The sequence below is a fragment of the Cetorhinus maximus genome, unplaced genomic scaffold (genome assembly GCF_964194155.1).
Source record: "Cetorhinus maximus unplaced genomic scaffold, sCetMax3.hap1.1 HAP1_SCAFFOLD_1516, whole genome shotgun sequence".
NCBI classification, from domain to species: domain Eukaryota; kingdom Metazoa; phylum Chordata; class Chondrichthyes; order Lamniformes; family Cetorhinidae; genus Cetorhinus; species Cetorhinus maximus.
Genome location: NW_027597457.1, coordinates 1 through 72,089, shown reverse-complemented (window position 1 = coordinate 72,089; position 72,089 = coordinate 1). Strand labels below are relative to the sequence as shown.

The 72,089-nt window shown below is 42.0% G+C and overlaps 1 protein-coding gene across 1 annotated transcript; it reads left to right on the top strand.

Moving 5' to 3' along the window:
• Positions 1 to 30,081: 30,081 nt before the first annotated feature.
• LOC144676331 (uncharacterized) lies at positions 30,082 to 72,085 on the top strand (the record flags this gene model as incomplete). The annotated part of the gene is made up of 11 exons (XM_078536774.1): positions 30,082 to 31,353; positions 36,746 to 36,885; positions 40,574 to 40,862; positions 43,176 to 43,296; positions 43,872 to 44,104; positions 50,924 to 51,008; positions 51,806 to 51,951; positions 52,062 to 52,202; positions 58,638 to 58,751; positions 68,158 to 68,313; positions 72,014 to 72,085. Coding segments are annotated over exons 1-11 (1,536 nt in total), but the record flags the coding sequence as incomplete, so codon positions are not given.
• Between the last annotated feature and the right edge of the window lie 4 nt (positions 72,086 to 72,089).

The window sequence follows — 72,089 nt, the reverse complement described above, 5'->3', positions numbered from 1 at the left end:
GGTATGGCTTTGGTGTTATCATTACCAGCCAAAAGTAGTATAAGAAGTAAGGTATTTTCAGAGTGGAAAGTGGATGATTTGGATCATGAAGAGGGATTGAACATTGTTACAATTTTTGGACAAGTTTTACAAAAGGGATGAGTTATTGGAAACGTATGAAGCTTGGCTGAGCTTTGATAGGTTTAGGAAATCAGATGATCAGTCCATGGAAGAAATTATCATGGATTTTGATAAGTGGTACAGGAGACTATGGAGATTTGAACTTGGAATTCTGGAATTGGTATTGGCATTTAAATTACTGGACTGTGCTCTCATTTCCTATGTTGATAGTTTTTTAGTACTAACAGGGATTCAGTTCTGGGGGAAAGAATCTCTCCTAGATCAAACAGCTGCTGCCCTAAAAAAAAATTTTCTGGGGAAACAGTCATTCCCTGTCACTTTCAAATGCGAACAACTATACTGTGAAACAAAAGGTAAAGGATTCAATGGTGGCAGAATTTCAAGTTTGACCAAATATTAGATGAAGATTCCAATACAAAGATGGAGTTAATGACTAAAGGTCTGAAAAGGTTGTAACTCTAGTCAATTTGAGAGTAGGGACAAAAAGTGTGCCTGGGATGGTGACCGTACGTGTTTAAACCCAAAAAATGTACGGGGAATGGTTAATCAATGTTTTCGTTGTGATTCCCAGTATCATTATACGATGAACTGCCTACAGTGAAGGAATTGCATTTTTGAAGTGACCCACGAGACTGATTCATCTGAAAATGATGGTGATTGCCATGATGGAATTGTATTGATCACTGAGTTTGAATCTGGTGATAAGTATCACAATGATGTAGATTCCTTCAACTGTGCAGTTCTGGACAGTTGTTGCACTTCTACAATGTGTGTGGCATGGACTGGCTTGACTGCTATCTGGAGTCTGTCGATGAGGAAGACTGGCGGAAGGTCAAGGAGTATGAAAGCTCTACCTGCTTCAGGTTCGGAGATGACAATACATTAACATCCTCTAAACGGATGGTCCTCCCTTATAAGATAGCAGGGATCAATCTGTTTATCAGCACTGATGCAGTTTCTAGCAAGATACTGCTGTTGAGTCGATTTGTGATGAAGGCTCAGATGACACTAGATATGAAGAATGATAGTGTTTGGAAAAAATGTGGATCTACATTTTATTTGGTCAGGCCATTCCTGCTTGCCACTAAGGAAGCCAAAGATTTCTTATCAAAAAGTTCATGAAGTTTTGTTAACTGCTGAGAATAAGAATTTGGTGGACAAAAAGAAGATCATTTGGAAATTACATACAGTTTGCACATCTGGCACTACAGAAACTGAAGACTCTACTTCGAGATGTGGGAGTGGTCGATAAAAGATACGATGACCTTATTGAACAAATCACTGCTCGGTGTGAAATTTGTTTTCAATATCACAATACACCACCACGACCTGTTGTGAGCTTGACACTAGCCAGGGAGTTTAACGATGTGGTGGCAATGGACTTGAAAGTTTGGGACAAGGATAGGGGTATTTTTTACTACACTTAGACATGACAACCAGATTTAACCTATCCACTGTAATACATAGTAAAGACAAAAGGACCATTGTCGACCAGGCCATGGAGAAATGGGTTAGGAATACCAACACAGAGAATAATAGGGAATTCACCAATGATGAATTTCGAGACGTGTGAAAATTTAAACATCATAGTTATGCACACTGCAGCTGGGAGCCCATTTAGTAATGGTCTATGAAGGAAACCATGCAATAATAGACAAAACGTTATATAAAATATTAGCTGGTCAACCAGACTGTAAATTACAAACAGCGCTAGCCCGGGCGGCACACGCAAAGAACTCTCTGCAAATGATTGGGGGGTACAGTCCATACCAGTTGGTGTACGGAAGAAATCCGAAGTTACCTTCAGTGTTGTCAGATGCTCCCCTTGCTCTAGAAGGGACAAGCATTATCTCCACCTTTTCTGCTCATCTGAACGCTTTGCATGTGGGTGGAAAAGCTTTCATTTTAGGTTTCGGAGAAAATTCAGTGAGCCCTACACTACCGCATAAGACCTTCGGGAATGCAGTTTAGACAAGGAGACATGGTATATTATGAAAGGGATGGCCAGAGGGTGGAAAGAACCTGGCAAGATAATAGAGTGATGGGAAAGTAGTAATTGTGCAACACAGCAATCAAACTGTTAGGGTACATTCTTTCTAGAACAAAAACAGAAATACCTGGAAAAACTCAGCAGGTCTGGCAGCATCGGCGGAGAAGAGCAAAGTTGACGTTTCGAGTCCTCATGACCTTCAACAGAACCGTTGAACATTCATAGAACAGAACATTCTTTCTATACCTTTACAGGTTCTGAACAGGACATAGGATGCGAGGAGGCACCATGCACTTCACACACAGTAGTTATGAGGAGCAGACGACGGCAGACACAGGGTTCACTGACTATGAACAAAGTAATACTGAGGTACAGGATAACGCTATTCGTCCAAAAGGGCAATTGCCCAAAGTAGGAACAAAGGTAACATACATGCCCGAAGGGACCAGTGTGTAGAGGGATGCCACCATCATAGGGAAAGGCCACTTGTAAATACAAACATTGGCTAAATGTGCAGGATGAAGGACAGGAGACAAGACCAATCAATTAGCAGACAGGTAAAGATGTGGAAACCCAGAAAGCTGAGTACCATGATGAAACCTGATACAGTTGAGCAAGTTCTGAGAGCAAATAAAACACTTAGAATTTTTTTTTTTGGGATAGATGTGTGCTCAAGTTTCCAGCCTTGGATGATCCAGAAGATATGAGGTTGATCATTTTTAGCGATGCTTCACATGCCAATCTTCCAGATGGGTACTCTAGCACAGCAGGGTTTAGCATATTCTTGGTGGGAAATGATAAATATTGCCTGCTGGCCTGGGAGGCCCAGAAAATAAAAAGGGCAGTGAAAAGCACCTTAGCTACTGAAACGCTGGGTTCGATAGAAGCATTAGATATGGGGGTTTACTTATCCAATATACTGACAGGAATACTATATAAGGGGCAATGTGAGAAAAATTTGCCCATGGAATGTTATGTTGATAACTGATCTCTTTGGGACAACATTCGTCCCACAAAAAGTGTCGCTGAAAAAAGGCTAAGAATAGACCTAACCAGCATAAAAGATGTAAGAGAGATATCTATAAGATACAATGGGTTGACACAAGTCACCAACTATCAGACTGTTTTACAAAAAGAAGTGCCTGCTCTAAGAAATTATTAAATGTATTGGAAGAGGGTGATGTAATAAAAAACTTTTTTCCTTTATATTTGGTAAAGGAAATATGGGAACTATAGATGTGGAAATGGGTGGCATTATTTCCTTCTGTTTGAAAAAAACTTACAGAACATTTTTTTAAACAAAGCTTTAATTTAAAAAAAGAGGGGAATCTGTCAATGTATAAATAATCTCACTGCATGGCAATCGTCTTGTTAAAGACAATTGCTAGTTAAGCAGATGATGGGCTTTGATTATCCTGTCTAAATAGAATAAAAAGATACAGCTGGAACACTGGAAGCTACTTGGAAGCCAGTAGCACCGAGGAGCTGTCTTGAAAATAAACCAGCTTGAACCAAAAGACAAGCCTGGATTAATTTTTCCATCACAACCTCTTATTGTGAGTAACACAGCCTTGTCTTTTGCACTGATGTGCTGAGTATGGGGATATTCCTGGAGCTCCCTCTTCTGGTTAGTTATTTAATTGTCCACCACCATGCATTATATTTATTATCAGGACTATCCCTTCTTCTCAATTTTACCAACTCTTCTGCAAGTAAATTAGTTCCCAACCTTGGTCACTTTACAACCAGGTCTCTGTAATGGCTATTATATCTAACCTATTTTGTTTCCGTGTTATTAAACTCATCTAATTTGTTCTGAATACTTTGTGCATTCAGATACTGCCAATAGCGTTGACTTTCTTCTAATTTTTCCTGATGTCACCTTAATTGCTAATGCCCTATTACCTATGTTTATTTTTTTCATGGGATGCAAGTTTCACTGGCAAGGCCAGAATTTGTTGCCCATTTCTAATTGCCCTGGTAAATGTGGTGTTGAGCCACCTTGAACCACTGTAGCCCATCTGGTGTAAGTACACCTGTTAAGAAAGGGAGTTCCAGGATTTTGATCCGGCAACAGAATAAATCGAAGACTTTCTTACAAAACTAAATTAAGCCTTTATGAAAAAATTATTTAAAGCACATACATAGATCTACAAATTACTGCTATGATAACTTCTAAATCCCCTAATTTAATCTAATCCCCCCACTTCTGAGGCAACAGTGAGACACATAGATTTTAAAAGACTCAGGCAAAGTAACACACAATGCCCTGAACAGTCAAATTCAAAGTGGGCAGAATTTTCCCCTGTTAGGGGGGAGATGTTGGGCGGGCATGTGGAGGGGCGCCCCAATCGGGGGCGCATTGCCATTTTACATGGGTGGGCCAATTAAGGCCCGCCAAGTGTGACGTCCACCAGGAAGTGCTATGTGCTCCCTGTGCGGGAGGAGGGGATTCCCTGAGCTGAGAGTGCACTCTTTCGCACATGTGCACGAAAGAGCGCACTCATCTCCCTGAGGCTAAGTGCTGCCTCAGTGAGATCAGCTCCACAATAAAAAACCTTAAAAATAGAAAAACAAAATTTCCCTGACATGTCCCCTTATGTGACTGTCACATGAGTTGGGACATGTCCATCAAAGACGCTTTTATTACATTTTTTAAAACCTACATGAAACCTCATCCCACCCGTGGATGAGGTTTCATGCTTTTTCTAATGCCCGCAGGGGCTCCCGGCCTGCCCACCAACCTTAAGGTTGGACGGGCAGGTCCAATAATTACTTTAATGACTTTGTCAATGGCCTCAAAGGGCTATTGACAGGTCGCCGGGCACATAGCTGATTCTGCTGAGCCCCCGCCTACCTGAAAATTGAAATGGGGCGGGGTGACATTGGAAGTTCCGACCGACATCATCCCGCGTCATTTTACGCATCGGCGAGCGGGCACCGTCCCCCCCGGGCCCCGTCCCCCCCACTCGCCGACTGGGAAATCCTGGCCAAAGTGAGTTTTTCTCAGCTTCAGGTCCCTGTAGACAGCAGCTTGAGGCTTAGATGATGGAGGCTTTTCACACTTGTGTTAGATCTTTGAATGCCTGCCCTAACACACAGCCTCGTCTCCTCCTTTATACAGATTCCCCTTTGAATACAAATTCCTATTGTTTCACTACCTTTGGACTTCACCTTCTAATAATAAAATCTATCATAGCACCAATTTTACCAGTAATCTTTGGAGAAAATAAACACGCTGGGCAGAATTTTTCCGTCGGCACGTTGGGGGCGGGGCCCGCTTGCCAACACGGGATGAGGTCAGGAGGAACCCCCAACATCATCCCTCCCATTTACATATTCAGGAAGGCGGGGGGACAGTGCGATCAGCTGTCCGCCTGCCGACCTGTCAATGGCCAATTGAGGCCATTCACACCTGTTATGTTAAAGTCAAGGACTGAGGCTTCTCAATCAATACACCATGGATCCCCATTCCTGCTTGACTTGCAGTCACACTCTCTTTCCTTGACCATTGACCAACTTAATAGTTCCATAGGATCATAGAAATTAGGAACAGGAGTAGGCCATTCGGTCCTTCAAGCCTGCTTCACCATTCAAGAAGATCATGGCTGCTCTGGTTTTTTAATTTCCCAGTTGTGGTCTCAGTTCCACTTTCCTGTCTGTCCCCATAACCCTTGACTCCCTTGTCTAACAAAAATCTATCTAACTTCATCTTGAATAAATTTGAAGACCCAGCCTCCACTTCCTTCTAGGAAACAGAATTCCAAACTTTAATGACCGTCTGACAGAAAAAAATTCTCCTCATTTTTCTTAAAAGGGAAGCCTCTTATTCTTCAACTATGTCCCCAAGTTTTAGTTTCCCTCAGAAGAGGAAACATCCTCCGAGTAAGCACCCTATCTAGTCCCAACAAGATCTTGTATGTTTCAATGAGATCACCTCTCATTCTTTCAAACTCCAAAAGAAGGCTTAACCTGTTCAACTATTCTTCATAAGAAAGACCTTTATTCCAGAGTTTGGTTTGATGTCCTGCATCCTGGACCTTAGCTTTCTGGGACACCATTTGTTCCAGATTTTGCGGAGCAGCAACAGGTGGAAACTACTCAAGGTCTCTTTGTGCCGCTGTCCGATCATTGTTGGTGTCTGCGCGTGCTCACTGTGCTACTGTGCATGTGCAATCCAGAACTGACACAGTGTGCATGCACAGACATTCAGCCATATGGGAGCAGCAGCACTAGTGGCTGGCACTACTCTTCTTCTGGCTTCGACAGATGGGTAGTTGGGTTTGGGGAGTCCAAGGTTGGGGTGGTGGCAGGGTGTGGTCTGGTGCTGGTTTCTGGGGATGGGGTGGTGAGGGTGGTGGGGTTAGGTCCAGGCTGGCAGTGGCCGCCTCAGGCCCACCTGAGGGCAGGTGGGGTTGCTTTGAAGTTGGGTCTGTCAGCCAGAATCTAGGGATTGGGTAAAGCACATGCCCAGGGAAGTGTCTGGGGAGGTCTGAGCGGGGTAAGGGGAATGTTGGGGGGGGAAGGGAGGTACAGGGGACCTGAGTGAGAGGGGTGTCTGAGGGGAGGACGGTCAGAGAAGGTAGTGTCCAGAGAGGGGAATGAGTGTCTGGGAAGTGGAAGGGGGTCCGGGAAGGCCCAATTGGGGAAGGTGGTCCAATGAGCGAACTGGGGAGGCCTCGGGGCAGGAGGGGTCTGTGGAGACCCATGGGGGATGTCCATGGAGGTCCTAAGTGTGGGTTGGGGGGAGGGGTTGAGTATTACAAGTTGGCTGCTCTCTGGCCCAGTCAGCAGCCCCACCACCAGGCCATCTGGTGTCACCAGCAGCACCTTGATGCAACCCCCCCACCCCATTGCACCCCCCTCCTTGCACCCCAGTCATCTGGTGTCACCAGCACCCCTGGCTTCTCTGGCAAAGTGTCCCTTCCTTCTTCCCCACCACCAGAGTTGGTCATTGTGACTAGATCTAAGGAGTGTGACTGCCTCATGGAACAAAGTATTCTAGCAACTCTATGCCCCTTAATGCCTGCAACTCAACTCCAGCTCAACAATTCTAAGCCAAAGTTGCTCAACCTGCAGACACTTACTGCAGATATGGTTATCCAGGATCACAATGTTCTCCACAAACTCCCACACCTTGTCATTTCTATCTACCCTTATTTATTTGATTAGTTTCCTTTAAAAGTGACTCGATCATTTTAGTTTTATTAATTAGTTTATTTTGTTTAAGCTAATAAAACAGTAAAGTTACCAAATTACAGTTTCTTAGCTTAGAGACAAAAGAAAAATACTCACCAGCTACCTGAAGGAAAAAAAATTAAAAAGCAGGACCTCTTTCCCCCTTGGCACCCAATTGCCATTTGCACCAAATTCCTAAAGTTAGCATCTTGTTAATGAGGCACTCTTTTATGACCTCTGTGGTAGCAAATACTATTTACTTTATGGCTCTGAAGAAGGGTCATACAGACTTGCAATGTTAACTCTGTTTCTTTCTCCACAGATGCTGCTAGACCTGCTGAGCTTTTCCAGCATTTTCTGCTTTTGTTTCAGATTTCCAGCATCTGCAGTATTTTGCTTTTATCTTTTAACTATTTACTTATATACAGCTTATGACTCACAGCCAAGTTACAACTGCTACAGTAATTAACATATATTTAGGCAACCAATTTCAGCTGACGGACGGTTAACTGCCACTGATGGGCAGTTTCTGTTAACCAGGCATCTTAACTAAATTGCAATTTCTTTTGACAGTTTTTAAAGTTCCAAGTCAAATTCTAAAAGGTAAACTAAATTTCAGCTTGAAATACTTACCAGAGAATTCCCACTTGGCCCAAATTCCCGACTTTAGCACTGTTAATGAAGCACTCTTTCATGACCACTCAGTGCTCCATACTCAAAATAACAAACTCACGGATCTTAATCATTGCCTTTACCTTTGTCTATTCTCAGTCATTCTGAAATGATAATTCATACTTCATTTTAGCTTTTATGATAAATTTGTATCTCAAAAAGCTTTTGAAACATTTTGTTTTGAAATCATTTGGAAATAAATGAAAGGATAAGTTACATTGCAGACTGAGAAAAATCATACATAAAATTTGACTGAATCATACTGATTTATTCTGGAATATTCTCCACATACAGTCAGGCTATGGTGATCTGGGAATCACATAGACAGATCTGATGTAGCCTTCCATATCCTCTTTCAACAATCAAGGATTTCCCCCTAAGATAAAAGCAAAATACTGCAGATGCTGGAAATCTGAAACAAAAACAGAAGATGCTGGAAAAGCTCAGCAGGTCTGGCAGCACCTGTGGGGAGACAAACGGTTACTATTTCGAGTCCATATGACCCTTCTTCAGTGGGATTTCCCCCACTGTGCTTGACAAGACCCTTGACCATGTCCATCCTATTCCCCACACTTCTGCTCTCACCCCTCCTCCATCTCTCCAAGGACCATGATAGGGTTCCTCTTGCCCTACCTTCTGCCTCACCAGCCTCAGTAGTCAATAGATCCACCTCCAGCATGATGCCTTCACCAAACACATCATCTCCTCTGCTTCCTGCTCAATATTCCAAAGGGATCATTCCCTTCACAGCACCCTGGCTGCTACTCAATCACCCCGAACACCAACTCCCCTTCCCATGGCACCATATCATGCAAGCACATTAAATGCAATGCCTGCTTTTTTAACCTCCTCTCTTCCTCCTCACTGTCCAAGGCCCCAAAAGCTCCTTTTGGGTGAAACAGCAATTTTTGTGTACTTTCAATATAGTATTCTGTATTTGCTGCCTGCTATGCAATGCACTTTACATTGGGAAGATCATTTCTGTGCTTTGTGGAATACCTCCTTCCGTCCGCAAACATGACCCTAAGCTTCCAGTCGCCTGTTGTTTTAATTCTCTACATTGTTCTCATGTTGACCTCTGTCTTTTGGCTCCTGGTGTTCCAATGAAAATCAATGAAAGCTGAATGAACAGAGCCTAATCTTTCAATTAGGTACATAGCTTTCTGGACTCAACAGTGAGTTCGACAATTTCAGACAGTAACTTCTGCCCCCATTTTGTTTCCTTTTTCTTTGCAGGTTTGGTTTTGCTGTTTTATTCTCCGTCTTTGCTTTTTGGGCGGCAGCTGTTCATCCTTCTGCTGTTCACATCTCCTCTATACACAACTTTGTATCTTTACTTGTCCCATTACCACTCCCATTGGCCTTGCAACACTAACCCTTTTATCATTTAACCTCTCCTGTTTCCCACCCTATCACAGATCTATCCTTGTGTTCTTCTTCCAACCCTCCTTTAACTTGTTTAAAACCTATAGTTTTCAAACTTTTCCCAATTTTGATGAAAGGTCGTTGACCTGAATCATTAACTTTATTTTTTTTTTCTGCCTTACCTGCTGACTATTTCCAACATTTTCTGTTTTATTAACTACAGACACCGGTTTGGTTGGTAACTTTTTTCCTCTGATAGTGATAGCTGTAGGAAGCAGGTCGACTCAAATTCCAGACTTTGGAAAAAGGCTAGAGTTCTGAACATAAATGTTAAATGATGAACAAAACAGAATTCTATAACTAAGTTTAATCATACTATTATAATGGATATATTTTTGTAGTTATTAATATGTTTGAAAGCTTTTCTTGAACCCTTGTAAGAAGGAACAATAAGAAAGGTTGATTGGTTCAGTTATTTTTATTCTGTTTCCATAGTTACTAAATTCTGATTCATTGTGGCTGAAAGCATTTTTTAAAAATAACATTTGCATCATTTGATTGGTTCAGTTTCTGGTTTTTGATTGACTATTTTTGTAATTTCTCAATTATTAACTTACGAACATTAAATTTGGCCAATTGGAGCAAGGAATGTGCGTAGATTATACAAGGCCAAGTGTGAAGCCTGAAATGTGAGAGGAAGTACATACAAATGTACTGTTTTATAGATTACATTAGAACTTATATGCTATTGATCAAAGTAAGTCAGAATATAGACTATTTCTATTGAGTTTGAAGCTAATATCAGGGAAGCTGGTGATTAAATAAAGTGAAATTGCATGTTTACTACATAGCACTCTGTTGCCACTGTTAGAATGTTGTGACTTTCCACTTTTTCATAAAATTTGCAAATCAGTGGCCTAGATTATTATGTTTGTTCAGCAATGTATTCAGTTTAAAATAAAAACTCAGAGGAGGCAATGGTGTAGTGGTATTGTTGCTGGACTAGTAATCCAGAGACCCAGGCTAATGGTCTAGGGACCCAGGTTCAAATCCTGCCATGGCAGATGGTGGAATTTGAATTCAATAAAAATCTGGAATTAAAAGTCTAATGATGACCATGAAACCATTGTTGATTTTTGTAAAAACCCATCTGGTTCACTAGTGTCCTCCCTTTAGGGAAGGAAATCTGCTGTCCTAACCTGGTCTGGCCTACATGTGACTCCAGATCCACAGCAATGTGGTTGACTCTTAAATGGCCTAGCAAGCCACTCAGTTGTATCAAACTGCTACATGAAGTTGGACGGACAACCTAGGCACCAGAAATGACAATGGCAATCTCAGCCCTGTCGACCCTGCAAAGTTCTTCTTAGTAACATATGGGAGAGCTGTCTCACAGACTAGTCAAACAAAAGCCTGACATAGTCATCATTACAGAATCATATCTTACAGACAATGTCCCAGACACCACCATCCCACCGGCAGGACAGAAACAGCAAAGGTGGCGGCACAGTGGCTATACATTTGGGAGGGAGTTGCCCTGGGAGTCCTCAACATTGACTCCGGACCCCATGAAGTCCCATGGCATCAGGTTAAACATGGGTAAGGAAACCTCCTGCAGATTACCACATACTGCCCTCCCTCAGCTGATGAATCAGTGCTCCTCCATTTGCTCAACCATTTGGAGGAAGCACTGAGGGTGGCAAGGGTGCAGAATGTACTCTGGGTGGGGGATTTCAACGTTCACCACGAGTGGCTCAGTTGCAACACTACAGACCGAGCTGGCCGAGTCCTAAATGACATAAGAGCGACAGGTGGTGAGGGAACCAACAAAAGGGAAAAACATTCTTGACCTCATCCTCACCAACCTGCCTGCCGCAGATGCATCTGTCCATGTCAGTATCAGTAGGAGAGACCACCGTACAGTCCTTCTTTAGACAAAGTCCCACCTTCACATTGAGGATACCCTCCATCGTGTTGTGTGGCACTGCCACCATGCTAAATGGGATGGATTTAGAACAGATCTAGCAACTCAAAACTAGGCATCCATGAGGTGCTGTGGGCCATCAGCAGCAGCAGAATTGCACTCAAACACAACCTGTAACATCATGGCCCGCATATCCCCCACTCTACCATTACCACCAAGCCAGGGGATCAACCCTGGTTCAATGAAGAGTGCAAGAGGGCATGCCAGGAGCAGCACCAGGCATACTAAACATGAGGTGTCAACCTGGTGAAGCTATAATACCGGACAACTATCATGTCAAACAGCAAGTGATAGACACAGCTAAGGGATCCCACAACCAACGGATCAGACCTAAGCTCTGCAGTCCTATCACATGCTGTCGTGAGCGGTGGTGGGCTATTAAACAACTCACAGGAGGAGGAAATTCCACAAATATCCTCATCTTCAATGATGGGAGAGCCCAGCACATCAGTACAAAAGATAAGACTGAAGCATTTGCTACAATCTTCAGCCGGAAGCACCAAGTGGATGATCCATCTCAGCCTCCTCCAGAGGTCCCCAGCATCACAGATGACAGATGACAGTCTTCAGCCAATTCGATTAACTCCACATGATATCAAGAAAAGGCTGAAGGCACTGGATATGCAAAGGCTATGGGCCCTAACAATATTCTGGCAATAGTACTGAAGACTTGTGCTCCAGAACTTGCTGCACTCCTAGCCAAGCTGTTCCAGTACAGCTACAACACTGACATCTACGTGGAAAATTGCCCAGGTATGTCCTGTACATAAAAAGCAGGACAAATCCAACCCAGCCAATTACCATCCCATCAGTCTACTCTCCATCAGTAAAGTAATGGAAGGGGTCATCAACAGTGCTATCAAGCGGCACTTGCTTAGCAATAACCTGCTCACTGACGCCCAGTTTGGGTTCCGCCAGGGCCACTCAGCTCCTGTCCTCATTATAGCCTTGGTTCAAACATGAATAAAAGAGCTGAACTCCTGAGGTGAGATGAGTGACTGCCCTTGACATCAAAGCTGCATTTGACCGAGTATAGCATCAAGGAGCCCTAGCAAAACTTAAGTTGATAGAAATCGGGGAAAACTCTCCGCTGGCTGGCATCATACCTAGCACAAAGGAAGATGGTTGTGGTTGTTGGAAATCAGGGGGGACACTCTCCACTGGTTGGCGTCCTACCTAGCACAAAGGAAGATAGTTGCGTTTGTTGGAGGTCAATTATCTCAGCTCCAGGACATCATTACAGGAGTTCCTCAGGGTAGTGTCCCCGGCCTAACCATCTTCAGTTGCTTTATCAATGACCTTCCTTCCATCAAAAGGTCAAAAGTGGGGATGTTCGCTAAATGATTGCACAATGTTCAGCACTATTCACGACTCCTCAGATACTGAAGCAGTCCATGTCCAAATGCAGCAAGACCTGGACAATATCCAAGCTTGGGCTGACAAGTGGCAAGTAACATTCACGCCACACAAGTGTGAGGCAATGACCATCTTCAACAAGAGAGAATCCAACCATCGCCCCCTGATGTTCAATGACATTACCATCACTGAATTCCCCACTATCAACGTCCTGGGGGTTACCATTGACCAGAAACTGAGCTGGACTAGCCATATAGCTAGTATGGCTACAAGAGCAGGTCAGAGGCTAGGAATTGTGTGACGAGTAACCCACCTCCTGACTCCCTAAAGCCTGTCCACCATCTACAAGGCACAAGTCAGGAGTGTGATGGAATACTCCCCACTTGCCTGGATGAGTGCAGCTCCCACAACACTCAAGAAGCTTGACATGGTCCAGGACAAAGCAGCCCGGCTGACTGGCACCACATCCACAAACTTTCGCTCCCTCTGCCACTGGCGCACAGTAGCAGCAGTGTGTACCATCTACAAGGTGCACTGCAGGAATTCACCAAGGCTTCTTCAATAGCACCTTCCAAACCCACTACCATCTAGAAGAACAAGGGCAGCTGATAGATGGGAATACCACCAAAGGAAGCTCCCCTCCAACTAGCTCACCATCCTGACTTGGAAATATATTGCTGTTCCTTCACTGTCACTGGGTCAAAATCCTGGAACTCCCTTCCGAACAGCACTGTGGGTGACCTTCACCACGTGGACTGCAGCGGTTCAAGAAGGCAGGTCACCACCACCTTCTCAAGGGCAACTAGGGATAGGCAATAAATGCTGGCCTAGCCAGCGAAGCCCACATCCCATGAATGAATTAAAAAATCTATCTTCACCTCCCATCTTAGAGGTGAGTGTGTGACATTTAACATATTGAAGATGGGGGGAACCAGGAAGGGGTGGTCATGAGATTTAGCACTTATTCAGGATCTTGGGTTTTGGCACCAATGGTGGTTTGGCAGATCTGTACTATGGGTCCTTGAGCTTGCCACCACTCTCATGGAATCCTGGAATTTGGAATTATTGTTATTGGTGTCTTGGGGTTTGGCAGCAGTTTTGAGAAATTCCTGAGATTTTGCAGTACTTGAGAGATGACCCTGGGGTGATCCGGTCATTTTTGCAACACTGGAGGAGGAACCTCATGTTTGGTGTAATATAAGGGTATCTGGCAAAGTAAGGGTTAATATGGGACTGGGAAACAGTGCCACCCACAGTTTGATGTAAAGAGACACATGACCTGACACGAGGGTCAGTTGTGGACTGGACAGAGGCCTGTAAAGAAGCAAGCATTGAGTTAGCTCATAGCTTGGGCTATTAACCTGTATATATGTACTTAATGTTCAACCATACAAGACTCGGAACCTCTTCATGTGACCTACTGAATCCACAACAGACAACATTTGGCAGAACTGGGAATTGGAACTTGATTTTGCCTCACTGGGGATTTCTGATATTTGGCAGCACCATGATGCAGGAAGGGTGTGAGGAATGCTAACACTGCAGGTATGGAGGACAGAAGGAATTAAAAACTGTCAAGAAGAATTCAGAGCAATTTGGTTCATTTGTTTTTCTCTTACTGGTAGATTCACCAGTTGGTATTCTTTTTATTTGTTCATGGAGTTTGAGTGTCGCTGGCTATGCCAACATTTATTGCCGAGCCCTAATTGCCCTTGAGAAGGTGGTGCTGAGCTGCTTTCTTGAACAGTTGCAGTCCATGTGGTGAAGCTACACCCACAGTGCTGTTAGGAAGGGAGTTCCAGGATTTTGACTCAGCAACAGTGAAGGAACGGCGATATATTTCCAAGTCAGGATGGTGTGTGACTTGGAGGGGAGCTTCCAGGTGGTGGTGTTCCTAAGCATATGCTGCCCTTGTACATCTAGGTGGTAAAGTTTGGAAGGTGCTGCCAAAGGAGCCTTTGTGTATTGCTGCAGTGCATCTTGTAGATGGTACACACTGCTGCCATCATGCGTCGGTGGTGGAGTTGAAGGTGGTGGATGGGGTGCCACTCAGGCGGGTTGTTTTGTCCTGAATGGTGTCAAGCTTCTTGAGTGTTGCTGGAGCTGCATTCATCAAGCAACTGGAGAGTATTCCAGCACACTCCTGAATTGTGCCTTGTAGATGGTGGACAGGCTTTGGGGAGTCAGGAAATGAGTTACTCTCCACAGAACTCCCAGCCTCTGACTTACTCTTTATGCAACAGTATTTATATGGATGCTCCAATTCAGTTTCTGGTCAATGGTAACTCCTAGAATGTGTATAGTGGGGGATTCAGCAATGATAATGCCATTTAATGTCAAGGCAAGATGGTTAGATTCTCTCTTGTTGGAGATGGTCATTGCCTGGCACGATTGTTACTTGTCACTTGTCAGTCCAAGCCTGAATATTGTCCAGGTCTTGCTGCATATGGTCATGGACTGCTTCAGTATCTGAGTCGTCGTGAATGGTGTGAATGTTGTGCAACATCAGTGAACATCCCCACTACTGACCTTATGATGGAAGGTCATTGAAGCAGCTGAAGATGGTTGGGCCTAGGACATTACCCTGAGGAACTCCCTGAGGTGATGTGCTGGAACTGAGTTGATTGACCTCCAACAACCACAACCATTTTCCTTTGTGCTTGAGAGTTTCCCCTGATTCCTATTGACTTCAGTTTTTCTAGGGCTCCATGATACCACACTGTCAAATACTGCCTTGATGTCAAAGGCAGTCACTCTCACCTCAGTATTGCAGATTTAGTTGTTCTCATAAGTTCATAATAGCTTCACACTGGCAGTTTCCTAACTGCTATTCTCACTGATTCATGTCTCCTACCTTCTCAGTTCTATATAGGAGCAGAAGTAAGTCATTCAGAACCTTGCCTATTCAGCCATGATTCAATAGTTATTCAATTAAATTATGGGTGATGTGTACCTCAATCCTATTGACATGTCTTTGACCCATATCCCTTGATGACCTTACCTGAAAAATAACATTGGATCTCAGCTTTGAAAACTTCAATTGTCCAAGTGTACACAGCCTTTGGGGGAAGAGAATTCCAGCTACCCACAACTTTTTAACCTGAATCGTCCACTCCCATTGGCAACAGGCATCATGGTGGGCGTGAGCGAACAATATGGCAAGAAGGCCAAAAATCTGTTTTATGCCATCATGAAACTAGTTTGCGATCCACCACTACAATCGATTGTTCAATCCGCCCATTAAGTGGGCTGCATTTCCCACCGTTCAATGGTGGGAACTTAATTTTAATGCATTTGCATCTCATCATTATGGCCACATGCTGGAATCATCCTCCCATGTCAAACTTACCTACCACGTTGGCGTGATGTCAGAACGGCATGATTTATAACTGCCTTTAAAAGACATGCATCAGACGAGCTAAACTTCGAGGGGAACTCGGTGAATGCACATAACCTTGTGCAGTGCTCACAAGGATTGTCTTTAGGCCATCGAGGAAGAGGCACATTCGGGGGAAGGCACATCCAAGTCTCTAGTTTCCCGTTGGCCGTATCCACTGGCTGCTGTGCAAGGGTCACTATGCCAAGTGTGTCGGGGCTGGAGCCTCCATCTACCTGGCTGCTGTCCTCGAGGACTTAACGACCGAGACCCTCAAGCTGGCCAGCAATGTGGCCCGGTTCAACAAGAAGACCTGTATCATCCTCCACCACCTGCAGCTTGCCATCCGCAACGATGAGGAGCTCAGCAAGTTTCTGGGAGGGGGTCACCATAGCCCAGGGTGGGGTCCTGCCCAATATCCAAGCTGTGCTGCTGCCCAAGAAAACCAGCCACCCCAGCAAGGTTTATGCCTGAAGGGGCGAGATAAGAAAGATTAATTAGGTCACCACTTAGCCTCCTCTGTTCTGAGGAAAACAACCCTAGCCTATCCAATCTCTCCTCCATAGCTGCAATTTTCAAGACCTGACAACATTCTTGTAAATCTCCTTTGCACTCTCTCCAGAGCAATTATGTAATGTGGTGACCATAACTGGACACAAAATTCAGTTGTGGCCTAACCAGAGTTTTATACAATTCCAACATTACATCCCTGCTTTTGTATTCAATATCTCACCCAATAAAGGAAAGTATTCCATATGTTTTCTTTACCACCTTGTCCATCTGTCCTGCCACCTTCAATGACCTGTTGACATGCACTCCAAGGTCTCTCACTTCCTCAACCCCTCTCAATAACTTCCCGTTTATTGAGTATTCCCTTGCTTTGTTTGCCCTCCTGTTGTTGGGTGGCTGAGTTGCACTATTAATGATAGAGTTGATCAGCAGACACATCTTGGGTGGAAACATTACGTTTATTTACAATATACTCAGCAGCAACTACACGTGTGCTTTCAACTCCAACTCTATCTCTACACTGCTGAGGTAGCCCACGCTACTCCCCTATTGGTTACTACAAATCATGTGATCTTCCTTTAAAGGTACATTACACACTAAATAAAATCATAATTACTACATCTCCCCAAGTGCATCACTTCATATTTTTCTGGATTAAATTCCATTTGCCACTTCTCCGCCCACTCAACCAAACCATTGATATCATTCTGGAGTCAACATCCATCCTCTTCACTATCAACTACATGGCCAATTTTGTGTCATCTGCAAATTTCCCAATGATACCTCCCACGTTTAAGTCTAAGTTATCAATATTTATAACAAACAGTGAGAGCCCCAACACTGAGCTCTGTGGAGCACTACTGGAAACTATTTTCCATTCGTAAAAACATCCATCGACCACTACCCTTGGTTTCCTGTCATTGAACTAATTTTGGATCCAACCTGCCACCTTCTCCTGTATCCCATGAGATCTTGCTTTCCTGACTAGTCTGCCATGTGGGACCTTGTTAAATGCCTTACTGAAATCCATGTAGACAATATCCAATGTACTACCCTCATCAATCCTCCTTGTTACTTGCTCAAAAAAATTCTATTAAGTTAGTAAGACACAATCTTCCCCTAACAAAACCACACTGACTATCCCTGATCAATCTGTGCCTTTCTAAGTGATTAGTTTATCCATCCTCTCAATTCGCCCACCACTGAAGTCAGACTGACCAGCCTATAATTTTCTGGCCTATCCCTATCCCTTGCACCCTTTTTTGAATAATGGTACAACGTTCGCAGACCTCCAATCATCGGGACCTCGCCTGTATCTAGTGAGGATTGGAAAATGATCCTTGGAGCATCTGTTATTTCCTCCCTGGCTTCCTTCAAAAGCCTGGGATATGATCCATCTGGCCCTGGTGATTTATCCACATTCAAGGATGCCAGTACTTCCTCTCTCACTATGTTTATTGTATATAATGTTTCACACTCCTCTTTAACTGAAATGTCTGCATCATCCCACTCCTTAGTGCAGGCAGGGACAAAGTACTTATTGAGAACCCTGCCCACATCTTCTGCATCAATCCACAAGTTACCATGTACATCTCTGATAGGCCCTACCTTTCCCTTAGTTATTTTCTTGCTCTTAAGGTACTGGTAAAACAGCTTAGGATTTTCTTTGATATTACCTGCCAATAATTTTTTGTATCCTCTCTTTGCTTTCTAATTTCCATTTTACTTCACTCCTGTGCTTTCTATATTCCTCCAGGCTTTCTACAGTATTAGGTATTTTGTGAATGTCATAAACTTTCTTTTTCTACTTTAACTTGGCCTATATGCTTCTGGATAACCAGAGGGCTCTAGATTTCGTAGTACCAGCCTTTTTCTTTGTGGGGCATGTCTACACTGTGCCTGTAGAATCTCACCTCAGAATGCCTCCCATTGATTTGACACAGTTTTTCCTTCTAATAGCTGTATCCAGTCCAGTTTTTTTTTATTCAATCAAGGGATCTGGGCTTCACTGGCTAGGCCAGCATTTATTGCCCATCCATAATTGCCCTTGAACAGGTGATGGTGAGCTGCCTCCTTGAACTGCTGCAGATCATGTGGTGTAAGTACACCCACAGAGCTGTTAGGGAGGGAGTTCCAGAATTTTGACCTAGCGATAGTGAAGGAACAGTGATCTATTTCCAAGTCAGGATGGTGAGTGGCTTGGAGGAGATCTTCCAGGTGATGGTGTTCCAATGTAACTGCTGCCCTTGTCCTTCTAGATGGTAGTCATGGTGGGTATGGAAGGTGCTGTCGAAGGAGCCTTGGTGAGTTCCTGCATTGCACCTTATAGAAGGTACACACTGCTGCTACTGTGTGTGTCAGCGGTGGAGGGAGTGAATGTTTGTGGATGGGGTGGGGCTGCTTTGACCTGGATGGTGTCTAGCTTCTTGAAAGTTGTTGGAGCTACACTCATCTAGGCAAGTGGGGAGTATTCCATCACACTCCTGACTTGTGCCTTGTAGATGGTGGACAGGCTTTGGGGAGTCAGGAGGTGAGTTAGAACCATAGAAAAGTTACAGCACAGAAGGAGGCCATTCGGCTCATCTTGTCCATGCCAGCCCGAGGACACCCAGGTGCCCTTTCTAATCCACCTTCCTGCACCCGGCCCATAGCCCTGCAGCTGACAGCACTTTAGGTGCAGATCCAGGTACTTTTTAAAAGAGTTTAGAGTTTCTGCCTCTACCACCAACTTGGGCAGCGAATTCCAGACACCCACTACCCTCTGCGTAAAAAAAGTTCTTCCTCATGTCCCCCCTACACCTCCTGCCACACCTTCTGCCACTTATCTTGAATCTATGTCCCCTGGTTCTAGAATTCTCCACCAAGGGAAACAATTTTATCCTGTCCACTCTATCTATTCCCTTCATAATTTTGTACACCTCAATCAAGTCACCTCTCAGCTTTCTTTGTTCTAAGGAAAATAACCTCAACCTATCCAATCTCTCCTCGTAGCTACACTTTTCTAACCCTGACAATATTCTTGTAAACCTCCTCTGCACTCTCTCCAGAGCTATTACGTCGTTCCTGTAATGTGGTGACCAGAACTGCACACAATACTCCAAGTTGTGGCCTCACCAGTGTTTTATACAATTCCAACATTATATCCTTACTTTTATATTCTATACCTCTGCCAATGAAAGAGAGCATTCCATATGCCTTCTTTACAACCTTGTCTACTTGAACTGCTGCCTTCAGGGACCTGTGTACTTGTACACCAAGATCTCTCACTTCATCTATCCCTCTTAGTATATTCCCATTTATTGTGTAATCCCTGTAACTGTTTGACCTCCCTAAATGTATGACCTCACACTTCTCTATGTTAAGATCCATCTGCCACTTTACTGCCCACTCCACCAACCCATCTATATCGTTTTGGAGATTATGGCTATCCTCTACACTATCCACTACTCGGCCAATCTTTGTGTCATCTGCAAATTTCCCAATCATACCCCCCACGTTCACGTCCAAATCGTTAAAAAATAACACAAACAGCCAGGGTCCCAACACCGAGCCCTGTGGAACACAATTTGAGACAACTTTCCATTCGCAAGGGCATCCATTGATGATTACCCTTTGTTTCCTGTTAAAAAGCCAACCTTTAATCAAGTTTGCCATGTTACCCTGAATCCCATGGTCTTTTACTTTCCTGACCAATCTGTCATGTGGGACCTTGTCAAATGCCTTGCTAAAATCCATGTATACAACATCCACTGCACTACCTTCATTAACCCTTCTTGTCACTTCCTCAAAGAATTCAATCAAATTTGTGAGGCAAGACCTTCCTTTAACAAATCCATGCTGACCATCCCTGACTAGTCCATGCCTTTCCACATGACAGTTAATCCTATCTCTCAGGATTGATTCTACTAATTTGCTCACCACCGATGTAAGACCAACTAGCCTATAATTGTTTGGCATTTCCTTTGATTCCTTTTTAAACAATGGAACTACGTTTGTATTTCTCCAGTCCTCTGGTACCTCCCCTGTATCTAGTGAAGATTGGAAAATCGTCCTCCGAGCATCTGCTATCTCCTCCCTGACTTCCTTCAGCAGCCTCGGAAACAATCCATCTGGCCCTGGTGACTTATCAACTTTCAAGGATTTCAACCCTTTGAGTACTTCCTCTCTCTTTATGACTATCCCATCCAATATCTTGCAGTGTTCCTCCTGGACTACTATATCTACATCCTCCCTTTCCTTTGTAAACACGGAGACAAAATATTCATTCAAAACCCTTCCCACAGCCTCTGCATCTACACACAAATTTCCATCTTCATCTCTGATAGGTCCCACTTTTTCCTTAACTAACCTTTTAGCATTAATGTATTGGTAAAACATCTTTGGGTTATCTTTAACTTTACTTGCTAATCTTTTAACATGCCCTCTTTGATTTCCTTATTTCCTTTCTTACTTCGTCCCTGCATTTCCTATATTTGTCTAGGCTATCTGCAGTGCTTAGTTCTTTGTGCCTATTGTACGCTTTCTTTTTCTGTTTGATCTTCCCCTGTATTCCTCTAGACAACCGGGGGGGTCTAGATTTGGCAGTACCGCTCTTATTTTTGTAGGGGACATGTCTACTTTGTACAATTAGGATCTCGCTTTTTAGTGCTTCCCAAAGTTTTTCCACTGTTTTATCCTCCAGCAGTGCTGTCCAGTCTACCTCAGCCAAGTCCCTTCTCATTTCTGCAAAATTTGCCTTCCCCCAGTCCAAGACTTTTACTCCTGCCTTATCTCTGTCCTTTTCCATGGTAAAGCTAAATCTAACTGAATTGTGATCACTGTCCCCGATATGGTCGCCAACTGTCACTTCACCCACTTGCCCTCCTTCGTTTCCCAAGACTAGGTCTAGAATTGCACCTCCCCTCGTTGGGTTTGTCACTAATTGGTTGAAAAAATTTTCCTGGACACGCTGCATGAATTTTTCTCCCTCAGTGCCCCTTATATTGTTTGAATCCCAGTTGATAACAGGATAATTGAAGTCTCCTACTATTATTGCCCTCTTGTTCTTACAAACAGAAATTTGCCCACATATTTGTTCTTCTATCTCCCTTTCACTATTTGAGGGTCTGTAGTATACTCCCAGTAATGTGACTGCCCATTTTTGTTTTATTTCTAAGCTCAATCCATACAGCCTCGTTTGTTGACCCATTTAGTATATCATCTCTTCTCACAACTGGAATTGATTCTTTCACCATCAGTGCTAACCCCCTCCTTTTTTTATCTCCTACTCTATCGTGTCTGAAGACTCTCTAACCAGGGATATTTAGCTGCCAGTTTTGTCCCTCCTTTAGCCAGGTGTTCGTGATAGCAATGATATCCTGCTGCCATGTGTCTACCTGTGCCCTTACTCGCTGCAGTATTCCTAGCCTCTGGCTGCTTCTGTAGCCACAGTATTTATATGGCTAGTCCAGTTCAGTTTCTGGTCAATGGTAACCCCAGGATGTTGCTAGTGAGAGATTCAGAGATGGTAATGCCATTGAATGTAAAGAGATGATGGTTAGATTCTCTCTTGTTGGAGATGGTTATTACCTGGCACTTGTGTGGCGCGAAGCTGCCATTCTCGCCAACTCACCTCTCAGCTCTATAAAATTTGTCTTCCCCAACTTAGAACTTTTACCCCTGTTCTATCTTTGTCCTTTTCCAAATTGATGCTAAATCTACTATATTAAGGTCACTATCTCCAAAATGGTCCCCCAGCTGCTATTTCATCCACTTGCCCAGCTTCATTTAATAAGACTAAATCTAGAATTGCGTCCCTTCTTGCTGGGCTTGTTATGTGCTGACTAAAAAGTTCTCTTGAATGCATTTCAAGAATTTTGCACCCTCTGTGCCCCTCACACTGTTTACATCACAATTGATATTAGGGTAGTTGAAGTCCCCAGCAATTGCTGCCCTATTGTTTTTGCACTCAGAAATCTGTGTACATATTCGCTCTTCCAACTCCCTTGCACTATTTGGGGGTCTATAGTACACTCCTAGCAGTATGGCTGCCCTTTTTTTATCTGAGCCTAACCCATATGGCCTCATCTGATGCTTCATTTAGTATATCATCCCTCCTCACAGCTGTAATTGATCCTTTAACCAATAATTCTGCACTCCCATGTTTTTATCCCCCTCCCTATCCTGCCTGAAAACTCTATATCCAGGGACATTGAGCTGCCATTTTTGCCCCTCCTTAAGCCAAGTTTCTGTTATAGCGATGATATCATGCTGCCATGTGTTTATCTGTGCCCTCAGTTCATTGGCTTTATTTACTGTGCTCTTTGAATTTACATCTATAACTTTTAATACTGCCATATTCCCTGTGCTGTACACTTTTTAACCAGTGCTGCTTCTGTCTTTCAAAGTCAGCCACTAATTCTCCATTTCCCATTTCCTGCTCTGAATTTGCCAATCTAGTTTTAAACAAGCACCCCACCCCCTGCAAACAGCACTAGCAAATCTCCCCACAAGGATATTCATCCCAGTCCTGTCCAGGTGTAGACCATCCAGCTTGTGCAGGTCCCGCCTTCCTCAGAAATCTGATGCCCTCCCTCCTTCAGCAGCTTTCCAGTCATGTGTTTAATCGCTCAATTCTCCTATTTCTATACTCACTTGCACGTGGGACTGGGAGTAATCCTGAGATTAGGGCTTTAGAGGTCCTGCTTTTCAATCTCCTTCCTAGCTCCCTAAAGTTTACTTTCAGGCCCTCATCCTCTTTCCTACCCATGTCATTGGTACCAACGTGGACCATGATCTTTGGCTGATCATCCTTCCCTTCCCCCCACCACCCCCCAGAAGAATGTCTTGCTGCTCCATGACACCCTTGACCCTGGCACCAGAGAAGCAACATACCATCCTGGAGTCATGTCTATGGCCACAGAAATGCCTGTCTATTCCCTTAACTAATGATTCCCCTATTACTACAACACTTCCCCTCTTCTTTCTCCCCTCCTGTACAGCAGAGCTGCCTGTGGTGCCACATGTTTGGCTCTGGCTGCACCCCTCCGAGGAACCAATACCCTCACCAGTATCCAAAATGAAAAACCGATTGGTGAGAGGGACCCCAGGGGACTCCTGCACTACCTGCCTAATTCTCTTGGGCTGCCTGGCGATCAAAAGGGAATATTCTTCCACAGCTGAGACTGTTCAGCAGAAGCTCCATTGACATACTTGGAGTTGGCCCTCTGAAGTATTTCTGCCCACTCAAGCAATGCAACAGCATGAAGGTACCACCAAATACTCCAGAACTTTCACCACTCGGGCATTTGGCGGGGCTGCATAACAACTGGGCAAGTTAGAGAATCCCCTTGCAAAAGGTAGCCATGGTGCAGTCACGGGTAGACACACTCACAGCCCCTTGCAATATCTTTATTAAGGTTTGGACCAGTATCCCTCACGGCTCAAGCTAACGTGCAGCTTTGCAGTGTGAGTTAGGAGAATACCTGCACCTGAGCTGAGAGCACAGCATGCAGTCCAGTGGCAAAAGCTGCCGCCAATCGGTCAAGTTGAGGTGGAGGAGGTGGGGTTTCGGACAGCCATGAAGCCATCCAAGTGATGGCCAGCACTCCCTGGCATGCATTAAGGGGCCTTGAGACTTGACCAAAAAAGGTCCTTAGGACTCATATGCTAACCCACGCGTCTCTCTCTTTGATCCTGCAGGAGGAGAACATCAGGATCATGGAGCCTGGTGATCTAATGGTATGCCTCATGGCTTACAGGGAGCAGAAGAAGGAGAAGAGCGTGATGAAAGCACCTGACTTGCGAATGGGAGGAACACCACCCTCAGGATGAAGGTGCAGCAGGGCCTCTTGTGCATGCAGCTGAAGATCCACAGAAAGCTGTTGCTCGTCGGCGCCTCGCTAGACCCAGGGTCTATAGACGGCACTTGTCATTCCTGCAGATGACTAAGGACCAGTGTTGTTGAAGATTGCGCATGACTTGGAAACTGGTCTGTCACATATGCTGCCTGTTGCAGGATTTGGCACCACGGGGACATGGAGGGCATCCATTGCCAGTGGCCATGAAAGTGACTGCGGTGCTCAGTTTTTACACCAGTTGCTCCTTCCAGGATTCTACAGATGACCTGTGCAGGATCTCGCAAGCTTCCATGCACAAGCGAACCCAGGAGGTCATGGACGCCATCTTCGCGAAGGCACAGATATTTGTGCATTTCGACTAGGATCAGGCAAGCCAGGAAGCAAGAGCACTGGGATTTGCACAGGTTTCTGGTTTTCCACAGGTGCAATCAACCACACTCATGTGGTGCTTTGATCTCCTTGGCAACAAGCAGTCAACAACGTCAACTGCAAAGGACTTCCACTCGCTGAATGTTCAGCTGGTGTGCGACTGCCACAAACACATCCTACAGGTCTGCGCACAATTCCCAGGGATTGTCCACGGCTCCTACATCCTTAGCAGGTCTCAGGTCCCTGACATCTTCAAGGGCCCACAGAGGCTGCAGGGTTGGCTGCTTGGGGACAAGAGTTCCCCACAGAGGTTGTGGCTGATTAATTCCATGCGGCAGCCTCAGAATGCAGCAGAGACGGTACAATGAGGCTTAAGCCACAACCCTGGACTTTGGTGGAACAAATAATAGGCATTTTGAAAATGAGGTTGCAGTGCCTCAACAGGTTTGGTGGTGCACTGCAATACAGTCCCCAATGTGTGTCGCGCATCATCGTCGCTTGCTGTGTACTACACACCCTGGAGTTGGAATGTGGGGAGGACCTGGCTGAGGAGAAGATAGAGCTGCACATCACCTCTGAGGAGGACGTTGAAGGGGATGAGGGTGATGAGGTCCATGAAGGCGAGGATGCCAGCGATGAGGCCATTGCACTGGCCAGACAAGGTAGGTGCACTGTGAGACCCTAATAGCTGCAGGATTTGTGGAGGGTGCTGATGAGATGCAGTGAGGACAGTCCTGACATCCTCACCTTGCATCTGTGAATGTTGGACTCCTCCTGTGTGGCTGATGGCAGCGCACATACCCTCAGTGCTCAGGCTCATGTCATCAAGACACAGCAGAGGCCCTAATTATTACAAGATTCCAGGAGAATGATGATGACGACATGCAGTGAGGACACTCCATAGATCTTCACCTTGCCTCTGTGAACCTCTGATTCTGTCTGGCTGTGGGCAGCTTGCTTGCGTTCTGTGATCAGGACCATATCATGGCAACACAGCTGTGAAACTTTAAATGCACCTGATCAGAACCACACTGTCAACAGACAAAGATGCTGAAGAGATGGGGGGCAAGCCCCATCTCAAAGGTGCTGAGAGCACAGGGAATGACGGAACTCTGGTGTTTGCCCATGACATTCTGGCAGTAATGATGAACACCATCAAGGTGCAGGCATCACTGTATCCAGTGAGTGTGAAGCCTGACCTTTGCTCTGAAGGTTACACAATGCTCAGGGAAGAGGCCCTGGACTGAGACACTTGCTTTTATCTTGTGTAGGATTTAAGGTTTCAATTCTGAATTACACGAACACTGCTCCTCATAACAAGGAGCCATAGACAAGGAGCGATTCTTGGGAGTTTATTTACGATAGTGAACATTATGGACAGGTGATTAACACCTGAGCTCATGCAATGCAACTACATTTTAATCTTCCTAATCCTGCCAATACATCTTGGTACTCCACTTACATCCACAGTGGAGGTTGAGGCAGCCTGCTGACTGCTATGCCCTGTTGTCTGTGATGGCTTTGGCCGGCTTTCTTTGGAGGGCTGAGACCTAGAAGGCTTCAGCTGCTTTGGGTATCCTGCTGTGAGCCAAGTACACCCTCAGCCTGTGGAACTGGAGGATGGGGTCAGAGGAAGAGGGGATTTTGATTGGCCAGACATTCCCCGAGTCACCTGGGTGGATGGCCCTGGGGTGTTAAGCTGCTTGGTCCTCCTCCCTATGAATGCCCTACGGCCTCTGGCTAACTCCTTGAGGAGAAGGGGAAACCGGAGTGAGACCAAGGTGCCTGGCACCCCTCTTGCGTTGACACTATTGGAGGCCAGCTATGGCGTCAGCAATGGAGCTCAGCCCACGCATGTCCTGGACCAAGATCTCTATAGTGGCCACCATCCTGCCAGTGTTGACCTCAGTGCATTGGCATGCCAGCGCTATCACCTCAGACAGAAGGTGAATGGACTCCTCCATCAACCTTTACAATCTAAGGAATGCACCAGACAACCCTTCCTGCTGTTCCCATGATTGTCTTTGCAGCTCCAACAACTGATTGAGGACTGAGTCCAGAGTCTCGTCATCTGACTCAGACTCAGCAGACTCCTTGCATCCAGGAGTCCTCCGAGTGCTGGTAACCTCGGATGTGCCTGCCTCTGTCTGCTGTGGAACAGACTGTATGCTGTGCTCCCAAGATTGTGATCCCAAGGTTGCTCTACATCTAGTCCCCACTGAGGCGTGTGTTGCCACGCTAGTGGAGGATATGGGTGAGCGCTGTAACAGGCCGTCAATGGTGCTGCCCTCAGGATCCTCATCTGAGGTGCTCTTGGTACTGGAATCGGGGTCAGGGTTGCATGAGGGCAACGTGACAGATGTACCTAGGAGAGAAAATGGAGATTATTAGTGCTTGGCAGCTGCATTACACACCGAACAGTGGACTCAGAGTAGCGTTGTCAGAGGGATGATGTGGTACAAGATCCTCATGTGGATGCTTGCCACCAGCCTCACCATCACTGTAGGAATGGTCCACGTCCTCTCCAGCCAGCTCCAATGCTTGACTCTCAAGTGGAATAAGGACATTAATGTCTGGCACTCCATCCCCGCTCTGGGATTTCTCCTATTGAATTTGCTTGATCTTGTCCTGCATAAAGACTGATGGAGACAGTGTGATCAGGGCAGATGCCAGGCATCTGTGTGTGCTGAGTGCAGCCATGGGCAGGATGAGGAGACAATCTCCAGGGGAGCTGAGGCCAAATGGAGGTGAGGGCATGAGTGATTATCTTCCTTGAGCTGGTAGTGAGCGAGATGCCAGTGATGGGCTTGAGTGTGTGAATTGCGAGTAATGAGATGTTTGACTTACCCGGGCGGCAAAGATGAGATCATTCATCCTTTTTCTGCACTGGATGGCTGACCTCTTGTGTGCAGCATTGGTACTGACTACCTCTGCCACTGCCTCCCATGCCGGAGTGGTGAGACTGATGGGCCTCCTGCGGCCAGAGTGGGGTTAGAGGACATCATGGTGGGCCTCCATGGCATCCAAAAAACAACCAAGGGATGCGTCACTGAATTTGAGAGCTGCACTCTTCTTGGCTTTTGGGGCCATGTTTTCACTGGAGCAGTCTTGGACTGCAAGCATTGAGAACTGTGTGCACGGATGACGTTTAAATATGGCACCCGGAGTTAGGTAATGACATGGCGGGCAAATCAGAGGTTGGCCACCAGCGATCCACCGTGTTTCCCATGACTGCATAACTTATGAGGCGGGAAGGGGATGATACAGCACGAAAATCCACCATTGCAGGCTGGATTCACTCTCGCTACTGCACTTTGTGCAAATCTGGGATGATTTTGTCCTGTGTATTGTGAGAAATGGATGATTTTATAAATATTTTTGGGGGAATATTGTGTTATTCTTTGAAAAGGCTGTGTGTGTGTGTGTGTGTGTGTATGATTTAACTAAGTTGGGCAGAGATTAATAGGAGTTAGGTTGTCTGGGTAGGTTGAAACATGAAAAGGATAGGTGTTAGGTTTGAGATACAAGTAAATAGGTTAGATTTAACATTTGCATTTTTAGGTATGTTGAAAGTTTGTTTGAATATCAAAGGGGAGTCAGATGTAACAAGAAACAGGTTTGCATCTTGCAGGAAATGGGTATATTATATCTTATTGTCCCGAAAGCAAAGACAAGATGGAAACATGAAAGATCTTATATTTGGATGAGTTTGAGTTTCAAAGAGGTGTGAGAACAATGGAACCTGAGATGAAAGGGGTAAAAAAGATATTTTAGAGCTACTGTGGAGAGCTTAGAGGAGCTATAGCTGGAACTGCTGTTTTGAGCTGTGAGATGAGCAGCTGGACCTGTTTAAGTTGGGAGCTGTTAGATCTGGGCTGGGAGGAGATGCAGTTTGAATCAACCATCCAGTCAAGCCAGAAAAATCTTGGGCTACAAAAAGCAGTTTTATTCTGAAGTTTAGTTTTCCACAGCAGAATGGAAGTGAGTTACAGGTCATGTGGTATGCCTCTATTAAAGCTACAGCAGTTTGCCTTGGATGATTATTATTTATAGACTTGATTTCCAGACAGGTTTCTCATAAGAAACAGTGAACTTTATTTATAGGGCTTCAGCAGGTGTTACATGCTTCTATCAAGATCCACAAATAGACACAAACTTCCCCTGCCCCCTCCCCAGCCTAAGGTTCCCCGTGCTTAGGGCTGATTCGTTCTTATGGTTACGTGATACTACACAGTACAACAAGTCTTAAAGCTACAATCACTACATTCCTCAAAGCTACAGTTACTACAGTGGATTTCTTATAGTTAAACATCTATAAGGGAGTGTAGCCTGGAGGGTGTTTACTTGTGGGTCTGACCAAGTGGAGAGTCTTTTTGGGGGGAATGTTTGCAAGATTAACCTTAATTGTGCAACTGTAATCTTGTGCTGAAGTTTTCTTTTATTCTTGTTAATAAAACTTTTGCTGTTAAATTTTTAAAATCCCAATAGATATTATTGTACACCTTACTACTGAGATCAGTATGTCTCCTTCTCGTTTTCAGAATACGAAGATGTATGGCCTGTAAACCAAGATTCCCTCTGGGATTTGTTTTGTGCAGCAATTAAGATTAGCTGTGGTCGTAACAGTGTGAAAAAGTGCTTCATGACTTCACTCTAATTTTAATATTATGCCCCCTCATTCTGGATTTCCCCACAAGAGGAAATATATTTGAAATCATTCATTCTTAGAATGTGGATATTATTGGCAAGGCCAGCATATTCCCCATTCTTAGTTGCTGTGAGGTGGTGGTGGTGGCAGAGTGACCAACTGTCCTGTATTTTAAAGGATTGTCCCTTATTTTGACTTTGTCCCTTAAGGGACACCTTTAGTCCTGTATTTCTGGGACAGCCTGTGGGAGACAGAACCTGGGAGTCTCAGTTGAGTGATTTGAGTGGGATTGCAAGTCTGAGTCAATCAGCAGAGCAATGACAACATTTCAACTCCACAAAATAAGTTGTAAGTTTTTTTTGGTTGCTTTAATCGCACCCCTCTTATTATCACTAGAACCCTATCTTATGTTCACCAGCAGGCAGACCCCTATCCCCTCCCAGACCTACAGTCCAAGTGTCTCTTGTTTTCTTTCATAAGAGTTGGTCATCCTGAGTGGTGGTGGGCCCTTTTAGCAGTTTGATGCAACTGAGTGGTTTACTAGGCCATTTCAGAGTGCAGTTAGAAGGCAACCACGTTAGTGTAGAACTGGAGTCATGTATAGATCAAATCAGGTGAGGATTACTGGATTCCTTCCTTAAAGATCATTAATCAACAATTTGGATTTTTGCAATAATCCAACAGCTTTATTTGGAGATTTTCAAAATTGAATTCAAATTCAAAAACTACAACAGTGGGAGTTTAATTCACATTTTCTAATTTATTAGAAGTTCTGATGATGAGTTATACGGACTCGAAACATTAACTCTGTCTTCCTCTCCACAGATGCTGCCGGACCTGCTGAGTTTTTCCAGCAATTTTTGTTTTTGTTTCTAATTTATTAGTCCTGGCTTCTGGATTCCAAGTCCAGTAACTCGTCGTTGCTTTATTTGGGCCAATCGACACCCAAGTCTGTTGCAAGATCTGCTGCTATTATACTACAGATAAGTACTGTATAGGTAATTCAATTACCATCAGCAGAAAGAAGTAATTTTTTCCTAATGTTCTCTATTGGACAGAATATGTAAGTAGTTAGAACAATGCAAAAATGAAACATACTGCAGGTAAATGTAAAATTGGTGACATGCATATTATTCCATGAACTGTTAAAATAATTAAAGATGAAGTTGAAAGAGACTGAAGCTCAATGACGAAATATGTCCAATAAATGCACTGTAGCAGTTAATAAAGCAAATAGGATGTTGAACTACATATTTTTAAAATGTCGAATAGTCAGAGAAGGTGGTGATCAAAGTTTGTAATGCTATGATCGGACAGTATTTTAAGCAATGCGAACAACTTTGGGCAAGCAGTGCCATATGGATCAAATTACAGTATAAGGAATTAATGGAGAATCTGGATTTTCGGCATAGAAAGGAGGAATTGTAACCTACCCGGTTACAGAAAAAGGAAACCTTGAATGTTAAACGAGGAGTACAACATGGGTACACAGCTTCAAACAAGTACCAGGTCATAGAAATTATTTTTCACACAATGATCGATAACAGATATCCGGATCGAGTAATGATTAAAACCCGGCAATGATTTATGAAACAACTGAATGCTAGGAAGGACAATTAGGGCGGGCCCAATGGCTTTCCGCACCTGAAATTACATAATTAATTGTAAACACTTGTCGGAGTGCGCACAAATAAAATAATTTACAACATTTGCGGTTTATTTTTTTTTTAAAAAAAACTCTGCATGATAACTTGTCTTGTCACTGGGGAGCAGAGGAAGCCCCAATATAAATGTTTGATGCCGATTGCTCGTCTCTCCGGCCTTTGAGCCTTCCGGGCTGCCGTAGTGAGGCGGGTGTTGATGTTGTGACAGCGGCGCTTTGGAACGGCCGTTTGAAAGATCGAGCCCATGGCCGAGCGGGGCAGCGGCGGTGCGGCCGGAGCAAAGGTAACTCGGGGACTGCTCGAGCTGCTGCCAGTTCCCGGTGTTGGGCGAGAGAAGCCGGCTCGGTGGCTTGGCACCCCCCCCCCCCCCCCTTCCCCTCGGCCGAGGGAGTTCCGTGGCCTTTGGGGCCGTGAGGAGGGGAGAGTCGATGTTTGGCACCGGGCGAGATGCCGGCAGCAGAAACTCAGGCCTGTGTGACGGGCGGCGCGAAGTGTCACCAGTGAAAGGAAGTGACTGGCTCAGCACTTGAAGAGCTGGGGGACCATAATGGCTCTGATTGCTGTTCCAGCTTCCTCTCGGTCTGTTAATCTGCAGCCTTTTAAAATCCCGTCAGACTAAAGAAATAAAACATTACAGATTGCAACCTTGGCAATCCTATTTTTAGTGAGAATGAAATGAAAGAATTGGTATTTGCATCATACATTTTACCACCTCAGGACGTCCCAAAGCGCTTTAAAGGCAGCGATGTACTGCTGAAGTGTAGTTATTCTTAAAGATTGTACATTTTCCCTCAGATTTCATGCCACCTTTAGCCAAATATTGACCGAATTACCGGAGTTATAGTTACGATTATGAGTTTGTTTGATCGTTATTGTATCACGCGATAGTAGCTGGCGAGTTAGTTAAGGATATTCGTCCAGCTTTTTTCGTCCGCCAATTCCTATGTTCCCATCGCTGCAACAGAACGAGTTTCGAGTCTTGACATGTGTTTCAGGTCATTACTGATCGTCGCTCGTTTTGTTTAATACATTGCTCATTTTGCTAAAATGAAAGCGCTGTTTTATCTTAATTAAGTCGGTGTTAATTATCAGCTAGTATTAATTGTGAGCGGTCAGCATTTTATTAACTTGTGTATAAAAAGATCCCTGAAAAATATAAACTCAAGAAAGCAGGAAGTGTGTTGAGGAAGAAGGAATAGATTAAAATAAATGCAGTCTCAAACTAGACAAGCGTATCATTCCTGGAAAAAGAACCCTTTTCGGGGACGTTTTATATAAGATCTCGAAGAGAATCGGACAGAGTGCAGAAATCGTCTACAAAAATGAAAAAAAAAGCACATGCTGCAAATCTAAAAACAGAAAAAAGATGGAAATACACAGCAGGTTAGGCAGCTTAGTATCTGTCGCAAAATAGAAGGCAATAATTTAGGTCTTAGACTTGCAGGAGTGTCAAATCTGCAACCTCCAGAAAAGTTTTATATGTCTTGCAAACTCCATGAATATTCAAGTGCCCAGGGAAAAGTTCCTGGAATGCTGAGGCAGATTTTTTTTATTTTGAGCATATTCACTGATTTGAAGGAAAAATTGGACATTTTACCAGTCACAGAGACTGGAAGATGCAAAAGGTGTATTCATATTTAAACAGTAATATGGATTAACAGCAGGAGACTGAACCAATAGATAGAAAAAAAAGCCCAAAAAAAGTGACAGTGTTGATAGAAACACAACAATCTATATTTTATAGTAGTTTAGCGTTTTATAATGCCTTTAATGTAGTAAAACATTCCGAGGTGCTTCACAAGAGCAAAATTTGACACCGAGCTATGTGAAATATTAGGGCAAATGATCAAAAGCGTGGACAAAGGTGCAGGTTTAAAGAGGAAAAAGAGGCAGTGAGGCTAATGGAGGAAAACCCTAAGGGAGGAAAAGCCTAGTTAGCTGAAGTCCAACAAAGAGAGGCTTAGCAGTTGGGGAGACAACTGTTTACAATATCAGCTAACATGGGGGTCAGGAAGGGAAGTTGGGTAGTCAGCTTTTTAGTGAGAATGGGGTCAAGGGAGCAGGAGGTAGATCTCATGGACAAGATGAGCTCAGAGAGGTCATGAAGAAATATAGAAGAGGAACTAGGGAAAGATGATGGTTCAGGGTTAGTGCAGAGGGAAGCTATACTATCTCTAGCTATACTGACCCTAGTACTACATTCTGTTTTACAGCCACAACTTGAATAACCCCCTGTAGCAAGGTGCTCTGGTCAGTTTGCTCCCCCTCCCTGCAGTACTTGCTCTCATCCACACAGGCTGCATGGACCTTATGCCTATTGGACAAGTGCAAGGGCTGAGGCTGTTTATGTGCTATTTTCTGGATTCCCATACCTACCTCACTTGTAGTCTCACCCTCCTGTCTGTCACCATGGACCAAATCTGAAGTACTTAACATCAGGGGTGTGACTTCTTGCTGGAACAAAAGTGGCTAGGTAACTTTTTCCCTTCCTGATGTATCCAGTGTCTGAAGCTTGGATTTCAGCTCATCAACTCTGAGCTTAGCCATGCAGAATTTTTTCCTGAGGTTATTAGATCGATGGGATGAAGCCTGTAATACAGCATGTGGATATGGTCCATGTATAGTGTTTAAAACTGGGCTTCATGAGCAAGAGGATACTTGGTGTTTTGGGTTTTTATCTGTTTGAAACTGGGCATGGTATGCAGTGAGCACTTGGATCCCCACAGTAGATGTGGATTACAGCATGGAATATTTTGGAAGTGGAAAAAGTGGTCTTGATGAAGAAGTGATATGGAAAAGAAAGCCAGCTTAGTGTCATCCAGGCTGGCAAGGTTTTGCACCAGCAGGTTTAGCTCCGGCTCACGGGTGGGGATGTTAATGCAATTGTGGACAGTGGCTTGGAGGTGTTGGTGGGAGCGTAGCTTTGGTTTCAACCAACATGAAGCTGGGACTTATTTAATTTTCATTTATATTGTCAATTGTAAACCAAAGCACTTTTCCATTTTTGGCATGCTTAATTGACTCTCTGCAGTTCTTCCAGACATGTAATCTCCATATTATCAAATGGATATTGAGTGCTGGGGAAGGTACAGAGAAGATTTACAAGGATGGTTCCAGACCTGAAGTTATACTTATCAGAAAAGGCTGAACAGGCTGGAGCTCTTCTTTCAAAATGGAGAAAGCCAAGGGCTTGACCTATTAAGAGGTTTTTATAATTTTGAAGAGATTTAACAGGATAGATGTAGCGAAGCAGTTTCCACTTGCCATGGTCACCAATAAATCCAATAGGGAATTCAGGAGGAACTAATTTATCCAGAGATTGATTAGAATGTGGAACTCCGTACCACAAGGAGTAGTTGATGTGAATAACATGCATTTAAAACAGTGCTTCCTAAACATTTTTGTCCACAGTCCACTTGGGTGGGGCAAAAGACCCTGTGAACCACCTATAGGTCCTACTCCATCCACTTTCACTTGCTACTGCAAAAAAACTAATTTGAATTAATGGGAACATATGAAAACTATAAATATTTTGATTTCTGACTCTTAAATGGAATCAATGTATGCACATTATTTTTTTATTAATTATCATATGTAAATTAATTCATGCCAGCTACAAAAAGAGACATTTTAATATTATAAACATTAATAGTGCGAGAGAACACGTTTATTTGAAACATTCTATATGTTTTATAAAATCATCACAATCTTCTTTTGTGAAATGAATACTTGTATTACATGGATATTCATCAAATTCAACAGTAACATAAATCTTGCTTGTAAACGCTATTGTCATTGCTTGCGCTTATAATAACTCTTGCCATGCACACGGGGGCTGGTAGGGGAAGATAGAGCCAAGTCTGGTTGTGTGATGTCACATGAATGGCGGGGGTGCAGATTCTTACTTGTACTCTTGTATGACTTTGGCAGGGCCACGTTGTGTCAGTGACTTGCAGTTTGGATCAGCCTGTGGACCATCTGGAGGACCCTTACAGATCACCAGTGGTCCATGGACCACACTTTAAATGGAATCTGGATTAACACGAAAGAGAAAGTAGCAGGAAGGATATGCTGATAGGTTAGATAAAGTGGGACGGTGTGCTAGCATAGACCTGTTTGGCTGAATGGCTTCTTTCTGTCCTGTTAATTTAATTGGTGCTTGTGGAATATGCTTTGGGTTGATCTGGAATACAATAAAAGTGACATAAGTTGTTTAGGTGTAAGGCAGGCTGTAAGAGTTTTAACTTGTCAGTTTATTAGGTTGTTTTTCTGTTGGAATTGGCATCATCTTGTTTTCTCAGCTGCCTTTATGCCAGACTCAAACCAGGCCTTCAACCCAACTAGCTTGCAAATGTTAGCTTAAAGCCTTAGGAAAGAGGTTGATAAACACCTTTTACAATGTTTACCAAATGGGGATGAGATGATGCAAGTTTTGTCCTTGTGATAAAAAATGATGCACGTCTGTTGTTTTGTTCCCCCTTTCCATACTGGCACCAGAATATTTGGTATTTCCCAGGGACAGTCAAAGACCAAACATGATTTACAGGATCAGGAAACATCCTTTAAAAGTTTCAGTCACATAATTTATTGTGAGGAATGCTGCACTTTGTCAGAGTTCAGGGGTGCATTACGAGTGCTCTAAAGTGGTTTTATGTCATTTCAAAATTTACTTTAAGGTGTCTTTTCTGTTTAATCTGCAAGGTGAAGGTTCCTTTTATATATTTCCTCTATTTTAAAATAAGTGAATATATCCTGGCCGATGTAAAAGCCATATAGTTACTTTCAGAATCAGCCACTGACAAAGCCCTGGCAGCAGGTACCTTTGGACACTGCTGGTCAAGGAATTTGTGTACAACAGAGAAAAAAAGTTAATATTAGTAAAAAAACACCTTTTTATTCTTACATGGGATGTGGGCGTCGCTGGCTAGGCCAGCATTTATTGCCCATCACTAATTGCCCTTGAGAAGGTGGTGGTCAGCTGCCTTCTTGAACCACTGCAGTCCATGTGGTATAGGAACACCTACAGCACTCTTGAGAAGGGAGTTCCAGGATTTTGATCCAGCAACAGTGATGAAACGGTAATATAGTTCCAAATCTGGATGGTGTGTGGCTGGTGGGGAACTTGTAGGTGACGGTGTTCCCATGCATCTGCTACCCTGTCCTTCTTGGATATACAGGTATTCCCTGTTTAAAGCATGTTCTAAGCACATTTTAAATTGTAAATAAAGGAACTTGCCCAAATAGTGCTGCCTCCATTTTTGTTTTAGCGTCGTTACGACACATGTTCCGAGAACCACATTGTAACTACGCTTGCTCAGCCTGTGTTTGTTTTTTTTTTAAGTACCCCGCAACTTCGCTCGCTGTCTCTCCTGACTCCACCCCCCACCTCTTCGCTCCCTCCCTTACTGTAGCCACGCTGCACTGGTGTTTATAGTGGATGGTGTACCAATCAAGTGAACTGCTTTGTATTGGATGGTTTCAAGCTTTTTAAGTGTTTTTTGGAGCTGCACCCATCTAGGCAAGTGGAGACATGTAGATGGTGGAAGTCAGGAGCTAAACTATGAAGAAGTCTACCACAGAGCTTGATGCAGTTCATTTTATTTCGCATACTGTATGTTTCTTTTTCATTTTTTGTTAATGAAATACAGTACAAAATATAATCCAATCTTTCACAGGCCTCCAGATTATCAGCTGACGTTGAACCATTTGTGCCAAAACAACAAGCAGTAGGAGCCAAATGGCCTGAATCTTCTGCTACATTGCCGAGATATTTAACGACCTGCTATCCTTTCGTTCAAGATCCTTATGTGGACAGGTAAATATTAATTTATAATTCTGTAGCTTGTTTGTATGACATAAGTTAAGAAAAGATGGAGCAACCTGGATTGACATTTCCAGTTACAGAATGGTTACAGCACAGAAGAAGGTTATTTGGCCTCTCTTGTCCATGTAGGCTTTTTTCAAGAGAAACTCAGCAAGTCCCTTTCCCCATAGCCCTTCAGGACAGCGCTTATCCAATTTCCTGTTGAAGGCCATGATTGAATCTGCCTTCACCACCGCAGGCCCCCCCAACCCCCCACCACTGCAGCCAGATTCCTAACCATTCACTGTGGAAAAACTGTTTTTTGTCACATTGCCGTTGGTTCGTTTGCCAGTTTGCTTAAATTGGTGTTCCTTGGATTTTGGCTATTATGCCAATGGGAACGGTTTCTCTCCATCTTGTCTGTTTAGACCCCTCATGATTTTGGACAACTCAATCAAACCTTTTCAACCTTCTCTAAGGAGAACAACCCCAGTTTTTCCAATCTACCAATGTAACTGAAATCCCTCAAGCCTGGAACCATTGTTGTAAATCTCTTGTACGCCCCTCTAAAGCCTTCACATCCTTCCTGAAGTGTAATGCCCAGAATTGAATACAGTACACCAGTTGAAATCAAACCCGAGTTTTGCAAAGGTTCAACATAACTTCCTTGTGTTTACACTCTATGCCTTTATTTATAAAGGCCAGGATCCTGTGTGCCTTTTAACCACTTTTGCAACCTGCCCTGCCACCTTCAACAAATTGTGCATATGTATCTCCAGTTCCCTGTGCTCCTGCGCCCTTTTAGAATGTACTTTTTATTTTATACATTGCTTTTCATCATCCTCCAATCAAAATGTATCACCTCACACTTCTCTACATTAAATTCCATCTACTGTGTGTCTGTCCATGGTGAGAAGCTATTAAATGTTAGGTGTTCGGAGGGATTTGGATGTCCTTGTATACAAATAACGCAAAGTTAGCATGCTGGTGCAATTAGGAAGGCAAGATATTGTATTAGCCTTTATTGCAAGGGCATTGGAATACAAGAGTAAGGAAGTCTTGTTGCAATTGTACAAGGATGTGGTGAGACCATAACTGGAATACTGTGTTCTGATGAAAGGTTACGACCTGAACCATTAACTCTTTTTCAGTCGAGGCATTCAAGAGGGAATTAGGTGATTATTTGAATAGAAACGATATGCAGAGGCACAGGGAAAAGGCAGGGAAATGGCACTAGGTCATATTGCTCATTTGGAGAGCCGGTGCAGACACGATGGGCTGAATGGCCTCCTTCTGTGCCATTAAAATTCTGTGGTTCTGCTTCTCTCTCTGCAGATGTTGGCAAACCTGCTAAGTATTTCCAGCATTTTGTGTTTATTACTGAAATATTATGGACAGTTTTGCTCTTCATACCTAAGGAAAGATATATTCGCCTTGGAGGGGGTACACCAAAGCCGGCCCAAGGGGCTTTATGGGCAGCTACTTTTATTTCTTTTAGATTTTTATGTTCTAATGACCGGCGAGGACAGAGGGACAGAAGGGCAAAGGCCTAGAAAGAGGGAGAGGGGACCAAAAGTGAACAAACAGAAAACATGAATTTCAGGAGAGAGAAGTTTCACTTGATGTTTTTATCAGTGGATTCTCTGTCGCAGGAGAGATCGCTGCAGGACCTACAGAATCTAACAATTAATTAATTCAAACAATTTGAGTAAAATAGATGCAAGACTGATGAAAGCTTTCTCTATGTCACAAAGACCAAATTGGTTAGACAATGTCCTTAAGGGAGAGGGCTGGCCTACATTTAACTCGGTCACACACTGACTCTTAATTTCCTCACAGCAACTTAGGGAAGAGCATTTATAAAGCACTTTAGGGTGTCTCAAGTACTTTTTGGCCGATGGAGCACTTTTAAAGTCACTACTATTTTGGAAACGGAATAGCTAATTTCAGAGAGATCAATAACGAGAGACACAGATACTAGTAAAGAGACAGGTAAAGGATGATATTGTGGTGTACATGTCTTGGAACTGACACCGAGACACCCATGAGTTATACAGTAGCAGATGGAAGCGAATCTTTCCCTTTTTCCTGCAGCATAATGTACGTGTACAGGGGCTGACACTGAGACTCGGGCAACAATTTGTATTTATATAGCAACTTTAATGTAGTAAAAAATTCCCAAGATGCATCACAGGAGCATTATATAGCAAAATTTGACAGTGAGTCACATAAGGAGATACTAGACTAGATGTCCAAAAGCTTGGTCAGAGATTGATTTTTAGGGAACAGTTGTGTTCAGTCTTGTCTATATGGGAGACAGCCTGCAAATATCGATAGATTTCAGGGTTCTGTTAGCCTACCTTCTAAAAGATAATGTCAGTGGGGAACAAAACATGCTGCAAGTCATCAAATACAGAGCTCTGCTCACATTGGTACAGACATTTGATACTTCGTGGATTCTTCTCCCCCTCCCCACTCCCCTCGGTGTCTTTCTACCCACCCCCCCACCTTCTGGCCGTTAGGCCACTCCCTGTTTCCCCACTCCCACCTGACACCCTCTTTGACTCCCAGGGAATGGGGAAGAGGAGTGAGGGGGAAGGAGAGAAGCAGGATAAACTTTTTAATGCGGAGTCACAAAGCCATGGAGTGCATATTGGAGTTGCTAATTGAAGTTGAAATGATCTCTTAGCCTAATTAGTTACTAGAAGGAATGGGGATAAATATATACAGGTATGGGGGTGGGCATATAGGATTAGGAACTACTGTTCATGTGGAGGATAAACATCACAACTGATCAGCCCAGTGACCTGTTTCTGTGTTGTAACTTCTGTGTAATTATCTGTAGGGGACAATATGTAAAACCTAATTTGAAAATAAACTAGGGCAAGAAGAAATGCTGCTTTTCTTCCTGCTTGCCTTGTTTCTTTATTGCACATTTATTAAAGAAGCTGCAATTGTGTTTCCAAAATGTCACCGTGTGATTTCCTATGTGACCTTCACTGAGCACAGTTTTTGGTGCACACTGTGCTATTTATTGTACTTTTTTTAATCAATTTTAGATTTATCCAAAAGTAAAATGCACAACAAGCAATACATTTATCCTTGTGGTATTGTGTCATACGATCTGAAAGTTGTCGAGTTCATTTCCCAGTCAGCTGGGCTCAGCTGATGCTGCAATTGCTTAACTGGAGAGGGGAAAAGTTAGCAAAGTTCCTGCTGCTTTATTGGTCTCCATTGATCTCGGTGAAAGTGCATCTGTTGTGTGATGACATTATTGGTCTTAGCAGAGATACCTGCCCCCTTCCCCTTCATGCAGCCGATAGAGTACTGTATTCTCACTCATGGCATGCACATGAAGACCATATGACTAAGGTACCAGAGGGCACCCATCCAGTATATTTAAAATGCCTTAGCAAAAGAGTGGATAAAATTTGAAATTTAAAAAAAAATTATCAGTTCTCCTGCACATGACCAAGATGTAGAAGCAAAAGGCCTCCAAGTAAGGTTTTTATTTTTGAAAACTATGCTGGCTCACACTTTACAGGATAAAATTATGCAGAGATGTTTTGAATACGCTGGTTCACTGATAGATGAAATGTATCCCTTTGATAGATATTTATACAAGAGGAGAGTGACTTTTCTTGCAGTTGGTTCACAGCCATATCAGTCAATAATCTGTGGTTTTTCTAATCCTTTTTAGGCAGCATTTGCACACACCAGAGAATGGCTGCAATAAACTGTCTCAGAATTTTTCAGAGTTGCACACATCCTATCCAGTTGTGTCATCTCACCTGCCTGTGGATTACTCCTTGTGCTATTCATACAAACAATCATCTGATTCCTCACTGAACGTATACGCACAAACACCTTTACGCTGTGATGACATTTGCTTGTCAAAGCACAAGTATGGTAGTAGAGGGAACAAGAAAAAACAGTCAGGCCAACAGGACACCGAGAAGGAGAAATCATTTTTGAACCAATCATCCAAGGTATGTCATGTGCTGCTCTGATGTATTAGGACAGCAAGACCATTTTCCTGTATCTGTCAATTTTTTGATCTTGATCATTATTCAATGACCTCTGCTGGAATTGTGCACGTGTGGATATTGATGGGGGACAATACTGTAATGACCCCTGCCTACTCCCCCCCGCCACCACCACCACCACCAAACCCTTCAGCTGCAAAGCCCATCAACATTCTTCAAAGTTTACAAATCAGTAATGAACATTTGGGTGAGCTATTGGAGACGAACTGATTGTACCATCTAATTGTGACTTTAGTCATAGCACAACAGCTTGTATTTATTTTTATTCGTTCATGGGATGTGGGCATCACTACCTAGGCCAGCATTTATTGCCCATCCCTAATTGCCCTGCCCTTGTTTAGAGGGCATTTAGGAGTCAACCACATTGCTGTGGGTCTGGAGTCACATGTAGGTCAGACCAGGTAAGGGTGGCAGATTTCCTTCCCTAAAGGACATTAATGAACCAGCTGGGTTTTTGTGACAATTGGCAATGGTTTCATGGTCATCATCAGACTTTTTAAAAAAAGTTTTATTTCACCATCATGGTGGGATTTGAACCCAGTTCCCAAAGTATTACCCTGGGTCTCTAGAATACCAGTCTAGTGACAAATCCACTATGCCACCACCTCCCCTGCATAGTGCCTTTAAAGTAATAAAATGACCCAGCATGCTTGACAGGAGTCTTTTAAAAACAAAATTTGACATTGAACTATGTTTAAAAAAAATGTCTAAAAACTTGGTCAAAGAGGTAGATTTTAAGGAGCATCTTAAAGAAGGAAAGAGAGGAGAGGGGGTTTGGGGAGAGAATTCCAGAGCCTAGGGCCTTGGCAACTGATCCGTTTGGTTGAATGGTCATTGATTTGAAACATTTAATCTGTTTTTCTCTCGACAGATACTACAAATACTAAGCAGGTCAGGCAGTGTTTTCTGTTTTTATTTGTTTTCCAGCGTCCGCAGTATTTTGTTTTTGCATTAGGCTTGGTGCAAGTTGGGACTTGAACAGCAGAATTTTAAATGACCTAAAGTTTCGGAAGGTGGGGTTTGGGAGGGGGGGGTGCGGAGAGATGGCCTGCCAGATGTGTTTTGGAATGGTCAAATCTGGAGATGATAACAAAGGCAGGTATGGATGTGGGTTTCAGCAGCAGATGAGCTGAGGCAGGGGTGAAGTTTGGGAATGTTATGGAGATGGAAATAGGTGGTCTTAGTGATGATAGATATGCGATTGGAAGCTCGGGATCAAATATGTCACCAAAGTTGCAAACATTTGGGTTCAGCCTTGGATATTCGCAAGGAAGCAAGTAGAATTGGTGGCTATGGAATGGAATTTGTAGGGGCGAACCAAAGATAAACCTATTGTCATCATTCATCCCCTCAAAAAAAAACCTTGACTCCTCTGTCTTTGCAAACTATCTCCAACTTCTCTTTCTTCTCCGAATGTGTTGTCGCCTCCCAAACTCTTGCCCATCTTTCCCAGAAACCCATGTTTGGATCTCCAATCAGATTTCCGCACCTGCCACAATGCTGAAACTGCTCCTTTCAAAGTGTCAAATGACATCCTATGTGAGTGTAACAAAGATAAACTATCCTTCCTCATCCTTCTTAACCTGTCTACAGCCGTTGACACTGACGACCACACCATCCTCCTCTAATTTCGATTTGAAGGAGAGAGTATCAGTCCCTGAGAAGAGAGAATTGTTAACTCTATCAGCTTACAAGGGGGCCAGGAAGTGAAGTTTGGTGGTCAGAAGTATAGGATAGAGGGAGTAGAAGGTGGTTTCATGGACAAAATGAGCTTAGGGCATCAGGGGAGCTGCATCTTTCTCTCTTTTGCAAGTTCAGGGTTAGGGGAGGGAGGACCTCCAAAGGAAGGTTTGCTCCTGTGGGGTAAGAGAAATGAGAAAACTTGTAGAGGCAGCTGGTCGGATGGTCTTCATCTTCGCAATAAAGTCCATGAGCTTCTTGCATATGTTGAACGTGAGACTGGAGGAGACATGAAAATATGGAGTCTTAAATCAAGCCCTGTTAGTTAATTTGCAGTGGTTATCATTGGATCCATACTTCAGCAATGAGTTTAACTCCTTCAGGAAGGAGATGAAGAAAACTGATTAGAGAAAAAGATTTGAAAATGTACAAAATAGCTAATTTAAAAACTGTGCTCAGCCAGTAGTGAACACATGCTGTTTAGCGTGTGATGTTGCTTATAAAAGTCCAAAGGTGTATGTTCTGTAGCTTGATCATAACTAACTCACTGATGTTTGCAGTGTCTGTAATTTCTAGGAAGCTAGGTCCAGAAAAGAATTAAGAAACCAGAGACAAAACGTAAATGAAGTACCTGAAGCTGCAACAGGTGAACACTTGCAACAGCCTGATGTATTTAGGGATAATGCAACCAAAGGTCGTAAGTATTAGTATATTTAATTTTTTGTTAAAAATTATTCTACGTTTTGAGACGTGCAGTTCTCTGCGTGTGATTTTTTTCCAAAATATTTCATATTAGAAAGTTTACATTTCATATTGGAAATTATATAGAAGCTTGGGTATGGTTTTGGTTTAACATGAACAGGACCTAAGCTAATGAGCATTCTTTTAGCAAACTATTTGAATAATTAATCCTTGTGATATATGCATTTGTTTAGAAGACTGTTATACATAAAATTTAAAAGCTATGTTACCACATATAGATGTAGTTCCTATTTGATTTGTTTCCGATTTGATGACCAAGCACCTGTGCGATACTGCCTCTGAAACTCAGCAATTCCGGTCAGCATTCTCCACTGACCTGAGAACAGAGTAGCAACATGAATGTGCGAATTCCTGACCCCCAGAGACACTTCAAACAATTATGAGAACCTGCCAATTATTTACCATTTGTTGCATTCTGTTGCTGTGATCCTGTCCTTGAGCTCTATCATATTGACTAGCTTCTGCATTCCCAGCATTGAGATTAACAAGTACATCTTTAATCTTGTACAGAGGACAAGCAGTCTAACAGATGCCAGCACAGCAAATCAAAGCCACTTCAGAAAATTCAAAATGAATCTGAGCCTCAGACTACTATCACAACTGAAGTTGCATTAAGTGATTTCCCCGTATTACAGAGCCCAGTAACAAACCAATCTAGCTGTGACCTCAGAAATGCTCGGGTGTCCAGTAAAAGCTCCGAGCAGTCCACCAAAATACGGCCATCAGATGATGCAACAGATACGGTATGGGGAGCTATACTATAAAATCAGTTTGTGCTTTAAATTAACTGTTTTAATCAAAACTTTATTTATCATGTGCATTCTTGGTTCAACTTTGAGGCAACTCTGGTTGCATCCAAAAGGCTGTTTGTATCATTAAAAAACAATTTCAGAATTTGACTGTTTTAAACTTAGTTTGGACTAACTTGGGCACTAGTCCAAGCTATTTTAAAAATGCCCCGAATTGAAATCAATCTGAAATACAGGAACCTACATCCGCTTCCACTCAATGTCTTGATTTTGAAATTCTCCTACTTGTGTTCAAATCCCTTCATTGCCTGTGCGACAAAACCTTTACTGTATTCACCAAATGAAAATGTTTATTTTGTCACATTGAACCAATACGTTAACTACTAAATGATTTAGTTAAGTTCCTGTTCACTATGCATTGCACTGCTATTGAGAGTTTTCTGTAATCTTGATGTAAAATTTGAATCTCCTGTAATCTTAGTGAAGCTTACCTGTTTTATATTACCTAGAATCTAAAAAATTTCCTCTTTTTTGAAAGCAATTAAAACGATATGCATAATCAGATTTGGCATACATTGCAAATGTAACTTTTTTAATCCAAAGGGTATGGCGCAAGGAGAAAACAACTGCGTAGGGAAAAACTGACAGTAGTAATAGGAGGAGTGTAGTAGGATCATGATCATGAATCTTGTTGCCAACTCTTATAAGAATACTGTATGTATCCCAGTTGCCACCAAAGTAAAACCTAGCCCCTGTGTGAGACTTGTTACTGCAATTTAGAAATTAGGAGATTTGCAATGAGGAAGCAAGAAGTCTGATTTTGAACTTCCATTTTTCACAAAAATGATACAAGATTAATGAGATTTTTGCTAAAATTTAAATAGCTCTGAATTTATATTTAAGGCATTGTCATCATTTCCCACTTTGACTGAGAAATCTGTGTCAGGGAGCCTCCATGACTGAATTGCAATGCAATGAATCACTTTTGTTAAAGGATTCTTTGATCGTTCTTTTTGGTCCATTCTAGATTGCTTCATTTTTGAGAGTAATTTGATTTAAATTTGATCAGATTGTACATCTTATTATTTTAAATGTCGTTTGTATCCAGTATAATATTAGTTATGTTAAACGTTTTAAATTGGGAAATACTACTCATAATAATTTTGTGTCTCGTAGTCCCTGAACTTGTCATCTAAATAAATTTTAAAATTGATTTTGATGAATCATCAAAAGAACCTTCTCATTTATGCAGTAAAAATGTAGTCTACCTTGACTCCAAAAATGCATTTGACATTTTGCAGGAAAAGCTGCTACTTAAAATAATGAGGATTAAAGGTAAAATCTGGAAATGGTTGAGAAATTGGCTGTAAGGTAGGAAATGGCAGGCATAACGATAACATCAGCAAAACTTAAATTGTATGGTGCATTAAATGTAAAATGTCCCAAGGAGCTTCACAGGAGCATTATAAAGCAAAATTGGACACTGAGCCACATATGGCAATATTAGGCCAGTTGACCAAAAACTTGGTCAAAGAGGTAGATTTTAAAGAGCATCTTAAAGGAAGAAAGAGAGGTAGAGAGTCAGAGGCTTAGGGAGGGAATTCTAGAGCTTGGGGCCTAGGCAGTTGAATGCACAGCCAATGATGTTCGAGCAATTAAAATTGGGGATGCTCAAGAGGCCAGAATGAGATGAGCGCAGATAGCTTGGAGGGTTGTGGGCTGGAGGAAATTAGAGATGGAGAAGAATAAGGCCATGAAGGGGTTTGAAAACAAGGATGAGAATTTTAAAATCAAGACATTGCTTGACTGGGAGCAGGTGTAGGTCAACACGCACAGGTGTGATGGGTGAAATGGGACTTGGTTTAAGTAAGGACACGGGAATGGTGAAGTCCAAAGGTGACAAAGGCATAATGAGGGTTTCAGCAACAGATGAGCTGAGGCAGGAATGAAGTTGGGTGGTGTTTTGGAAGTGGAATTAGGTGGACTTTGTGATGACGCAGAGATGTGGTCAGAAGCTCAAAGTTTATCTTGGGGTCAAATGTGACACGAGGTTGAGAACAGTCTGCTTCAGTGTCAGACAGTTGACCAGGAGAGGAATGGAGTCAGTAGCCAAGATGGCAGGTGCAATATAATGTAGGGAAGTGTGAAGTTATTCACTTTGGTCGTAAGAGCAAAGAATGTTTTTAAAGTGTAAAACTTGCAAGTGTTGAAGTTCAAAGAGACTTGAGTGTGCTTGTACAAGAAATGCAGAAAGCTAGCATGCAGGTGCAGCAAGCAATTAGGAAAGCAAATGGCATGTTGGTCTTTATTGCAAGGGGATTGGAGTTCAAGAATAAAGAAGTCTTGCTACAATAGTATAGGGTTTTGGTGAAACCACACCTGGAGTACTGTTCAGTTTTGGTCTCTTTACGTAAGGAATGATATACTTGCATCATACAACAAAGGTTCACTAAATTGTTCCCTGGGATGAGGGGGTTGTCCTTTGAGAGGGCATGTAAATTGGGCTTGCATTATTCTAACCTCCACAGAATGTGAGGTGATCTCATTGAAACCCTACAAAATTCTGAAGGGGCTTGATAGGGTAGAAGCTGTGAGATTGTTTTTGCTGGTTGAGGGATCTAATACACCGGTGGGTACAGTCTCAGGATGAGGGGCTAATCGTTTAAGACTGAGATGAGGGGAAATTACTTCACTCAAAAGGTTGTGAATTTTTTGAATTCTCCACCCCAGAGGTTTGCGGATGCTCAATCATTGATAAAGAGATAGATATTTGGTCTCTTAGGGAACGAAGCGTTATGGGGAATGGGTGGGAAAATGGAGTCGAAGCCCAAGATCAGCAATGATCGTATTGAATGGTGGAGTAGTCTTGATCGGTCAATATGGTCTACTCCTGCTCCTATTTCTTATGTAGCTAGGGAATGGAGTTTGGAGTGGAGACTGAAGACAATGGCTTCAGTCTTCCCAATACTTAATTGGAGGAAACGTCTGCTTATGTAGTATTGGATGTTGGATAATTTAACAAGAGTTGGTGAATTGAGAGGTGGTGATAGTAATGAGATGAGGTGTCATCAGTTTCCATATGAAAACTAATGCTGTGCTTTTGGAGGATGACGCCAAGGGGCAACATGTAGACGAGAAATAGGAGGAGGGCGAGGATAGATCCTGGGGGACACCAGGGGTAGCAGTGTGAGCAGGAAGAGAAGCCATTGCAAGTGATTCTTTGGCTCTGCTTAGATAAGAATGGAACCAGATCAGTCCAGTCCTGCCCAGCTGGGTGGCAATGTCACTGCCAATCCCTGGGTTTGAACCCCTTTTTCCCCCTTTCCAACCTCCCTGGTTACAGTCCCTGCCCCTGCCAGTATGCCTCTGATTCACCATTGTTCCTGGAAGACAATTGACAATTTTTTTCCTAATGTAAACCGAGATCAGGGTAACATCCTTCACAGTAGAATGTCTCTTGCACTATCAAAACAACCTGTTAAATCACACACCATGGGTAACCTGTTCCATCTGCAATGCACTCGCACTACTATACACCATTATTAAACTCTCTCAACATTTAAATTATTGCAATTTTTGAAAAAACCAAATCCTGGAGTTAGACTCTAGATGCCTAACCCAAGTTGATTCAATCTAGTGCTCATGGAGCTTTTCACCAGCAGAGTTCAGTGCTTTTCCTACATTACAACAATGACTACACTTATTTTTTTTTAAAAAGTACTTCATTGGCTGTAAAGTGCTTTGGGACTGCTGGTGGTCATGAAAAGCGCTATATAAGTGCAAATCTTTTCAGTACTAACATTTCTGTCCCTCCCCTTTCTAAAAGAAAGAGCCCTGTACACTGCCATGCTGGGATCAGCAACAAGGTTATATTAACAGGAGCAGGCAGCAGCTCCCTTCTTGGGCAACTATTCCTGCTGCCCTGACAGGGATTGAATTCCCTCCTGTGACTTCTGTCCATGTTGGTCATCCATCATTTGAAACCCCCCTCAGCTACTGTTACTGCCGGGCCCCTGGGGTAGGATGGCAGATTTGCCTATTTCAGGAACTGGTCGAATGGAGTGGCGACTATTTTCATGAACCTGGCCAAAACTACATTATTAAAATCATTTCTAAAATGAGGATACATTTAAAAAGGACAGCTGATACCAGTCGCTTGGGTGTCCATAATTTACAGATTTAAGTGTATGTTCATAAGCACAAGTTGGTGCTTTAACCAAATTTATGTGTGACTTCTTTCATCAGGCTCGAAAATAATATTTCTTTGAAAAGCATGTTGGGGGTGTATTATAAAGTTGGTCATAAAAGAAAGAAAATAAATAACTTGTGTTTATAGAACTAGATTTTACCAGCCCTCCTAGGGATATGATGGGAGGCAAGGGGCCCATGAAATGGTGAGGGGAGGTGGTGGTGGGAGTGCTTGTCACTTTCCTGCCGCTACAGCATTCTGCCAATGGCGGGGAAGGTGGAGGACACCTCTCCCGCCCAGAGGCTAAATGTTCCATTTAAGTGCCCCCACTGAAGGGCCTGTTCCTGCTGCTGCTGGCATTTTACCAAGGACAGGGTGGGCCCTCCACCTCATGGGGAGACCGCCTGGTGAACCCTTGCACCCTTCCTGCTGGCTCGGTGGTGGGGTGGCTCGAAATCAGGTATCCTGTGATGCACAAAGGGCACTCTAGTGGCAACATGATCCCCTGTCCACACTCAACCACTCCTCTTTCTTCTCCGCCCCCCAGGCCCACGCCCATGGCCTGACTAACCCTGGCAACCTCAGACCCCACTCGCCTTGTGCTCAAGATGGCTTTTATCACTGCTTTCACTTGGCTTGGTGCAGTCCCAGCTGTGGCCACTGCTCCCAGTGGTGCTGCTGAGAGTGCTGTTGACGCTCATTATTGGCCAATAGCTCTTGGAGGTGGGCCTTCATCCTTTAAAGGGACGGGAGCCCTGACAGCAGCTAATTAGCTGCACGTAAGGCCTGAAATGTGGCCAGGGGCCCTCCAGATGGCCAGGGCAAGGTTTACAAGAATGATTCCAGGAATAAGAAACTTCAGTTACGAAGATGGATTGGAGAGGTTGGGACTGTTCTCCATGGAGATAAGAAGGCTAAGAGGAGATTTGATAGAAATGTTCAAAATCATGAGGGGAATGGACAGAGTAGGAAGGGAGAAGCTGTAAAAAGGATCAAGAACGAGAAGGCACAGATTTAGTGATTTTGAAAAGAAGCAAATGTGACGTGAGAGAGAACTTTTTCACACAATTGGTTCCGGTCTGGAATGCACTGCCTGGAAGTGTGGTGGAGGCAGGTTCAATTGAGGCATTCAAGAGGGCATGAGAAGATTATTTGAATATAAACAAACAATGTGTTGGGGTATGGGGGAAAAGGCAGGGCAATTGCACTAGGTCATAATGCTCATTTAGAGAGACGTGCAGAAACGATGGGCTGAATGGCCTCCTTCAGTGCCGTTAAAATTCTGTGTCGGTTTTCCAGCCCGCCATCAGGGCCCCTGTGGCCCCAACAAAATTAAGCCCATCTAGTTCCTTTCAAAATGTCAAGATATTCTAAAGTGCTTCCTGGCCAATGAAATACTTTTGAAGTACACTTGCAGTTGTAATGTAGGAAAATTCCGGAGGCATTTTTGCAAAGGAAGGTCCCACAACAGGGAGATTTGCTGTTTTGGTATTATTTGTTGACTGATAAATGCTGGGGAGAATCTGAAAAACCTCTTATACCCATTGTAATTTAGAAGAATGCAAGGTGATTTTATTAAAACAGACAAGATCCTGAGGGGACTTGACAGGTTGGATGCTGAGAGGATGTTTCCCCTTGTGGGGAATCTAGAACTAAGGGACACCGTTTAAAAATTAGGGGTCTCCCACTTAAGACTGATATGAGGATAATTTTTTTCTGAGGGTTGCTAAGTCTGTGGAATTCTCTTTGCCAGAGAGCAGTGGAGGCTTGGTCGTTGAATATATTCAAAGCTGAGTTAGACTTTAGATTAACAAGAGAGTCAAGGGTTATGGGGAGAAAAGACAGGAGAGTGGATTTGAGGCCATAATCAAATCAATCATGATATCAAATGGTGGAACAGGCTCAAGGGACTGAGTGGCCTGCTCTTAAGTCTTGTGTTCCTCTACTCTTTGAAAAGTGTCTTGGATTTTGTTTTGATGTCCACAAAAGTAAAGATGGGTCCTCAGTTTAAGGTCATCCTAAAAGCGTTTAAAAGGTGAACTTACAATTTTTTGTTAATTTGTTAGAATGTTTATTCTTTTTATAGTATCTTTCCTGAATGAGTTTCTCAACACTCCATGAATACCTGACAGATATTCTCTTGAATGTTGAAATTTCTGGTTCTATTGAGTTTCTGAGTCCAACTTCTTGAATGTAAATTTTACGTTGAAGTGCAGTAGAATATCATTGTAAGATGCAAAATATATCAGACTAAATAATAAATGCTGAGCAAACTGATTTATCACAGAGAGAGACATGCTGTCAAATCTTTTCGTCTTGCACTCTTCAGGACAGAATTGCAAGAATACCAAATCTGCACGAGTGCAATATAAATTGTCATTCCCTTTGAGATTTGGTATTCTTGCAATTCTTTTGTCCTGATGAAAAGCTTTGACAGCATGTCTCTTTGCAGCAATACTCAAGTTCCGTACTACCAAGCGATAAACTAATTTTATATTGATTTACTCTCATCATCATCATCATCATCATCATCATCATCATCATCATTTGTAGCTGCAATTCATTTTTTTTTATTGTCACGCTTCCATTTGTGAAGGAAATCTAACATGTTGTTTGTTGTCTAGGATGAGAGAATGGGGACAACCCAGTTACCTAGATTTCCAATTGCTTCAGAGAAATGTTCTGTCTCTGGTTCCACTACTGTCACAGGTAGGCAGATTTGCCATCCTTCTTTGCTTGTGCTTTGGATTATGTTGTGCTATTTCTAGAAATGGCTGTTCAGTAAAACATTTTCCAACATAAGTAGCCTTAGCTTCTGAGAAAACTAGGTTGAACAATAGACATATTCTCCAGATTGATGACTATCTAGATAATTTTGTAACGAAATATTAAAAATTTAAATTACTACTTAAATTACCATTATTTATGTATGATAATGTAAAATTGCAGAAAGCGTTTACTGATATTAATGCCTTTTATTTAGAGTTGAGATTATTGTCAGCTAACATTAAACAGACTTACTTTTCATAACATTCAGTTACTTTCATATATTTGATTTCATTTAGCCTCCCAATGAGCATTTTGTAAAATTTGTAAAACATTTAAGGAATACAACACATTGGTTAAATAATTAAAAGGCAGGAGAAATGCTTCATATCCCAATATTGTGATGACCTACTAACTCATGAGAACAAAGGATTGTATCCCACAGCTTTTCTGTGTTCTATTATATTAATTTAAATAATACGAATTGGCTTGGATTTGTATATTAATATGCAGATTAAGAATTTGTTCCTGTAGCACAAACGTTTCACTTCTTCCCCACTCCAACCCCCATCAAAGTGGTGGATGTTTTTAATTGCATGTCTTCATGAAATATGAAAAATACCTCCATAGATGTGTTACATTTGATATAAACTTCAAATGTGTGCCAATATGTGTCTGTGTTTTTGTTCTGTATGTTAATGCTATAATATAAATTGTTATTCATTTTGTTATTGCACCAGCAAGTACAGTAGCACCGCCTGCATCATCTTTATCATCTACTGCCACTCCATCTGTGTTGTCGTGGGCCAGAATTGTTTCACAAGCACCTAAGAAACCGGTTCTCAGTTCAGCTCCACCAAAGATATCTACACATAATGTTTCGCAGGTCAGGGTGGAACCAAAAATGCTGGTTGTTTTACATTTTTAGCTTTGAAATTATTCTAATTTTTAAAGTGTCAATGTGATCAAAATGTGAAATATCAAATTATTCTGCAGAGCACTGATGGTGAAACAAAACTAAAAGAAGCAGCTGGGAAAGTGAAAAAGAAGAAAAAGAAAAAGAAGCCAAAGGAATCTAAAGATGCTTCAGAACCTAATGAGTCCAAGATAACTGTACAAGAGCTACCTCGATTTGAGGTACTTGATTTTTGTATTTAAATGTTTTAATATCATGGTTGAGGAGGGGTAAATGTGTGTTCTGAGCTTATAAATTTACTCGTTATACAAGATTGAATATCAAATGTCACGTTTATTTAAATATACAGTAATTAAACATTCACTGAACAGCAGTACTTACAGTCAGTCAAACCTGGCAGCTTTATCGGAGGTCTTAAATGCCTAGTTCCAAGTTCGCTATACAGACTGCAGGCTTTCCATGAGTTTTTCCTCTGTCCCTTATAAGTAAATCTATTTATTTTTCATCTCCAACTTGATTATTTTATTGATAGTTTCACATTTGTTGCTATTCTTGCTGTTCTATCAATTGAAACTTTCAATTATAAATCTGTACATTCCATATCAACCTCCTGCTTCTGTAAAGGATAATGTAATTGCAATGTTCCCCTAAGCAGAACTTGTCATCAAATTGAAGATCACTGCAGTATGCAGTGCAATATCTTTTAATGGTTTAAACTGACCATTAAGACTAGCCTTTAATTCAACAGTTAAGTGGTCACTGCATCTAAATTGACTTGTACTTCATCAGTTAACAGGCAAAAGATAAAGGCTATTCTACTACAATGTATAGTGAAATCAATATCGGTATAACATTAACAGACCTTAGGATAGTCTGATCAGCTGCTTTTTAACAGTAGGAAAACTGAAATATTTCAATATTTCTTGTGCATGCTTTGTTATTAATAAACTAGATTAAGTTTAACAAACTGTACAATAATATCCCTGCTGCAGAACTAAGATTAAGACAAATAACACATCTATCCATGGTGTGCCAACCTTTAGTGCATGTAGTGAAAGCCAATATTCAGTACAAACAAGTTCTAGCTGGCCCTGGGCTGTTGAGCTGAATTTCAGTATTGGGAAAGAAATCTATCCTGCGCCGCTCAGGGACAGCCAGCTGAAAACACTCCTTGAACAAGTCATTTGATTGGGTCGTATCGTGAGATCCCAGATAGTAGATCTCTGAATCTGCTTTTGCAATGACAAAACTTGAGTGTTTCTATGAAAGGAGACATTCTTAATTACTTATCCCACTCTCAAGTGAGGTCTCTGCATTTATAATTATCTTGTGATTCTTTTGACTACAGTATTCATTAAATAATTTTCACTTTGCAAGTTACTTGTTCGTGGAAGGAACAGTCCCAGCACTTAACAATGTGTGTTTTCACCTATATTTTTGCTCCCTTCTAGTTCTACTCTTCCCCATTTCTTTACACATCTGTCCTATGTCATCTGTTCCGTTGTTTTAAAAAAATTGTTATGGAGGAAGACTTAGAATAAGCCTGCAGCAGACCAGCTGGCAGAAAAACCTGGTACAAATGATAAATACTGGTAATCGTATTAAAGTGTTACAGTGGATACATAGTGCTGCCACTTAAAACAGTGGCACTCCTAATATAGCTTAGGAACTATTTATAGCCCACTTTCATGTCATGGGGAATTTTAATGGAAAAGAACAGGTGAGTTAGAGCCTGGTCTGTAGACAAATTCGGGAATAAAAAGAATCACGACTGTAACCTGGCTTCAATGTACCACCTTCCTTGAGACATGTTTGGTTGAAACAAAGTAACCAGCTTATCGGGGCAATCATTAGTGCAGGCAATGAAGTCATCACTTGAGCTGATAATTGTATGCAAATTAAGCCTTTTTGACTTGAATTTCACTTTCCTTTGGATTTAACACTCTACCATGGCTTTTCCATGCCGCAAGGGATATTATTCCATTAATGCTGGTGTACAACCAGAAGAAAAGATTCAGACAGATGCCTGGCAGATTCCCTAGGAGCCGTCATGATGAATTCCCATTGAGGCAGTTCAACATTCCAGACCTTTTTCGTTCCAGGAAGCAGCCTTAAGGGTTGACTCATAGGGGATGACCAAACTTAAAATTTGGCATATGACACCTTTATGGGACCTTACCTATGAGGTGCAGGAACGCTACAACAAGATCCAGATAACTAGCAGATGTGTCGTAGAGCAAACTATCAGAATTTTGCAGGTGCGCTTCATGTGCTTAGATAGATCTGAAGCCATCTTTGAGTATTTGCCAGTGAGGGTATCCAGAATAATGGTGTGCTGCATCCTGCACAACATTCCACAGCAGAGGCAATTTACATGCGGAGGAGGTTGAGGAGGTCTCAGGTGTTTTTTGGATGAGGCGAGGAGAACAGTGAAAAGGAATATGAAGTATTCCTTTTTGTACACTCAACAGTTGCGTATATTGCTGTCAGGGGTGCCCTGATAGCTGAAAGCTTTAGCTACTTGTGACTCTTGCAGAAGAAAATAGAAAATGAAATCCTCTGTCATGCTCCCACTGTCAGCACTAAGCACCTCCCCATCGTCAACGCCTCCCCCTTACACTAAATTATCCTTCAATTATGCATTCAAGCATTACACATCTGCCCAGTGGGTTCTATTATGCATTCATCATGACACAAGTGAAAGGGTGAGTTGACAATTGGGATGCAATAATGGACAAGATGTGTAAGTGATGCTAATTATTATATTTTGTGCGTCGTTATAAGAACAGGAAACTTACCAATAGAGTATTTTACCAAACACTTGTGCATACCCTTGATGAATTACAATTTCTTCAACTTGCACTCCCTACTGCTTCTACGTGCTGTATCCTGTGCAGCTTCACCAGTGGCGGAGATAGACTGCTCGGATCTTTGCTGTGACAGCTGGGGTGTTTTTGTCCTTGTGTCTCCTGGGCTTTGGGACTCTGAAGGGCCCCATTAAAGATTTTCCTGACTTGGTTATATCCTTAAACTGCTTCTTACACTATACCCAAGACCATGGTGTAACACTCTAGCTTCACTACCTTGGCTACTTCAGTAGTGAGAGTAGCTGGTTTCTTCTCCCAATGCTATGGTAAATTATGTCCTTCCTGTTCCTGTCTGTATCCTGTAGTAATTTCAGGGGATGTGTCATTAAATCCGGGTGCTGCCCTTGCGCTCTCACTCTATCCATCCTAAATAGGCCTGGCTCCCCCACTACATTGTCCCTTTAATAGACTTGAGGTCAGGTCTGCTGTGCAGTTTGGAGATGTGAAACATATTACCTCAATGAAGCTGAAAGCAGAGAATCCGACATGCTCACTTTGCATCTGTGTTTCACCCATGCAATTCCAACCTCACTTGAAAGCCACCACAACGTTGATATTTGGGGCCTTACTGTTCCTTGGCATTTTTGCTGTGCTCGCGCTTGTAGGACAACATTTGTGTGCTGAGATATTGATCAAGATGACATTCAGAACTGTTCTTTTCCTTGCATGAATTTACAACAGGGTTATCCAAACGTCTATACAGTGAAGTGGCTTTCTGGTTACTTGCCCTGCAGATTGTTTTCCTTTTTCTGGGGGAGATGCTTGACCCCTCCCGGTAGCAGCAAAATTGAGATCTGGAGCTCACTGTGGAGAATCACAGATACTGACCTGTGATGCAGCATTTTGCAACACTGACTGGAATTGTGAAGCCTGCCAAAAATTTAGCATATAACAAACTTAGAAAGAATAGTGAGCTTCTAAGAGAAAATGTTTTCTCTCAAAATGAGCGAGGCTTCTGAGAAAATTGAAGATTATAAACCCATTGAAAATGAAATTGCAAAGAAATGTAGCACAAAATACTCTAGATTGTTTTAGGGCTGTTTTTTGAGAAAAAAATGCATATAATAGAAAAGGACATGGTAAAATGCCAGACTGTAGGTTTGTGAAACTGATCTAAAGACTGATTTCATTTACACCTGAATGCTGGTCAGTGCATCATCTACACTATTTATATTCATAAAATATGGATGAGCAAAGAATTGATCTAAACTCCATTAAGTCAAGCATTCACTGCTACTTAGAAGAAGCCTTGAGTTTGTAGGTGATTGCGCACAGGGAAGATTGACATCAACCACTTAAAAGAAAAGCAATACAAATAGCTAAAATAAATTATTCGTGCATATATTACCCATTGATTCCCAGTCCTAAGCAGGCATTATTAAAACGCACATTATAAAAATCTGGAAGAGTAGAATGACTAATGATTTTGAAAATGTTTCAGAGGGCTATTGCTGTACTGATTGTCCTACAACACTTTTCATGTTGTGCAAAAGGGTTTCAATACAACACTGCTGATACAGCCTTACTTGGGAACAAACAGGATCACCTCCATGAGGTGGTCTTGCATCATCTCACTTGAAAGCCAAAACGTTTTGCAAGAGTGGACTGCCAGTGTCCATGTATAAAGGATGGCAGACAGTTCTCTCTCTAAATTGTAAGCCAAATTCTGAATGTATTACAGTAACTGTAGATTCATAACTCTGAACAGTTAGCAATTGGACTTGCTCTCAAAATAATTAGATGACAGGTTCAACTTTTAGCATTCTCTTTAAAAAAAACCTATCAATAATGTCAAAAATTCTGGCAATTCACTTGCATGTTAAAGTTTCCTTCTTCCTTTTGCTGCACCAAAACATTTTTCAAGTGCTCTTGATATTATGGTGCGTATAGGGATTATGATTAAGTCCATTTCATACTGTATAATTTGCTTAAACTATCCATAAGACAACACAGTAATTACAATTTGCTTATCTTATCAACTCGAGGTTTAACCAAGTACAAGTTCTTTTTGAAGATAAGCCCGTCTTCTCGAGGGCATTTGGGAATGGACAACAAATGTTGTCCTAGCCAGCGATATTCATGTCTCATGGAAGAATTAATAAGTCCCATCACTCAACTTGCCTAGTTTTCCCAGTTGCTGACTTTCATAAATGGTGCATTAACAAGCTGTAGAGGATACTATGTAATGATAGAAAGAAGACTGGAGTCTGTGTGAATATCCACTGGTTTGGGGTTTTGAAATATTACAGTTAGGAAATATATCATTTTGACTATTATTATGGCAGACTTTTAAGCGTATTGACACCTTTTGTAATGAGATCTAAGTGCTGCTTTGTCTGGGCCACTTTGAAAGTTAACAGATTGCAATAAATAATAAAGAAAATGAAAAAGCAAACTAAAGACAATTGATCATCTTTACATTTTATAATTCAGCATTCTATAAATTTGGGTTAACTATTTTAGAATCTTTCTTTCTTGACTGTTTGCAAAGGTCTCTTGATCCTGCTAAATCAGCAGAGCACAGAAACAAAATTTATATTCAAATCAAGATGAAATGCTTTATAACATAATTTGCTTGTAAAAGCTCAGTGTTGTATTGTGTCAAGAAAGTCATTTGATAGACCAGATTTAGCAGTTGTAATAATGGTGAAAGTGGCAGCATTACAACTATGAAACTGACTATAACTTGTGGTATCCATTTGTGCGCAGTTAAATGCAGGGATCCAGAAGTTGCTACTGGTGATTCTTTGCTTCTCCATTAAGTGTGTTGTTGACGTCCTACAGACAACAATCTTTACCAATCACTGAAATAACGAGAACTTTTCCTTTTTACTCTGTAAAATCGTATTTGAAAAGCTCCGGAAAAGCTCCCTAACCCTAACCCTAACCCTCCTTGTGGGTTTTTAATAGTGTACCAAGTCATTCTGTGGGCGGAATCTTGCTCCATCCCCATTGGCGAGTTTGGTGGTGGGTGATGCATTTACTTAGGTGGCAGATGGGGACCCTGCCGCTTTCTCGGCTCCACCCCAACAAAGTCTGTGGCAGCGAGGTCTGTCTACGGTGGGGGGTAGGGGGGATTCAAAGGCATTCAGTGCCTGATTAAGGGTCCCAGCATCAGGAAGGGGGAGTGGAGACAGTATTACTATTAATCTCTTTTTGATGGCAATGGTTGGTTTATTGAAGCACTAGAAAGATGCCAGGTTCTTTAAAAATTATCTTGGGTGTTTTAGCATTCCCTACACCACGTAAGCACAAAAAGAAACTCTTGGTGTTTGCTGTGGACCTAAAAGTAGTTCTCCTTATTTTAGTGCCATTTTTTTTTGCTGAACTTCAGCTTGCAAGACACAATCACTATTGGTCAATAGGAGGCATTGTTCTGTACCTTTCCAGGAAATGGATGCAGCAGCATTTTGCATAAATTTTCAAAGCAGTGAGTCATTGTTCTCTGCTTCAAGCAGGGAAAAAGATGATATCAGTAATTTTATACAGTTATGTGCTGGGAATTCACAGTTTACTTGAAAAGAAATTTTAAAATGTTAAAGTAGCGCACAAAAAGAGAACAGTCATGATAATCTTGTGCTTTGCTATTGTTCTGCTTATGATTAAGGCCGCAAATCTAGGGGCAATGGCTCATTTTTGTCAATGATAAGTTTTCATTTGATACACATGAGCCTGTAATTGGCTTCTGTGTTTTACATAATTCATTATCCAATCAATATTTGCCATTGTATCAAAGAATATTTACATGTAAGTTTGTGAGATCCTAATTAGTTCCTCTTGCCTTTGTAGGATAATGAAGAATTTCCAGATCTGGCATCTGCAATAAGCAGTTCTGACAAAGCCAACAGTGCTGGGCAAGACCAGTTCTTTTCCTACAAACAGGTTACCAAAAGACAATTAAAGGCAAGAAAAACTTTGAGGGCTGAAGTAAAATTTATGTTTTAAGATAACCATTAAGACTACAATTCAGTTTATTGACATATTGGAAAATGAATGTTATTTGATTTTAGTGGAGTAAACCACGAGGTTCTCAATTAATGTGATCATTGCCCATTTAGGTTGCTAGCAAGATAACTTTAGGTCTGTGGCATATTGCTTGTTTTCCAAGCAATTTTTTTTTAGCTTTATTAATATCTACATTTTTTTTCAATTCAATGTTAAAACTAGCATCTTTAATAATCTCATGAATTGCAGCAAAAGCCACAACTAAAACATCCAATTAAATAAAATCTTAAGAGTTAAACTTTCACAGTCTTTGAATAGTTATGCCTTTGTTTACAATTAGAACCATTTGGAAAATGTCAAATTCAAATGAGCGTTGGGAAAGGGCAGAGGAATGGGACTATTTGGACGGCTCTCTTTCAAAGAGAGCTGGTACAGGTGTTTAGGGCCAAATCTCCTTCCCTTGGCTGTAAAATCATGGGATGGAAATTCCAGTTCCATATTCTCCCAATCGATTTTAAAGGAAGGAAACTTGTGGGCTGGCAAGGGCAAACACAAAATTTCTACCCCTGTAATTCTAATTAGTCCTATTATTTCAAACTTACTTACTGTAATTATGAGAGTCCTTTGCAGGAGTCTTTCCTGAGTACTGTTGAACATTGATTGCAGAGTTATACTTACTTCAAAGTAATGTCAACTGATAAGTTATATTGCTTGTAACAAAACTGTGTACACTATAATGGCTCGGAGTTTGCTGTAGCAGTGCCTTTTGTGGCGTACCCCATTAGTCTTGCCCTTCAACTCAACTTTTGTCCTGTAAGTGCAAGCCTATGATGCCATGTCAACTATGTGAACGATGTGATCAATAGTCTATTTCCTTAAACAATGAGATTTAAGGATTGAGAATTTTTTTTTTAAATGATCAAGAAGGAAGTGAGCTGAATTGGAGCCAGGCCAGGTACAGAAAGAAAAATAAAAAGAAAGAAAGATTAGTTTAGGTGTAAGAGAGAAAAGAGACAGAAAGGTAAAGTAAACTTCCAGCACCACTTTGGCCTTGAGTTAACAGCTTAACTTTAAAGGGATATGCTACTTAAAAGGTAAATAGCTGTACATATGGCTAATATTATTTGTGCTTTTTATAAAAGTACAAAATAGATTTCAAATGTTTACCAAATTTTGCCCAGGAAAGGAAGCTAGGAGGGAAAGAATAACGGGTGTCAAGTCAATTAAGTTTGTGGGCAAGGAATGGTGCAGCACTGCACCTTTTTGGGTTGGCAAATTGGAATTACTGCAGCATGAAGTGGACATGAAGAGGTTTGCCTTGCTTTGTACTCCAGGGCACATTTCCCCCAGGACTCTCGGACTAACTATTTGTACGGTACATGAGGCAGAATTTTACAGGATTTTATGTTCTCTCTTCCCCCCCCCCCCCCCCCCCCCAAGTTGATGTACATTTGAACGGCTCACCGCGTTTTGTGGTCCCCCCCACTGTGACGGGGCTGTAAAATTCCACCCATGTTTAATATGCCGCTCTACTCTTGAGAATCCTGCCATCCAGGCAAAGTGCTGTGGTCTGTGAGGTGATGCCTCCTTTCTAAAGGGAAAGTAATGTGTTGCCCATTACAAACAAGGTCTCTGTCACTTGTTTGATGCATCTGTGGATAGCTGACTGACTCATTAAGAAGCATAGGTCATAAGTGTGATTCAGAAGCACTTGGTGGTGTAGAAGCTATTCACATGGTGAAATTTGCCTGCAAGTTGGTCTCTAGGACATGGCATAGTTATGTGGCAACCTCTTTTTATGCAATCGAGATGGTACAAACCTGTTTCTTCTGACTTGCCCAGCCAGGAAAGACTGTTAGGGAAAATGCAAGTACTGTGATAAGAGCTGTTGCATACATGTCTTGTATAGTTACCTCGACACTACTCATCTCCTCCAGAATTGTTCTTCCTCCTTCAAGTATTGGAGCAGCATTGGAACACCTCCAAGGAATTCCCATCCTGTTCATTTTGGTTGTGGCAAATGAAACGGCAGCTAAAACCAAAACTGTTGTAAGAAATACATCTAGAAATAAGAGCCTTACAATTAAAAAAAAAGACTTAAACCACCATAAAAATCAATGCATCATTTAAATGCAGTTAAAGCCATGTAGTAGCATGGTTTAAAAAAAAACAATTACTGCCAACAATGAATGACACAGGGATGAGGGACTTCAGTTATCTGGTGTTTGGAGCCTTAAAGCAGAGGATATTGGGAGGAGTAAAAGCAAAATACTGTAGATGCTGAAAATCTGAAAGAAAAACAAAATGCTGGAAAAACTCAGCAGGTCTGACAGCATCTGTGGAGAGCAAAACAGAGTTGACGTTTTGAGTCTGTATGACCCTTCTTCAGAGCTGCTGTCAGACTTGCAGAGTTTTCCCAGCATTTTCTGTTTTTCTTTCTAATATTCAGAGGAGATTTGATGGAGGTGTTCAAAATAAGCAGTTTTTATAGAGTAAATAGGGGAAACCTTTTTCCTGTGACTGGAGAGTCAGTATCTAGAGTACACATTTAAAGTAATTGGAACAAGACCCAGAGGTGACATGAAGAAAAAAAGAGTGATTTATAATCTAGAATACACTGCCTGAAAGGGTGATGGAAGTAAATCCAATAAGTCGCTTTTATCAGAGAATTTGATTTTAAAAAAACTTTGCAGGGCTATGGGAGAAGAGCAAAGGGAGTAAGATTAATTGTTTAACTCTACCAAAGGCACAGGTGTGATGGGCCAAATGATCTCCTGTGCTGTATAATTCTATGATAATGAAAAGAGATGGCTTTAAGAAGTTGACTTCTACAGGCTAGAATATTAATACACTGTTGCACCCATTTTGGTTGGATGACTGTACTGTCGGCAAAGAGGTAGCAAGTAAGCCATTGCATCTGGTGTTTGAATATTTTTAAATGGTTCACATGCTTTATAATGGTAATTAACATAACCGCTTTTTTAAAAAAAGCAATTTTTTGGCCACGAACTACAGGCTGCTGGCAATCTTGTGCGCTCATCTCTAGCGAAGCTCCATGACAAGTTCAGAACATTATTAAATCAGGGCTTGTATACATCCATGAATGAATACCCATGTCCATTTTGTAAATACTAACTAAAATAATTAAATTATCAAACCTTCAGTTTAATTTATCAGGGCAGTCTATAAAACTGGGAAACCCAGATTCAATTTTTTTCAATAGTTCTAATTTGGACCCTTTTTTTGAGTGGGTAAGTTGCAAATCTTGTCTAGAGCTTTGGGTGTAGCACTAAGCAGAGACAAGATGCCTATCAAAAGCAGATGTTCTGTATTCAGTTCCAGTTCAGTTCATTACTTGTGCAGGCTTGGTTTAAGTAGCAATGACAGGAGGAGTGGGAATTTACTATCAGCTTGAAGTTTAAAACATTAGTGTACTTTTTTTTTAAAATCACATAGGATGGAATGTAAACCCTCCCCTGTGGTGAATTTGGTGGTGGGCATGGGGGTGTATTTCATCAGGCTGGAGGATGGTGGTGGAATTCCCCGCTGCCTTCCTGTCTCCACCCTGATTAATCATGGACGGCCTTCCAGCCCCGCCACCAATTGAGACCATAAAGTGGGCAATTAATATGCACTTAAGAGCCTCATTCAGCTGCTGCTGGTATTAACCTAGCAGCGGAAGGGATGCTCGCCATGCAAAAAACACGAAGCAAACCTGTGCAAGGTTGCTTGTAGGCTCCTAGGGTCAGGAGTGGGGATGGCCCTTGTTCAAAGGCACTCAATGCTGGGTCTCTCTATCAAGTCTCGGGAAGAGGTTGGCCTGCTCAGAGTCACCCCCTTGCTTCCATCCGCCCTCACACCATCACTCAACTTGTGGCCTGGGATCCAGCAACGATCCTAGACCTCAGATGAGTGTCATATCTGCAGCTTCCGCCACCATTCAGTCGAGTGCCATCCTATGATTGGCTGGCAGCTCTCAGCAGTTCTGGATAAAGATGTGCTGCTGTCCAATTTGTGGGCCTTCCCTAAAAGAGGCTACTAGGAGCTTTCACCAGCACTGTAGCTGGCGGGCAAGACCCCTGTTGCTTCCATTAGATACTGTCCACAATGGTTGAACATAACAACTGCATTATATAACTATCCAGTATAATTTTTTCATCTGTTTTTAAGGATGGTTCTGAACAGTGTAGGATAAATTATCTTGCTTCCCATCCCAGCAGGATCTTTATTTTTCAATGGTCATCAGCCTCCCAGTAAGGAAAGACTTGTAAACCGTCTTTGTGACTGAAAAGTACAGCTTCTGCCATTACATCGATAATACTACTCTGAAACTCTAAGCTTAGGAAATGTAGCATTACTGGATACCATTTTGATTTTTTTTTAAATTTGCAAGTAACCATGTTGATTATTCAATTTGTCCTTCTTTCCACTTGCCAGAATTCTAGATAACCCTAAATATTTGTTTATAGATGACCTTGAAAGCTTTTAAGTGTTGATGTATTTTGTCAGCTAAGCGCACATAATGTGATACTGAGAAAAGCGTGGGCTGTTTTGTCATTCACTGTTCAATCTACCAATTGTAATCTTAAAATATTACTTAAGATTTTGATGAGTGGCCTAAAGCCCTTTCGTTTTAAATAATTGTTATAGAGCTATAAATTTACTTTCATAAATATAGTAATTTACCAGGAAATGACGTTAGCTCTGTAAAACATGATTTTTAAAAATTTAAGTGAAGGATGGCAGGTTTTTTCTTGTTATAGATTTGCCTTGGTCATTTAGAACTGGTAGCTACAGCAAAGTGCGTGCTACAGGAAGACTAAAAATAAATAGCCCTTTGGTAGTACAGAACTTGAATATTACTGAAAAAAGAGACATCAAAGCTTTTCGTCTTGTACTGATCAGGACACTTTGCAAGAATATCAATATAAGGGGAAAACAACAATATACTGTATGTGAAGAGAGTGCTGATTGGTGAAGGCAGTGCCATGGAGAATGCACCAGTGATGGTGACTGACAGTTAACTGCCAAACGTTGTTTGAAATTTAAACCAGACAGCTTGACCCTGATTGTTCAAGACATTGCCCTGAGGAATGAGTCAGCGAATGGCTGTCGCTCATTTTGTTTAGCTGAAACAGGCGCATGTTCTTTCTGTCTGCAAAGAACAAGAGCCCTGTGTATTAGTATATGTAGCTTCTAGTACATGCAAATGCGCCACACTGCAAGCCCGACTAACGATCTTAAATTGGTTGACAGCATACTTAGCACACTGAGGATTATTTAGCAAATGTCCAATCGTGGAATCACATCTAACATTGGATACTATTTTGAATTTTGCAAGCACGGGCTGGTTGGACGTAGCGTTTATCTTGCCCGTTGCAAACAGCAGCTGGGACATGCTTTTTGATACAATCTGCCAGTCTTTGGGGCTTACAGCCTACATACCTAGCATCACACTGGCACTGAAATTCATATTACTCATTTGTGTGATAGGTAGAACGTTTTTTGGCTTGATGGCAGCATCCTGTTAGTGGTGAATACCACTCGTGTTGCTACTGCATATTAGTAGCGAGAAACGGATAGCTTCACCGGTTGCTCAAATTTTTGAGATACCTTGCCCTTCCAGGGTAATCTGAGGTAGATTGAGCACTTTTCGAGGCCGAAAGTGACTGCCTTAGGCCCATTCATGAGTTTGCGTGATATACAGCAAAAAATGCTCTGGTCAGGGTAGCCATTATCCCGCAGGATGCCTTTGATATGCCCTATTTCAGCATAAAGCTTGCATGGTGAGCAAATGGATCGGGCCCTATTTACAAGGATGCCGATAAGACCAATCTTTAGCATGTGGAACTGTAAGAATCCCAACGCATATATTGACCAGTGAAGGTAGGCTTGCGGTGGACCATGGTAGAGAAACCCCTGGCAGATTTCTCAACTGGTACATCAAGGAAGGGGAGTTCATTTGACTGCTCCATTTCAAAGTTGAATTTGAGTACAGGATGGAGCCCATTAAGACATGCAAGGAAATTATTACATGCAGCTGCGGATTTAAATATAACAAACATATCATCCACATATCGGAAACATGCAAGCAGTAGAAAGTTACATGCCATTCCATTGAAGACACGTTTCTCGTGGAACCCAACAAAGGTGTTTGCGAGAGCTGGGCCAAGAGGAGATCTCAAGATAACGCCACCTATTTGGGCATTAAATCTGAACTCAACTGCTTGAGTTGCCGAGTTCCTAAGTCTAATGAATACTGATTAATGCAATCGTGATGCATCTAGATTGCCAAAATATAGTGCTGCAGCGCAAATATCTATGGCTTCCTTAAGTGAAACATTGGAACATAGGCTAGCCTGTTTGTTATGACACAGCAGTTGGTAAAGGCTGAGTTGTTTAAATCCCAGAGGGAACCTTGAACAACTGTCATAACCTATATTTTCAATTGGTATGTTTGAGATGCAGCTCTGAATTCGGGAATAAGACCGCCGAGCCTCGAGAGGGGTATTTTTTTTCTATAAAATTAAATTAAACATTTATTAATTTAACAACAAATTAAACACATACGCATGTCTACAAATTACTACCATAATAACTTCTAAACAAATCCCCATATTAATTACTCCCAGGTAAATCTTCACCAAGGCAACAATAACCCATAGACTTTAAACAGACACCAGGCAAAGCACATTTGACCTTAACAAATTCAAAATGAGATCCCTTGCAATTTGGTTCCTTTGCAGACACAGTTGTAGGCTTACAATCTGGTTAGATCTTAAATGCCCCTGACTTACACACACAAACTCTTCTCTGTTTATACCTAGCTTTTCCTTTTGAATGTAAATTTTCCATTGTATTAATTACTAGGTTTTTAAATTTTACCTCTCCTAACAATAATATCCTTTCATTCCACCAATTTTATTAGTAAGCTGAAAAAAAAGATAAACACGTTGCTTGGCATCTTCTAACTAGGTGCAAGATTTCACCCATTCTTTTGAACGGTTTATTTAAAAATGCAAATTGCCCCCTTGACACCTATGTTTCTGAGCTTCCCCGGGTTTATCTGATTACCATTTCAAAACTACTTTCTATACATCAAAACACCCAGACTAACTGACTTTAATCAAATTAAGACAGACACAGACCCCACTACAATTCCAATATAAAAATAATTTCCAATAACATTATAGACATTAATATCTCTTCATGACATATTCACCAATGTTCTACTTAAGGAAGCCATAGATATTTGTGCTGCAGCACTATATCATGGTGATCCAGACGTGCCACCATTGCATGAATCAGCATTCACTGAGCTTATGAACTTGGCAACTTGTGCAGTTGAGTTCAGTTTTAATGGCACCATGCATGTCCAAATAGATGGTGTTGCTAAGGGATCCCCTCTAGGCCCAGCTCTCCCAAATATCTTTGTTGGGAGACGTGTTTTCATTTGGAGTGACGTGTTTTCATTTGGAGTGACGTGTAACTTCCTGCCCCTCGCATATTTCCGATACGTGGATGATACATTCACAATATTTAAATCTGCAGCTGCATATAATAATAATTTCCTTTATGTCTTAATGGGCTCCATCTTGGGCTCAAATTCACCTTTGAAATGGAGCAGTCAAATGAACTCCCATTCCTTGACGTATAGTTGAGAAATCTGCCAGGGGGTTCTCTGCCATTGTCTACTGCAAGCCTACCTTCTCTGGTCACCAAATGCGTTGTGATTCTTACAGTGCCACATGCCATAAGATTGGTCTTATTGGCAACTTTGTATACATTTGCTCGCCATGCAAGCTTGATGCTGAAGTAGGGTGCATCAGAGGCATCCTGTGGGATAGTGGTTACCCTGATCAGATCATTATGCGCTGTATATTACGCAAACTTATGAATGGACTTAAGGCCGTCACCTTCGGCACTGAAAAGTGCCCAGTCTACCTCAGATTACCATGGAAAGACAAAGTCTCTCAAAAATTTGAGCAACAGGTGAAGCTAGCTGTTTCACGCTGCTACAATGCAGTAGCAACACGAGTGGTATTCGCCACTAACAGGATGCTGTTGTCAAGCCAAAAAGACGTTCTGCCTATTGCACAAATGAGTAATGTGGTATATGAATGTCAGTACCAGTGTGATGCTAGGTATGTAGGCTGTATGTCCCAAAGATTGGCAGATTGTATTGAACAACATGTCTCAGCTGCCGTTCGCAATGGGCAAGGTATAGACCAACCAGCCTGTGCTTGCAAAAGTTAAAACAGTGTCCAATGTTAGATGTAATTCCGTGATTGGACAACACTTGCTAAATAATCCTCGGTGTGCTAAGAACATTGACAACCAATTTATCAGTTGGGCTCGCAGTGTGGTGCATTTGCATGTACTGGAAGCTACATATATTAATACTCAGGGCCCTGTTCTTTGCAGACAGAACATGTACACACGTTGCGCTTGTTTCAGCCAAACAAAATAAGCGACAGCCATTCGCTGACTCATTGGTCAAGCTGCCTGGTTTAAAATTCAAACAATGTATGGCAGTTAATTGTCAGTCCCCATCACTGGTGCATTCTCCATGGCAACGCCTCTACCAATAAGAGTCCACTTGCCAACCAATCAGCACTCTCTGCACATACAGTGTAAATTGTTGCTTTCCTCTTATGAGGACACTTCACAAGAATACCAATATGAGTGCAAGACAAAGCTTCAACATGCCTGTTTTTTTTTCAGCAATACTAGAGTGAAAATAAGTGACTCATCTTGAACTAAACCTGCTGGTTGGAGAAATTCACTGTTGGTCTTTGGATGTAGATTTTGTTATTATCTCTAATGATATCAACCTACAATATTTGTAAAAGGCTTTATTTTCTTACTGAGTTAATTTTCAAAGTGTCCCTGCCCCTCCACCCACCAATGGGTTTAATCATTTTTTTAAAAATATGCAGTTTCGAGAGTTCTTCAGAGAACATGAACTAATTGGATGAAGACAAAACTGAGCACAAATCATGCACTTCTGATGAGCATACAATTAAAATACTGTACTTTTCCCTGCCTCGTTTGTGATGAACAATACTAGAATATGTTGGGGAAATTATTATACTGAACCAGTTTTGTGCAAGCTATATCCTGGGGTCTTTGACATCAACAAGCAATAGTTTTTCCTCTATACATTGATGCCAGCTAAGAGTAAATGGTAGTTACTTCTCACGTGGCTCTTTTTGTTTTGTTTGGGTACAGTATGTAATAGATGACAAGAGTATACAAACTTTTTATTGCTCAATATAACCTATTGCAGTCATAGAAGATTTTAAAATATATTGTTATTGCGACTTATTTGTAAAATATTGAGCATTCTTGTTTATCTCTTCAGCCATCAGTGGATGAAGATCTAGTTTTAAGTGTGGCCAACTCCCATGCTATTGGTGGTGAACAGATCTCTTTGGAGCTAGACCAGAAACCAGTCCAAATTTTGAGAAAAGAATCATTTCAAGAATATGTATCCAGTAGTCCACAGAAGAAAGCTGTGGTTTGTACAGAACTCTTGACTGCTTTTCACTTGAATAACATTCCTGTGTAACATGAAGAACACACTAAGGATAGCCAAGAGCGTTTAACTTATGGTTTTGATCAGGAAAGAATTTATCCTCTGAGCCACAAAATACCACCAAATCATTTCAGATATAGATTGATATCAAATAAATGTTTTTGTGCTCTGAGGGTTGTTCTACATTATATAATATATAAAATATAACTCACCATCATGAGCTACAATAATATTTTTAAAAATGCATTAAACAGAAACATAGGCCCCAATATTTAGCGGGGTGGGTGAGTCTGAGAAATTCAAAAAGGCCAGGGGCATAGAGTTCCTGCCAAACTTGACAGCAGGGCCTCATTTAACACTTTTTTATTTCTGTCTCCTGACAGCCAGCTGAACTGAACAGAAGTAGGCTATTCAGCCTGTCGAGCCTATTCCGCCATTCAGTTAGATCATGACTGATCATCTATCTCAATGCTGCTATCTTCATATCCCTTGATGTCATTAGTCTCCAGAAATCTCTCAATTTCTGTCTTGAGCATACTCAATGATTGAGCTTCCACAGTCCTTTGGAGTAGAGAATTCTAAAGCTTCACCACCCTCCTGAGTGAAGAAATTCCTCCTCATCTCAGTCTTAAATGGCCTACCCCTTATTCTGAGTTTATGTCCCCAGTGTCTAGACTCACCAGCCAGGGGAAACATCCTATCTACATCCACCCTGTCACACCCTGTAAGAATTTTAAGTTTCAAGAGGTAATCTCTCAAAACTCTAGAGAATACAGGCGCAGTTTCCTCAATCTCTCCTGATAAAACAATCCTGTAATCCCAGGGATTAGTTTGGTGAACCTCCATTACACTCCCTCTTTGGCAAGTATATCCTTCCTTGGATAATGAGACCAAAACTGTACACGATACTCCAGGTGCAGTCTCAGCAAGGCTCTGTACAATTGCAGCAAGACATCTTTGCTTTTGTACGTGCATCCCCTTGTGATGAAGGCCAACATACTATTTGCCTTCCTTATTGATTGTTGCACCTGCATGCTAGCTTTTAGTGACTCACAAACAAGGACACCCAAGTCCCTTTGGACATCAACACTTCCTAACCTTTCACCATTTAAGAAATATTCCGTCTTTCTGTTTTTTCTACCAAGTGGATAACTTCACACTTATTCGCATTATATTCCATCTGCCATGTTCTTGCCCATTCACTTAGCCTGTCCAAGTCTGTTTGAAGCCTCCTTATATCCTCTTCACAACTTACATTCCCACCTAGTTTTGTTTCATCAGCCAATTTGGAAATATAACAATTTGTCCCCACATCTAAATCATTTACCTAGATTGTGAATAGCTGTGGACCTAGCACTGATCCTTGCGGTACCCCACTAGTAACAGCCTGCTATCCTGAGAATGACTTGTTTGTATTCCTACTTTCTGCTTTGTGTCTGTTAATTAATTCTCAATCCATATGCTCTAATTTTGTTTACTGACCTGTGTGGGACCTTATCAAAAGCCTTCTGAAAATCCAAATAATCCACATCTGGTTCTCCTTTATCTACAAGTAACATCCTCAAAAAGTCCAACAGGTTTGTCAAACATGACTTCCCTTTCATAAATCCATGTTGATTCTGCCCAATTTTACCATTACTTTCTAAGTGTTCAGTTATCACATCCTCTATAATAGATTCTAACATTATTATGCTCTCTGGTTCTAGACTCACCAGCCTACTACTGACATCAAACTAACAGACCTGTAGCTCTCCTCCCCCCCCTTAAGTAGTGGGGTTACGTTTGCTACTTTCCAGTCTGCAGGAACCTTTAGAAAAGCTATAGAATTTTGAAAGATAACCACCAATGCATTCACTATCTCTCTATAGCTGCAAACCTTCCGCACTCTGGGATGTAGCTCATCTGGCCCAGGGGATTTATCAGCCTTCAATCCAGTTAATTTTTCAAGTACTACTTCTTTACTAATAATTTCTTTGAGTGCCTCAGTTTCACAAGTCCCTTGGTTGCCTAGTATTTCTGGGAGATTTTCTCTATCTTCTTCCATGAAGACAGACACAAAGTAATTGTTTAGCTCCTCCACCATTTCCCTGTTCTTCACTATAAATTCTGCTGTCTCCACCTGTAATGGGCCCACAATTGTCCTAGATAATCTTTTCCTTTTCACATACCTAAAGAAACTTTTACAGTCTGTGTCTTCATGTTTCTCGCAAGCTTGCATTCATATTCTATTTTCTCTTTCACTATCAGTTTCTTGGTCATCCTTTGCTGGGTTCTAAATTGCTCCCAATCCTCAGGCTTACCACTTTTTCTGGAATTCTTATAAGCCACTCCCTTTGATCTAATGCAATCTTTAACTTCTTAAGGTGGGGGGACCTCGCAATCATGAGGCCAGAGAGGGTCAGCAATTGAGAGGACATTGGAGAGGTGGTGGGTGACAGAAGGCTCCCTCTTAAGAGCTGGAATATAGCACCACTGCCGCATTTGGCCACAAGGAGTGCTGAAAAGAGCACTTAAGCTTGTGGAACATGCAGCTCTTGTCTTTCTTTCACTGCTGTGTCTTATGATCCCTGTGAAACATGGGCAACAACAGTCAGTTTTTAAGTTGGGCTCCCATATACATTGTGGGAGCCCCAGTTAAATGTGTTATCTAAGCTCCACCTCTTAATGCGGGGACACTCCTACATCCTGATTCTGCATCAACCTGCCTTTTTCAAGACAGTGGGTGTGTTAGGGTTGTGTTCCGTTTTTAACTCCTTTAACCTCCCCTGACCCACCTCCCTCCTACCGTGGAGGTGTTAATATCACTGTATTTCAAGTCAAAACTGGCCTATCCCTCACCAGGCTGAATAAATGCTAAGCTAGATATATTTGTTAAAAGTTTTAGAGATCAATTTGCAAATAATTTATGAACTTCTGTCAATTTGGCGAATAAATTTTGATTAGTCTTAAATTGGGGTCTCCTGGTTGAACCTAATATTCCCACAAGTTAGTACGTAAGTCTAAGTCCTCAAATGTGCTTGAATATGCCACAGTGATGGTGTGTTAAAGTGAGAAAAAGGCAGTATTTTTAAAGCAAGTCAATTCTTTGCTGCTGGTGCTACAAATTGAAGTACCAGTTTAAAAAAATAACACAACCTAGTCTGGTCTACAGTCCCTTAGTCATTCAGTGAGACCACTGTTCTGTTGAGAAGTGTTGATTGGAGGCCGAATCGTCATTATCCTTATTAAAGTGAGCCTTATGGCACTGATGAGTTTGTACTTGTATGGGTTCCTGATCCCATGCCATGGATAATTTGGGATCTAAGCTTTCTAAATCTCTGGGTACATGGCTCCTTCATGGGGCTTTGTGAATATTTGTTAGTATGAAGCACAATACTTTGGTACTGGTAGTGAGATCTGACTTAAGTCATATCTGCTTCTACTTTTCATAGAAACCCTAGAACTCCAAAGTAGTAAAGAATGGTTACTTGCCATTCAAATAATTCCTAATTTAAGATGGTTTTTCCAAGGTCTTTATACCAACTGAAAACTGGAAGTTTCAATACAAAGTCACAATGTTGCGATAAATACACTATCGTATGATAGATCTTGAAGTAATTAAATACTAATTGTTAAAGTGCTCTAATCATAACAAATGCACTTGCAAGGCAAATGTTTTTGATAACAAACTTGCTTCATTTAGGAAGTTCCAAAGAAGAGTGGTAAAAAGAGTAAGGTACCCATACAGCTAGATTTTGGTGACATGCTGGCTGTCCTGG